Source organism: Homo sapiens, chromosome 5, assembly GCF_000001405.40.
Source record: "Homo sapiens chromosome 5, GRCh38.p14 Primary Assembly".
In the NCBI taxonomy this organism is placed as follows: domain Eukaryota; kingdom Metazoa; phylum Chordata; class Mammalia; order Primates; family Hominidae; genus Homo; species Homo sapiens.
Window position 1 is genome coordinate 2,936,223 of NC_000005.10, and position 72,089 is coordinate 3,008,311.

The 72,089-nt window shown below is 40.6% G+C and overlaps 1 long non-coding RNA gene across 1 annotated transcript, besides 1 other annotated feature; it reads left to right on the forward strand.

The window, feature by feature from the left end:
- The first annotated feature begins 4,485 nt into the window (after nt 1-4,485).
- Nucleotides 4,486-29,305, forward strand: LOC107984098 (uncharacterized). Its single transcript, XR_001742553.2, has 2 exons — nt 4,486-4,561; nt 28,706-29,305. It is a non-coding gene; the product is annotated as an uncharacterized LOC107984098 (long non-coding RNA).
- Nucleotides 57,173-57,467: an enhancer, noted in NCBI's record as "tiled region #1936; K562 Activating non-DNase unmatched - State 10:DNaseD". NCBI's record gives its function as "activates a minimal TATA promoter and a strong SV40 promoter by Sharpr-MPRA in K562 cells {active_cell/tissue: K562}" and the evidence as "EXISTENCE:reporter gene assay evidence [ECO:0000049][PMID:27701403]".

Below are 72,089 nucleotides of genomic sequence, written 5' to 3' on the forward strand. Positions count from 1 at the left end.
AAGATGTTCCATATTACTAGTCATTAGGGAGATGCAGATCAAAACTACACTTTATACCCATTAGGATGGCTAGAATCAAAAAGACAGACAATAAAAAGTATTGGTAAAAATGGATAAATCACACCCTCATACATTGCTGGTAGGACAGCCACTTTGGAAAACAGTTTGCACAGTTCTTTAAAATATTACACATGGAGCTACCATGTGACTGAGCAATTCCACTTCTAAGTATACACCCAAGAAAGCTGAAAACGTGTTCACAAAAACGCTTGCCCACAAATGTTGATAACAGCATTATTTATTATAGCCAAAATGTAGAAATAACTCAAATGTCTATCGACTGATAAAAAAAATGGGGTATGTCCATAAAATGGAATATTATTTGGCCATGAAAAAGAATGAAGTACTAACACATGCTAAACATGAATGAACCCTCAAAACATTATACCAAGTGAAAGAAGCCAGACAGACGTAAAGTGCCAAATGTTGTTTAATTCCATTTACATTAAATAGCTGGTATGGGCAAATATGTAGAGACAGAAAGTCAATTAATGGCTTCTAGGGGCTGGGAGCAAGGGGAAGTGGGAAATGATTGCTAATGGGTATGAGGCTTCTTTTAGAGACGATGTAAATGTTAGGAATTATATAGTGATGGTGGTTGCACACCTTTGTGACTACAGTTGGCCCATGAGCAACATGGGTTTGAACTTCCAGGTTGGCCACACCAGGACAGCAAGACCAACCCCTCCTCTTCCTCCTCCTTTTCAACCTACTCAATATGAGACGATGAGAATGAAAACGTTTATCATGATCCACTTCCAGTTAATGAATAGGAAACATATATTCTATTTCTTATGACTTTTTAAATAATATTCTCTTTTTGGTAGCTTACTTGATTGTAAGAATACTATATATAAATGTACATTTTAAATGAGTGAATTCTATGGAATGCAAACCATATCTCAGTAAAAGGAAAAATGCGAAATAAAAAAAGAGTTGAAAACTTCAAAACCAGTCTCAATAATAGATAGAGCAATTAAACTGAAAGAAAATTAAAAAGATAAATCAATGACTTGAGCAGCATAACTAACCAACTTGACCTATTTTGTATAACATAAATATACATGTATGAAGTATATTATATGCTTATGCATATTTATGAAGCAATTTATTCAACAATAGGAGAATACACATTCTTGTAAAGCACACATAAAACATTTTCCAGGATAGATCACATTCTGGGCTATAAAATAAACCTCAGGCGGGCGCGGTGCCTCAAGCCTGTAATCCCAGCACTTTGGAAGGCCGAGGCGGATGGATCTCTTGAGCTCAGGAGATCAAGACTAGGCTGCACAACATGGTGAAACACTGTCTATACAAAAAATACGAAAATTGTCCAGCATGGTGGTGAGTACCTGTGGTCCCAGCTACTTGGGGGGCTGAGGTGGGAGGATTGCTTGAGCCTGAAAGGTTAAGGGTGCAGTGAGCCCTGATTGTGTCACTGCAGTTCAGCCTGGGTGACAGGGTAAGATCCTGCATTAAAAAAAAGCCTCAATAAATTTTTAAAGGATTGTAATCATACAAAGTATATTTCTTGACCATACCAGGATTAAATTAGAATTCAATGATGGGGAGAAATTTGGGAAATCATCAAATGTGGGAATTAGGCAACACACTTCTAACTAACCTAAGAATTAAAGAATAAATGTAAAAAAAGAAAATATTTTGAAATGAATGACAAGAATACACAGCATCAAAAATACAGAAGTGTTTAGAGGAAAAATGTAGAGCTCTGAATATCTATACTAGGATAGAAGAAACGTATAAAATCAATAACTGAAACTTTTGCTTTATGAAATTACAACAGAGAAACTAAACCCAAACCAGGCAGAAAGAAGGAAATTGCAAAATCAGAGTAAAAGTCAATGAAATAGAAAACTGAAAAAATACTGAAGACTATGAAAGATGGCTCTTTGAAAAGGTTGATATTCATAAACTTTTAGCTAGAATAACTACAAAATAAAAAGAGCAAATGTGAAATATCAAATCAGGAATCAAGGGAGGGCATCCTTAATACAGAACTGAAAAAAAAATGTAAATAAATATTATGACAACTCTATGCCAAAATATTAGACAATGTAAATAACATATAAAAATTGCTGGAAATGCTTGAATTGCCAAAACTGACTAGAGAAGAAATAGAAAATCCCCACATTATCTATCAACATGTTAAAAATAATAATACTAATCTTACACAAATTATTTCAGAAAATACTGGAGGAAGTAACATCTTCCATTCATTCTGTGAGGCCAGTACTACACTTATACCAAGCCCAGGTAAATAGCTCAAAAGAAAAAAGGCCAATATCTCTCATAAACATGGGTGCAAAAATACTTAATGAAATGTTAGTAAAGCAAATTCAACAACTCATGAAATATGACCACGATTTTAATACTAGGAATGCTAGGTAGGTTTAAGATCCCAAAACAAGACAATATACAATTTTAATAGTTTAATGACCAAAAACTATATATCAATAGGTGTAAAAAATATTTAATGAGTTCCAATATTCACTCATATTTTTGAAAAAAATTCAATATAATCGGATTATAGAGGAATTCTTCTCTCTGATATAGGCATCTATGAAAAATCCACAGCTGACATCATATTTAATGGTAAAGGACTCAATGCTTTTCCAGTGCTATGAACAAACCAAGAATATATACTTTCACCATTTCTATTGAATATCAAACTTGAGATTTCATATTGTTCTTAGGAAATTTTAAACTTACAGGTTGGAAATAAGTAAACAAAACTCCTTTTATTCACAGATAGTATGATTCTTTTTATAGAGAATCGTAAGGAATGTGCATGCATGCGCACACACACACACACAACTAGAACTAATAAATGAATTTTTAAAGAACCTCAAAATACAAGATCAATATTTTAAAAATAAATTGTATGTTTATACATTAACAACATAAAAACTGAAAATGAAATTTAGAAAATTATTCTTGTTGTCATGAGAAGAAATAAAATATCTGAGAATCATTGAAAAAAAGAAATGAAGGTTGGTACATTAAAAATTACAAAACATTGTAAGAGAGACCAAATAAGATATAAATAAATAAATTGAGAGATGTCCCATTTTCATGTACTAAAACATACAAGATTGTTAAGACATCAGTTATTTCCAAATGCATCTACAGATTCATAACAATCCCTAAAAAATATCCTAGTATGCCATTTTTTTAAGGTGGAGAGGGAGGTAAAATTGATAATACTACAAAATTTATTTAAAATCCAAGAACTTGGAATGGACAATGTTTTCAGTGAAGAAATGTTTAGAGGATTTAGACTACTTGATTTCAAAACTGACTAAAAAGTTACAGGAATCAAGACAATGTGGCACTGGACTGAGGATAGGAACATACATCAATGGAACAAATCAGAGAAACCAGAAATAGACCCTGGCATTATGGTGAATAGATTTGTTAACAAATGGGACTAGGCAATTCAATGGATATAGTCTTTTCAATAAATATGCTGAGACAATTGAATATCAATATGAAGAATAAAGTGAAAGAGAGAAATTAGATTCCTACCTCACGCCATACACAAAAATTAACTCAAAATAGATCTTAGACATAAACTTAAGAGTTAAAAGCTATACAATTTTTAGAAATGATCCTTGTGTCCTAGATTAGGAAGAGAGTTTTTAGATATGACACCAAAATGACAATACATAAAAGAAAAAGGAAATGAAATAGTGGACTTTAAAAATCAAAAACCAAACACTTTTATATTTTCTATAACATCATTAAATAGTTGAAAGCACAAGCCACAGACCTGGGAAATATAATGTAAATAGTATATATAATATAGAACTTTTATTCAGAATATATTAAAAACTCTTACAACTCAATAATAATACACTCCAGTTTTTTAAAAAGGCAAAGGATGTGAAAAAGAAGAGTTGAAAATAAGTAATACACACAAGAAAACATGCTCACTGTCATCAGTAATTAGAAAAATCTAAATTAGAATTATGAGAAGAAAACACTATATTCCCTCTAGAATGGATATAGTCAGACAATGACGGCATGGAAAGCTGCTGAGATGTAGAGAAACTGAACACTCTTCTCAATTCCTGTTCAGAATAAAAATGGAATAATTACTTATAACACGTTGACAATTTCTTCAAAAGTCAATAAAAATTTAGCTTACACTCCAACAATAGCAGCTTCTTGATTTGGATGATTAATTCTTAGTTATTCTACTTTTCTTTTTCTTTGATGTTGCTTTAGTTTTAAAAGCATATACTTTTACATTGGGTACAGTGTACACTGCTCGGGTGACAGGTGCACCAAATTCTCAGAAATCACCGTTAAAGAACTTATCCATGTAACCAAACAGCACCTGCTCCCCAAACACTATTGAACTAAAAAAAATAAAGTGTATGCTTTTATTTTGGATTGCAGGGTATGTTTGCAGGTTTGTTACATGGGTATATTGCAAGATGCCGAGGTTCGAGGTAGGAAAGATCCCAACAACCAGGTAAGGATTATGGTACTCAGGAGTTCTTCAACCCTAGCCCAGCTCCCTCCCTCCCCCATCTAATAGTCCTTAGTGCCTACTGTTGTCATCTTTACTTCCATGAGCACTCCATGGTTAGCTCCCACTTAATGAGAACATCCTGCATTTGCTTTTCTATTCCTACATTAATTTACTTAGGATTCAGATGTGAATTGCCCTCTAATTATAGCTTCAGCTGTATCATTTCTGATTAGGTAATTATCATTTAGTTAAAATGATTTCTAGTTTTCATCAATTTCTTTTTTGGCTCAATGAATATTTTAAAATGTTTTGTTCAGTTCCCAAATACTTGGAGACTTATCTTCTCAAATTAATTTATACCTTAATTTTACCATGGTCAGAATACAAGCTCTCAATCAATTTAGTTCTACAAAATGACAAACATTTTGTGTGTGTTAGAAAAGAATGCATATCCTGTGTTCTTGAGTTGAATATATCTATTCTATCAATTTTGAAAATCATCTAATCTTCTAAATCCTTACTATTTAAAGACTCAAATTTCATGAAGAAAAATTGTGATACTAAATAAACAAAAAGGAAAATCTACATTCATAGATAAAGATTTTAACACAACTCTCTCAGTAATTAGTAGAACCAGTTAGGAATTATATCTATCTGTTGAATTGACTACTTCATCATTATAAAATACCTTTATGTCTCGTTATGCTTTTAGTCTTAACTCATTTATACCTGAGGTGGCAACTTTTTGAATTTGAAAAATCAGACCTAGGCAATGATCTTGAGCAGCAGGAGATAAATAACTCCCACATGCTTAGCGTTCCAATAATGAAACACTTGGCATAAATGAGTTTAAACCCTATTTTGCATGTTATTCAAATATTTACACCAGCTTTTTTCTGCTTATTTGTTGCATGGTATATATTTTCCCATCCTTTTGCTTTCAAATGTAATACTTGTAATGAAAGATATGTCTTTATGGGAGCTTACATTTGTTTTTTTAAATTCAGCCTGGTCATTAATTTAAAAACGGAAATATTTGACTCATTTACATTTAATATGTTTTGTTTTTTTTTCCTTCATCATGACTTTTTTTTTAACCAATTAGGTACTTAAATTTTTTTTCATTTCCCCCTATTTACTTGTTAATTACATAGCATTTAATATTATTGTTGAACTCACAAATGACACGTATTATTTTTAATCTCTTTAATTATACTCTAAGTTTTGGGATACATGTGCAGAACGTGCAGGTTTGTTACACAGGTATACATATGCTGTGGTGGTTTGCTGCACCCATCAACCCGTCGTTTAGGTTTTAAGCCCCACATACATTACGTGTTTGTCCTAATGCTATTCCTCCCTTTGCCCCCAACCCTCTGACAGGCCCCAGTATGTGATGTTCCCCTCCCTGTGTCCATGTGTTCTCATTGTTCAGCTCCTACTTATGAATGAGAACATGTGGTGTTTGGTTTTCTGTTCCTGTTAGTTTGCTGAGAATGATGGTTTCCAGCTTCATCCATGTCCCTGTAAAGGACATGAACTCATTCTTTTTTATGGCTGCATAGTATTCCATGGTGTATATGTGCCACATTTTCATTATACAGTCTATCACTGATGGACATTTGGGTTGGTTCCAAGCCTTTGCTATTATAAATAGTGCTTCAATAAACATACATGTGCATGTGTCTTTATAGTAGAATGATTTATAATTCTTTGGGTATCTACCGAGTAGTAGAATTGCTGAGTCAAATGGTATTTCTGGTTCCAGATCCTTGAGGAATTGCCAGACTGTCTTCCACAATGGTTGAACTAATTTACACTCCCACTAACAGTGTAAAAGCATTCCTATTTTTACACAACTTCTCCAGCATCTGTTGTTCCCTGACTTTTTAATGACCGCCATTCTAATTGGCATGAGATGATATCTCACTGTGGTTTTGATGTGCATTTCTCTAATGACCAGTGATGATGAGCTTTTTTTTAATATGTTTGTTGGCCGTATATATGTCTTCTTCTGAGAAGTGTTTGTTCATATCCTTTGCCCACTTTTTGGTGGGGTTGTGTGCTTTTTTCTTATAAATTTGTTTAAGTTCCTTATAGATTCTAGATATTAGACCTTTGTCAGATGGGTAGGTTGCAACAATTTTCTCCCATTCTCTAGGTTTCCTGTTCACACTGACAATAGTTGCTTTTGCTGTGCAGAAGCTCTTTAAATGTAATTATATCCCATTTGTCAATTTTCACTTTTGTTGCCATTGCTATTGGTGTTTTAGTCATGAAGTCTTTGCTCATGCCTGTGTCCTGAATGGTATTGCCTAGGATCTCTTCTAGGGTTTTTATGGTTTTAGGTCTTATGTTTTTGTCTTTAATCCATCTTGAGTTAATTTTTGAACAAGCTGTAAGGAAGGGGTCCAGCTTCAGTTTTCTGCATATGGCTAGTCAGTCTTCCCGACACCATTTATTAAATAAGGAATCCTTTCCCCATTGCTTGTTTTTGTCAGGTTTGTCAAAGATCAGTTTGTTGTAAACGTGTGGTGTTATTTCTGAGGCCTCTGGTCTGTTCCGTTGATATACATATCTGTTTTGGCACCAATACCATGCTGTTTTGGTTACTGTAGCCTTGTAGTATAGTTTAAATCAGGTAGTGAGATGCCTCCAGCTTCGTTCTTTTGCTTAGGATTGTCTTGGTTATATGGGTCCTTTTTTGATTCCATATGAAATTTAAAGTAGTTTTCTCTAATTCTGTGAAGAAAGTCAATGGCAGCTTGTTGGGAATAGCATTGAATCTATAAATAACTTTGTGGAATATGGCCATTTTCAAGATATTGATTCTTCCTATCCATGAGCATGGAATGTCTTTCCATTTGTTTGTGTCCTCTCTTATTTCCGTGAGCAGTGGTTTGTAGTTCTCCCTGAAGAGGTCATTCAAATCCCTTGTAAGTTGTATTCCTAGGTATTTTATTCTCTTTGTAGCAACTGTGAATGGAGTTCATTCATTATTTAGATCTGTGTTTACCTGTTATTAGTGTATAGGAATGCTTGTGATTTTTGCACATTGATTTTGTATCCTGAGACTTTGCTGAAGTTGCTTATCAGCTTAAGGAGTTTTGGGGCTGAGACAATGGGGTTTTCTAAATATACAATCATGTCATCTGCAAACAGAGACAATTTGACTTCCTCTCTTCCTATTTGAATATGCTTTATTTCTTTCTCTTTCCTAATTGCCCTGGCCAGAACTTCCAATACTACATTGAATAGGAGTGTGAGAGAGAGCATCCTTGTCTTGTGCAGGTTTTCAAAGGGAATGCTTCCTGCTTTTGCCCATTCAGTATGATATTGGCTCTGGGTTTGAAATGAAAACATGTATTCTTTAGTTATTAATATCAACTTTAAATGAAACCTCTAATTTTGTTATAATACCAGGTCTTCCAACAGTACAACTCCATTTACACTATCCCACCTCCTCAACATGCATACCTTTTATGCTGCTGTTGTACAATACTTAAATTCTACATATATTTTAAACCACCTAGATAGATTGATTGTTTTAAGCAGTAACTATTTGTGTAAAAACATCCTTCAATATTGCCCTTAGCGTGACTCTGTCACTAAATGATTTTCTCCCATTTTATTTGTTTGATGATGTCTTTGACCTTCCTTCCTGAAGACTCCTCATTCTCAATATTTTTCTTAGTTAGAGACTGATACTGTGACAGTGTTAAGGTTTCTATTGTCTCGGCTCATGTAAGACATCATTGCATTTCATTTTCGTTTCCACTGGTTCTACGGAGAACTCAGCTGAGTCCAAATGCTGTCTCTTTTGAAGGAAATATGTCAGTCTACCTGTCCGGGTTTAAGAGTTCCTCCCTACATTTGATTTTTAGAAGTACTACTGTGATGTCCATAAGTCTCCTTCCTTTGCTTATTTTTAGTGGGGTTTTCCTCGTTTATCCTGTTTGAGATGTGTGCAGCTTCACGGATCCTTAGCAGGGGATCTTTTGCCAGTTTTGGAACATTCTCAGTTAAAATATTTTTTGAACACTTCGGCAAATTCTTCCTTACCTTTCCTTCTGGATTCTAATTACAGGTACCTTTTACTTTTACACTATGCCGCATATTTATCTTAATTTTTTTCTGTACTTTTTCTTGCTTTAACCTAGATGTTTTCTACTGACCAATCTTCCAGTTAATAAATCGTCTTTAATTGCATATTCATTTTACTTTAAACACATCTTCTAAATTTATAATTTTATAAATTATATATTTGTTCAATGATACAACATTTATTTTCAGGATATTGGCCTCCAAAATCCTGGCTGAATTTCCCATGTTTTCAAACAGTCTTCCTTCTTTCTTCCCTTTTATTTATTTAAAAAGAAATTTTCCTACCTTTATGCTAGTCCTTGATTGGAGGGCTGGGCTAATACAAGCTACCTGATTGTAGTCAAATGAATTAGAAAGTCAACAGAAAAACAGGAGTGTGGTGGCAGTAGTTTTGCAAGATGACTCAACCAAAAGAGGCAGAGTCAGGGGCTGTACCTAAAACAAATTTCTTACACCAATTTTCCCCTTAAAAATAAATGTGGACTTGTCACCACAAACCCCTCTCAAGAGGGCAGGTGAGGAATCATTGGCTGCGTCCCAGGCCTCATAGGAACACCAGTGCCTAGAGTAGTTGTCTTTGGTGGTAGGAAATGACAGACTTTCTATCAGAGAGGCTTTTATTAAATCACAAATATAACGTAAAAAATTAAAACCAAATGTCAAACCCTACATGTGACAGGATAGCTGGCTCCAGGAGCTTAATGATTAAAGAAGAGAGCGTGTGGGCCCAAGGGTTTTCTTTGAAGGAGAGAAGTAACTGGCGTAAAGGCCCTCAAACTCTCAACTCAGCAGCCAAAAGGAGGCACAGACGCCAAAGACCTCAAGCATTTTCTGAAGGACGGGAAAGCAGTGGGGAATAATATTGGGCTCCTGGGTCTTACACACATGGCATGACTCCTTATGCCAGGGGTGCACTCATTTCTAAGCCTGTCTTAGAACTGGCAGGTGTCAGAATGAGAACTATGTAAAGATTTGAAAGTATTTAATGATTTTATCTCTTGCAATGCCTGCTATCTTCATATATTTAAAATATTTCCATCACAAAAGCAACCAGATGGCATTGCCAAGATGGACATATAGGATGAAGCACTATGGGAAGGTTCTGAGAGGGCCTTCGTCGAAGTTCACTGCTGAGCTTGAGCTCTGTTGGATTCTGGGTGAAGTTCACTGCTGAGCTTGAGCTCTGTTGGGTTCTGGGGTGGGGGCTCAGATACAGGGAGAGTTTGACCTTCCAGGAATGCTCCCTGACTGGGGGCCATCAGTGCTGGTCTCCAGGTGACGGGCTACCAATCCGCTGTTGGCACCAATGATAAATTGGCTGTGCCAGCCCCCTTCCTTCATTCCCAGGAAGCTCCGATAAAGGTTGTCAGCTCCTGGAATGCATTTTTTAGTACAGTTACCTATTGCCTGTGGGCAGATGTTTTAATTTCAACCAACTTAGAGGACACTATCATTTAAAATACTGATCAGACCATCCTGTATAATACGTAATTTATGAGAAATGAACTTCGAACTTTGTTAAGCAATTTGATATAAAACCTGTAGGGCACATTCTTGCCATTTCTACAAATAGTAACTGTGAGTAAGAGCAGAAGATGTGGTCAGGAAGTGAGTGCTCATTCAGGTAACCTCGGTGACCCTTACAGCGCTGAGAGGAACCTCTGCTCTGTGGCATCTCCAAGGGTGGAAGATTGGACATTCAACCAGTGTTTCGGTTTGTGGGATGAAACGTTAGCAATTGCAAAATCTTTGACTAGGAAGGTTTCATGGGCAAGCTTGATAAATTGTTCCAGGGCTAAGAAACAGTAAATACTCCTGTTGAAATACTTCACTTTGCTCAAGTTTCCCCTAATTTTTGACACCAGAGACAACATTAAACAAACATGTTCTAACTTCATCTTTTCTCAAGGCCTGGCTATATACACACAATATTTCTGCAGTGTTGCCCTTGTGTTTGCATATTTACCCCCAAAAGCCCAGTGGACATCTGTGAAAATGAATCCCACGTTGGGAAGCTACTGTAACACAAACTTCGCTCAGGAAGTCAGATGTCTGCAAACACAAGAATGTACCTATGTTTCTCAGGTTTAAAATCAAGTTCAACTGCAGGTTGATCTGCCTTTGCAGCATCCTCTGCAGGCTTTATTAAGATGATAAATGCTTTCCAGCCTGCCATGCTTAGCGAACACATGACACATATGAACACACACTATATAGGCTTTCTAGTCTGTACAGCATATATTTATATTATTAATTTCTTTCAATGTTTCTGTATAATGTGTATTTTCTTTAATGATTTAACCTGGATATTTGCTCTAAGACTACCTGCCCACATCGTTACATATTTATTATAATAATATATCACTTTGTAAGCTGTGTTTTTGATATTTGTTTATCATTGTAAATAATGACACAAAATCATCCCACATTACACGGGGACAGCAAGTACTTTAGAACACTAGAAAAACCAGACTGTGGAGCCCTGCCTTTGAAATATGATTTAAAACAGAATTTATAATGTCGCAGAATTACATAAAACTGTGTGAAATTGTGCAGATAATCATTTAAATCTCTCTACATGAAAAGATAATTGCTCCAGAAATTAACTGTACCTGGGGTTCATTCATTTGGTCATGGCTAGTTTCTTATGTAGTGATGATTTGATATCAGAGCTAATTAAGATCGGGTCAGAGTTGGTGAAGGTCAGACATTAATGTGTGGGATCATTGAAATGATAATTATAAACAGATTAGGAAGCCACGGTCCTTTATAAGGGGTTATTAGATAATTACTGTGAGAGTGAACGGCTTACTGTAATAATGGATTATCGACTACTTACAGCGTTTTAAGGGTGAGAGTGTATTCCTTCCTCAAGTACTAAAGAATAACGTTGTTGAAACTCAGAGCTCAGTAAATAAAGTAGAATGGTAGCTCCAGCCCATTTTTCCCTGAAAGGATTTTTATTTTAGGGGATGCCTGTTATCACTGATGTCCTTGCTGTCCTGTGGACAATGATGGCATGTCTTGAGAGGGGTAGGGAAGGAAAAATAGTATTAGGATTCTCTACTGTTAGACAAGGAGAACGAGGAGATGAGGAAGGTTTTGCTTTCCTCTCTGGTTCATTTATTTATAAGCTTTCCTGAATATTGGAAATCCATGAAAGCACAGGGTAGAATGAAAGCCGCTCAGCCCATTTGGCGTCTTCAGGATAGAGGTGCATTTCACCCTGGTGTGCCTTTCACTGGGAACACTCTGACAATGCAATGACATGAGCTATCGGTGAGGCTAACAGACACTGGGCTGCAGAGGAGTCCACATTCAGGACCTGGGGATTATGTGGGACAACTCTTTTCTCATCTGAAATCCTGTGGTGGGCCCCTGTTCACAATGCCTTTGCTTCACGTCTTGCCACAAAGGTGGGCTTTCCAGAAAAATGAGCTCATGCATATAAAGAAATATTCAGGCTCCCTTTAACATACTATCTGACTTAAGTATTCACAACTTTGATAACATGGCCACAATTCCTGCTGAGTCTTCATCTTCTGTGTAATAAAAAGCAGCAACTTTCAACGAATGCTATTTATGATGTGGATCAGGAAAGCAATTGGAAAACATATGGAACGTCATGTTTTAATTCTTTTTCCACCTTGTTAAAACAATTTGTCTCTAGGAGAGATTCCAGGGTCGACCTCGAATTCTAAGGGGTGGGATGGAGTTGCTTTTGTCATCTTTGTGGATTCTTTCTTCAGCGCAGGAGGGGCTGGCACTGCCTGGACGCCTGTTGTGGAAGGGCAGAGACTGTTGGTCATCAGGGGCTTTCTGTCTGCAGGGCCCAGGGCGTGTGAGCATCCACATCGCACCTTGGGCCCAGGCTCAGAGCAGGGCCTTCTGGATCCCTGGCTGCGTGAAGAGGGCTTTGGCCTCAGCAGGATTTGTGTGTTGACACAATGCAGGCTGTACCCTGTTTCTGGCCTGTCGCCATAAAATGCCCAGAATCCAACATGACAGAAATGTGGGTTGAGCATTTTTGCAGAAATGGGATCTGCATCTGGGAATTAAAAGCAAGAATGAGCATCTGAAGCATGATGAGGTATGGACCTCCAGTGTCCCAGCCCCACTGCCTGGACTATCAATGGGCCAGGAAGTTGGGCCCGTTCCAATAGGATGTGAGATTGAGCATACCCTGTGCCAGCCCAGGCATTCCTGATTCCTAGTCATGTCTTCGCTGACCCCTAGTGACCTGGGACACTGCTCCCCATTGGTCCTGACCTAATCACCTTCAAGTCAGCCTTATAGCAGAGTCTCATGTCTCGTTTCTCTCCCATTTCCACTTTTTTTTTCCTTTTTTTTTTTTTTTTTTTTGAGACAGTCTCACTCTGTCACCCAGGCTAGAGTGCAGTGGCACAATCTTGGCTCATTGTGACCTCTGCCTCCTGAGTTCAAGCGATTCTCATGCCTCAGCCTCCTGACATAGCTGAGATTACAGGCATGCACCACCACGCTCAGCTAAGTTTAGTATTTTTAGTAGAGATAGGGTTTTGCCATGTTGGCCAGGCTGGTCTCGAACTCCTGATCTCAAGCAATCTACCCGCCTCGGGCTCCCAAAGTGCCAGGACTACAGGGGTGAGCCGCCATGCCCAGTGCCATTTCTGCTTTCTCTGTAGGTATGCTTAGTGTTTCCAGTAATCAAAGGAGGGTGAAAACAGCAGTGAACGGGGGCGCAGGTAATTGGGAGTACATTCATTTGCCTTGGTCTGTACATTAGTTGAGAAGGGTTGGTTGCCTATGGAAGAGTATGTGGCAGTCTCCGTCATTTGTATTCTTTTGAGGTTGCCCAGAAGGAGAAGTCATCTTTAGCTGGCCAAGGGAGGATTCCACCTCTAGAGAAGGTCCCTTGAACAGTCGGCTTCGAAGGTACTTCCTGCTTGTGATTTGGGGCGCTCTTCCAACTTCCAGAGAAGGCGAAAACATTTCTCTCTAAGAAGGATGCTTCATCTAGAACAGGGACGTCCAATTTTTTGGCTTCCCTGTGCCGCCTTGAAAAAAGAAGAATTGTCTTTGATCACACATAAAATACACTAACACTGACGATAGCTGATGAATGAGCTAAAAAAAGAATCTCAAAAAAAAATCTCATAATGTTTTTAAAAAGTTTATGAGTTTGTGTTGGGCCACAAAGTTGTCCTGGGCTGCATGCAGCCCATGGGCCACAGGTTGGACAAACTTGAATAGAAGCATGCTTTGCTGGAAACTTCTCCATTATTGAGAGTCTCAAGAAACAGGATTGCAGGAGGCTGGTGTTCTTGACCAGGTCATCTGGACAGCCACAGTTCCACCAAAGCAGGCCTGGAAAGAGAACTACACCGTTATGATGCGGCTCTGTCTGTGAAAGATAATGACTCACCTACCAAATAATTCAGAAGGTTAAAATCTGAAGTTTAACTGCAGTGTTTAAACCCTGCTTTCAAAACAGCACCCCAGAATCTTTGCACCTCACTATGTGGTCCAGGGTGAAACGGAAGGACAGGGAAGTTCACATGACTCAAGGTGAACCTCTTCCAATCACAGGCATAAATTACTGGTGCTTTGACACTGTGGTTCCTGGGTCAACGTGATGCTATTGTGACTTGTTCATGATTTTTTTAGTTGACATATCATAATTATACGCACGAGACACAATGTGATATTTATATATGTGTAAACAATGTGTAATAATGAAATCATGGTAATTAGCATAGCCATCACCTCAAAAATTTATTATTTCTTTGTGTTGGGAACTTTCAAAATCCTTTTTCTAGCTATTTAAAAACACACAACAAATCACTGTTGACCATAGTCACCCTGCTGTGCTAAAGAACGCTAGAATTTATTCCTCCTGTCTAGCCATGATTTTTGTATTCCTTTCAAATCCCTCCCTATCTCCCCTTCCCACTACCTTTCCCCCCTTCCCACTACCTTTCCCAGCCTATAGTAACCACTATTCTACTGTCTGTTTCTATAAGAGAGCAACTTTGTAAGCTTATACACATGAGTGAGAACATGCAGTATTTGTCTTTCTATACCTGGCGTCTTTCACTTCGCATAATGTCTTCTAGGCTTATCCATGTTGCTGTGAATGACAGGAATTCATCTTTTTTATGGCTGAATAGTATTCCATTGTGTATATATACCACATTTTCTCTAGCCATTCATTCACTGATAGACATTTAGGTTGATTTAATATCTTGACTATTGTGAATAGTGCTGCAATAAATATGGAAATGCAGATACGTCTTTGACATACTGATTTCCTTTTCTTCAAGTCCCAGCAGTGGGATTGCTGGATCATATAGAAGTTTCATATTTAGTTTTTTTGAGGAAACTCAATACTGTTTTTCATAAGGCTTCACTAATCAACATTCTCATCAATGCTGTACAAGGGTCCCACTTTACATCCTCACCAGCATTTGTTATTGTTTGTCTTTTTTATAATAGCCATTCTAACTGGGGTGAAATTATATCTCCTTATGATTTTGATTTGCATTTTCCTGATGATTAGTGATGTTGAGCATTTTTAAAATATACTTTTTTGGCCATTTGTGTGTCTTCTTTTTAGAGATTCTTGATTAGTTGCCCATTTTAAATTGGATTATTTGGCTCTGGTTTCTCTTAAGTTGGTTGAATTTCATGTATTTTCTAGATATTAATCCTTTGTTGGATGAATAGTTTGCAAATATTTTTTCTCATTCTGCAGGTTGTCTTTTCACTCTATTGATTGTTTGCTGTGCAGAAGATTCTTAGTTTTATATAATCCCATTTGTTTATGTTTTGCTCTTATTTTCTGTGCTATTGAGGTCTTTTCCATGAGATCTTTGCCCAGACCAGTGTTCAGTGTCTTGTGTGTTACCTATGTTTTCTTCTAGTAGTTTTGTAGTTTTGGGTCTTTCATTTAAGTCTTTTATCCATTTTGAGTTAATTCTTATATATGGTGAGAGTTAGTGGCTTATTTTTGTTCTTTTGCATATCGATATCCAATATTCTCAGTACCATTTATTGAAGTTATTGTTCTTTCCCCCAGCGTGTCTTGTTGGAATATTTGTTGAAAATCTGTCGGCTGTAAATATGTGAATTTATTTCTCAGTGCTCTATTTTGTTCAATTGGTCTGTGTGTCTGCTTTTATGCCAGTACCATGCTGTTTTGGGTGCTATAATTTGTGTCTGTTTTTATGCCAGTACCATGCTGTTTGGGGTACTATAATTTGTAATATATTTTGAAGTCGTGTAGTGTGATATCTCCACCTCTGACCTTTATTCTCATCTTCATTATTTCTTTTCTTCTACTAATTTTGGGTTTAGTTTCTTCTTGCTTTTCTAGTTCCTTGAGGTGTACTATTAGGTTGTATATTAAAATCTTTACTTTTTGATGTAGGTGTTTATTGCTATAAACTTTGAAAAGTACTGCTTTTTGCTGTATTTCATAGGTTTTGGTATGTTTTGTTTCTATTTCCATTTGTTTCAGAAAACTTTTAAATTTTCCTCATCGCTCAGAAATGCTTTAGCTATTCAGGGTCTTTTGTGAGTCCAGATAAATTTAAAATTTTTTTCTATTTATGTGAAGCATGCCATTGGTATTTTGATAAGGATTGCACTGAATCTGTAGATTGCTTTGGATAGTATAATCTTTTTAACAATGTTAATTTTTAATACACAAACATGAGACCTCCTATTTTTGTGTACTCATCTATTTCTTTCACCAGCATTTCTTTCATAGTTATTATTTTAAAGATCTTCCACTTCCATGGTTAAATTTATTCCTAGATATCTTTTTCGTAGCTATTGTAAATGAGATTGCTTTCATGACTTCTTTTTTGGCAGTTTATTATTGGTATATAGAAATGCTACTAATGTTTGCACATTGATTTTGTGTCCTGCAACTTTACCAAATTTGTTTATTAGTTCTAAGAGTTTCTTGATGGAATCTTTAGGTTCTTTCTATATGTCAGATCATGCCATCTGCAAAGAGAAACAATTTGGCTTCCTCCTTTTCAGTCTGGATGGCCTTTATTTCTGTCTCTTGTCAAATTGCTCTGGCCAGGAGAGTACTATGTTTAATAACAGTGATGAAAGTGGACATCCTTGTATTGTTTCAGTTCTTAGACAAAAAGTTTTCAACTTTTTCCTATTCAGCATGATGTTAGCTGTGGACTTGTCATGTATGGTTTTTATCATGTTGAAGTATATTCCTTCTGTGTCTAGTTTGCTGAGAGTTTTTATTATGAAGAATGTTGAATGTTATCAAATCTTTTTTCTTCATCAATTAAGATGATCATATAATTCTTACCCTTCATTCTGTTGATGTGATGTAGCACATGTATTGATTTGCATATGTTGATTTGCATATTTACATTGCTAGGATAACTTCTTGATCATAGTGTATGATCTTTTTGATGTGTTGTTGGATTCACTTTCCTGGTATTTTGTTGAGAGCTTTTCTATCTATGTTCATCAGGAATATTGGCCTATAGTTTGTGTGTGTGTTTGTCTTTGTGTGGTTTTTGTGTCAGGGTAATTCTGGCCTCACAGAATGAGTTTGGCAGAATTTTCTTCCCTTCAAATACTTGGAATAGTTAGAGAAGAATTGGTGTTAGTTCTTCTTTAAAAGTTTGGTAGTATTCAATTGTGAAGCCATCGGGTACTTGGTTTTTCTTTGTTGGGAGACATTGTATTATTGATTCAATCTCATAACTTACTGTTGGTTTGTTTAGGTTTTCTGTTTCTTCTGGGTTCAATCTTGATAGCCTATATGTGTCCAAGAATTTATTCATTTTCTCTAGGTGTTCTAATTTGTTGGCATATAATTGTTTATAATAGTCTCTGATGAGCCTTTGTCTTTCTGTGGTATTAGTTGCAATATCTGCTTTTTTGTTTCTGATTTTATTTGGTTCTTTTCTCCTTTCTTCTTAGTCTAGCTAATGGTTTGTCAATTTTGTCTATGTAAAAAACACTTTTTATTGTATTTGTTATTTTGCATGTTTGAGACTTAATTCTGTTTATTTCTACCCTGGTCTTTATTATTTTTTTCTTATACTAATTTTGGGTTTAGTTTCTTCTTGCTTTTCTAGTTCCTTGAGGTGCACCATTAGGTCATATATCTGAAATCTTTACTTTTTGATGTAGGCATTTATTGCTATAAACTTCTCTCTAAGTACTGCTTTTGCTTTATCTTATAGGTTTTGGTATGTTTTGTTTCTACTTTTATTTGTTACAAAAACTTTCAAATTTTCTGAATTTCTTCAATGGCCCAATGGTTGTTGAGGAGCCTGTTGTTTAATTTCCGTGTCTTTGCCCAGTTTAAAAAGTTCCTTTTGTTATTGATATCTCGTTTTATTCCACTGTGGTCCGTAAAGATAGTTGACATGGTTTTGATTTTTAAGAAAATGGTTGAGACTTATTTCGTGGCCTAACACATGATCTATTCTAGAGAATGTTCCGTGTGCTGCTGAGAATGTATATTCTGTAGCTGTTGGATGAAATGTCCTATAAATGTCTGTGAGGTCCATTTGTTATATAGTGCCGCTTAAAGCGGATGTTTCTTTGTTAATTTTCTGTCTAGATGATCTGTTCAATACTTACAGTGAAATGTTGAAATCCTCAACTATTATTGTATTGGAGCATATCTCTCCCTTTAGATCTGATAATATTTGCTATTTGTATCTGGGTGCTCTGGTGTTCCTTGCATATTTATTTACAATTGTTATATCCTCTTGCACAAATCCCTTCATTATATAATGCCCTTCTTTGTCTCTTTTTACAGTCTTTGACTTAAAATCTACTTTGTCTAAGTACAGTTATACTTTGGAGATACTGAGGGTTCAGTTCCAGAACATTGCAATAAAGTGAATATCACGATCAAACAATCAAACCAAAGTTTTTCTTGGTTTTCTAGTACATGAAAGAGTTATGTTTACTCTATACTGTCATCTATTAAGTGTGTAATAGCATTACATCTAAAAAACATTGTACATATCTTAATTAAAAATTACTTTATTGCTAAATACTGCTAATGCAAAGAAACAAAGATAGCACATGCTGATGGAAAAGTAGGGCCAATAGACTTGCTTAGTGCAAGGTTGCCACAAACCTTCAATTTTTTAAAAATTCAGTATCTGCAAAGTACAATAAAGTGAAACGCAATAAAACAAAATATGCCTGTACAGCGACTCCCACTTGCTTTAGGTTTCTATTTGCATGGACTATCTTTTTTCTCACTTATCTTTCAGTTTATCTGTATTTTCACAGGTGAAGTGTGAGTTTCTTGTAATAGATAGTATATAGTTGGGTCTTTTAAAAGATCCATTTAACTAGTCTACATTTTTTTTAATTGGATAATTTAATTTATTTACATTCATGTTTATTATCAATAAGTAAGAACTTATTTCTGCTGTTTTCTTAATTGGTTTTCTGGTTGTTTTACATATCATTTGTTCCTTTCTTCTTCTCTTATTGTTTATCTTTGCATTTCGTGGTTTTCTGTAGTGATAAGGTTTGGTTCTTTTCTCGTTCTTATTTGTAAATCTGTTCTAACAGTGAGTTTTATACATTCATTTTTGTTTATGATGGTAGTTATCATCCTTTCACTTTCATATGTATGATTTCCTTACACATTTCTTGCAAAACAGGTTTAGCGGTGATGATTTCTCTCAGTTTTTGCTTGTCTTGGGAAGACTAATTTTCATTCATTCTGAAAATAGCTTTGCTCGGTATAGCCTTCTTAGTTGAAAGAATTTGTTTGTTTGTTTTTACACTTTTAATATACTAACCCAATCTCTCTTGGCCTTTAAGGCTTCTACTGATAAATCTGCTGATAGCCTAATGAGAATTCCTTTAAATGTGACTTGATGCTTTTTTCTTGCAGTTTTTAGAATTCTCTCTTCGTCTTTCACTTTTGGCTATAACATGTTTGGCTATAACAGTTTGACTATAACATGCCATGGAGAGAAAATTTTTGGATTATATATGGGGAATTTTCAGCTTTTTTGATCTGGTTGTTCATATCTCTGCCAAGACTGGGGAATTTTTCAGATATTATTTTATTAAATATCTTTACTATAACTTTTTCTATCTCTTCTTCTTCAGAAGAATTTTGGCCATTTCCCAAAGTGCAAGTATTTGTTTGCTTAACGGTGCCCCATAAGTCCCATTTAAAAAAAAAGTTTCTTTACTTTTTTATTTTTTTATTTTTTTTTGTCTGATTATGTCATTTCAAAAAGTTTGTCTTCAAGCTCAGAAATGTCTTCTTTTACTTCATCTAGTCTGTTCTGTAAGGTCTCAATTGTATTTTTTATTTCATTCATTGAATTCCTCACCTCAAAGGTTTGTTTGATTTTTTTCTAATAGTTCCTATCTCTTTATGGAATTTCTTATTCAAAACATAAGAAATTTGATTTCCTGATTTTGTTAAATCATCTACCTGTATTCTCTTGTGTCTTAGTGAGTTTCCTTAACATTATTATTTTGAATTTGTTTTCAGGCATTTCATAGATTTTCTTTTCTTTGGGAGTATCTTACTGGAGAATTATTGTGTTTCTTTTGCTATGGCTTTTTATTTCTTTTTGCCTTTTCATGTTTCTTGAGTCTCTATGTTGATATCAACACACCTTGTGGAACATCTACTTCTTTCAATTTTATGGGGTAGCTTCCATATGGTAAGACTTTTTCTTAGAGATGTGTTCTACAGCATCGGTTGGGTAGCATGCTTTGGCTTTCATTCTGAGTGGGTACATTATATAGTCTCTATGTATTTCTTTGGCTATAATCAATGTAATTTCTTTGGCTATCATCAATGTCAGTGGTGTCTGTGAGTATTTTAGTGGCCTAGAATGTAGGTATTTGTGGAGGCAAGACTTTGCTGGGGAAAGGGGCAACCAGGTAGGCCAGTTCTCAGGCCCTGGGTGAGTGCATGCCAAGTGTGATGGCTCCACTGGTTGTGGGGGCAGGGCAGGATCATTGGCAGTGGGGGCCCCGGTCAGGTGAGTAGTTGGACCCTGGGAAGCACATGCAGTGTGTGATGGCTTTACCAGTTGAAGCGTCAGAGTCACCACTGGTGATGGGCATTGGGCGGCCAGTCCTCAGTCCCTGGGGAGCACACATGTTAGTTTCCTCAGTCTTGGGGGTGGCCTTCCCACTGTTCTTGATTGCTTTTTTTTGGTTGGGGGGCGATGAGGGGGTGCAGGATGCTGTGTGGGCTTCAGTGCCAGAGTCACAGTTGTACTTCTGGATCTAACTGGGGTTGTGTAATTATAGCCTGTTGTGTGGGTTTGGTGAGAATAAGTCAGGCCCTCAGAAATGTGGAGATGCAGGGGCTATTAACTCCTAGGGCAGGATGCATTCTAGCCATAGTTTTGTTCCAAAAATGGCATTGTGCTGTGGCAGCTTGGATCCTGGGTAGTGGGGGGTGACTAAGTGTTAGTTCATTCCCTGGAGTGATGGAGCTGTGTGAACTCTAGGCAGTTCTCTACACTGGGCTCAGAGCCTGTGAGGGTTGAGTGGCCCTGTTGTGGCTAGGATTGCATGTGTCCATGGTGGTAGTTGAGAGTTCTGGGAATCTCCAGCTTACCTTTTCCAATCAGGGGGATTCCCGCTTGGTACCAAGCTGATCTTAGCTGAGGACTTCGCTTCCCTCTCTATGGTGCCATCCTGAGTTTCTGTCCTTCAAAGGGTTTTCATCACTTCCTAGCTGAATTCCAGTGTTCTCTCTCAGACACCACTCAAAATGTAGTTGCTTATTTGTTATTTTCGTTCTTCTTTGTGGAGACATGAGTGGTGGGAATCTCTTTAGCCATTTTGATGACATAATCAGTGACATGCCTGGTTTTGGGAGTCCCCAGGTCAGAGTTATGTCTTTTTGATGGCTAAAAATAGGCAGCACCTAATGCCAACTTTTATGACTGTCAAGAAAAGAGGAAAACCTGGATTGTTGAGGTCCAGGGTGTCCCTCTTTCCTTGTATAAATGGTACTCAGAAAGCCACAAAGGAAATGAAAGACAACTCTGCTTGAGGTTGAAGAGAAAGGCTGAGGAGGATAAGTTGAAGATTTACTGCAACCTGGAGCCTCTGGTGAAGCCACTGGCCCTTCTGCCACCTTTTTCCCACACAACTTTATTGTTTAAATGTTACACCAACCTCAAAGGTCAACGTTTGCAGATCTTCCTTGCCGGGACTCACACTCTGCTGTCTTGCAACCCAGCATTTCTCAGGGAGCTTGCCAAGGAAAGGCCATGCCAGTCAGTAATCTGGCTGCAAATTTGCAAGAAGATCAAACAAAATGCAATGTTTGGGATAGCTTTTCTCTTTCTGTGTGGTGTGCAGAGGCTGAAAAATCACCGTAGCTTACTGTGGCAAGAAAGAATGTGCGTATATGAAGAAAATGCTTCTTGGGGAATTATATTTCAGGAGTAAGCAGATCATTTGATACCTGGATTTTGGGCCTCCTGGCTAAGAGTCCTGGCTGAGTTCACCACCTTGAAACCACAATCTGGGTCACAATACTGCATGCCTCATGAGCAAAGGGAGGGTGTATGTAGGCAGGCTGTATAAGTGTCAGAGTGGAGACAAACTATCTTTGTTTCTAGAATCTCAGAGAGCATCTTGGGAAGCAGAGTTCTTTGTTGCCGGAAGTCAAAAAAAGCAAGATCCAAGTTGACTATGACCTCTATGGTCTATTCAGGAAGGTCTGTCAGAACTACACCATCCACCCTCTAGCTGGCTTATTCCTGTGCATATAGAATGTCTGTGCTGTGTCTGATCAGAACCATTCCCTCTTCACTTTCTAACACATTTTCCAGGCAGGCAAGGATCCCAGATGAGAACCAGAATATCTGTGGACTTAGGGTATCTGTCTCTGCTAGAGGCCTGACCATGTCCTAGCAGTTCATTCACAGGGGCCAAAAAGTTAGGGAGGCCATTTTTGGTCTCCAAGATAAATGTGTTCCCTAAAATGTTTGTGCACTGCATCTTTGATCTGTTTCAGGTCACCAAATTGAAAAAATCTTGGCAAGGATTCAGAGAGAATTATAACCTAGAGTTAGCCTTTCAAAGGCTGTGACCTAAGAACCCAGCAGTAGCCATGTAATGGTTTGTAGAGAATGGCATGGAGTCTGGATTAGTCACGATTTTCCAGAGAAACAGTATATTGGCTCACATAGTTAAGGAGGGGAGAAATTTTACAGTCTGTCTGCAAGGCTGGAGACCAGGGGAAGCTACTGCAAATCAAGAGGCCTGAAAATCAGGTGGCTGATGGTTTCAGCCCACATCTGAGTTCAAAGACCCAAGAACCAGGAGCACCTGTGTCTGAGGGCAGGCTAAGATCATTGTCTCAGTTCAGAGAGAACAAATTCCCCTTTCCTCTGCCTTTTTGTTATATTTGCGTTCTCAACAGATTGGACATATATGCCATCTACATTGTTGAGGGTTGGTCTTCCTCACCTCAGTCCATGGATTTAAATCCTCATCTCTTCTCAAACCCTGACAGATACACCCAGAAATAATGTTTTACCAACTATCTTGAGTATTCGTTAGCCCAGTCAAGTTGACAGAATTAACTATCACAGAGTTCAGCTTTTTAGAAGCATTGAAGTATTTATAAAATTCTAATTGTTTTGCACCCACCGAATGCAAGCATTTTCAATTTTTTTCCCAGACTATTTGGCACAATGTAGACAACTTCTGAGCACTGGGGAATACGCCTTCTCCTATCATTTGCCCTGGGGCATGGACCTTTTGCCCTGGCAAGTTTCATAACATTTTAATCCTTTCCCTTCCTCAACTGTGTGATGGTGACCACAATGCATCAGGAAAGTCCTAGTAAGAAAGACCCTTCAATATCTGGCTTGATGTCACCAAGATGTGCAAATATAAAAACAACACAATGTCAAGTTACCGTTCTGGAAGGGAGTGAGAGCTGTGGTGGGCAGCTGGAGAGGAGGCAGGTCAACCTCTTGTTGACACCTTCCTGCCAAGGTGAGGCTTTCTTGGTAATTCTCTTGTCCCAAGAGAAAGGACACACAGAAGCAATGGTTCGAGACATGTGCTTTTTCTTCACGCAAAGAAAAGTGAGTTGTGACAGATCACCCTCACATAAGTGAAAATAAATGTGGCTTTTACAGTAACATTAACAAAAATTGAAAATAAAAAGGATCATTAGTCAAAAATGCAGGTGACATAAAGTATCATACTAAATGATTGATGAAGCAAAAAATATTGCAAGAATCTATTTCACCACAACAAGGGGCATTTATTTCTCTACTTGGAGAGTTCGTGGGGAATAATTGGAGTTTCCCTGAGACACTTACCTGTCTTTTGATGTTTACTGAATGTGTTTATTAAAACTCACATCACACTTTCAGTGGAAATCATTTTTTTCTTGATTCACCTCAAGTGATCTCAGGCATGGAAATATGGAAAATGTTATATGAAGTTTTATGGAAATTGTTATATAAAGTTCCATACACAAATCACTGAATTATTTACTTTGTTGCAGCCATTTCTGGAGACAAATGGAGTTTCCCAGCATGTGTGGCTCCTACAGGTCCCTGGAGGCCAGCTGGGCAGAAAACGTGGGAGAAGCCATGGAGAACCCACTGCTGGGCTGGCTGGCTGCCAACATTCACTGCAGAAACAACATGATGTTTTCTGCCTAATTAGCAGTGATATAAAGAGTGACTGAGAGAAATGTGAGGGTCTCAGTGTCTGAGAAGGGGTCCCCCACTTGAATTGGACAGACCCCACTTTCCTCCTTAAATTCACGTGCTTATGTGTCCACCCCAGATGTCCTCTTTGCCTCTAAACAATTAACTCCGATAAACTAAGTCATAAAACCCAATGCTTCATTTTTTAAATTGTGGACATATTATTATGAGTATTTATTACATGTGTGTGCACACCAAAATGCAGGTGGGGATGAAAAATGTGGCTAAATGCAACCCCACCTCTGGAAAAACTAAACCAGGTTAAAATGAAGTCCTATTTTAGTCTTAATTTAGTTTTAGCAGCATGTTCTTTCTGTGGCAGACACTGGATGGTCAGTGGTTTAGTGGCGGGATCATTTGCTGGCCATCCGCCCCTGGAATTCCTGGGACCAGTTATGCACCAGCAGTTAACTGGACAGTTCCAGTGCTCTGCTTTTCTGTGGGCCTCCATGGAATAGCATGTGTCTACTTTGCAGAGGGCCCGTGGGATGTGGCCAGGCCAGCTGATGGTCTCACAAAGACAGGCTTGCTCTGAGTCCATGTGTATTAGTCTGTTTTCATGCTGCTGATATCCAATACTGGATAATTTATACAGGAAAAAGGGTTTAATGGACTTACAATTCCACATGGCTGGGGAGGCCTCACAATTATGGTGGAAGGTAAAAGGCACTTCTCACATGGTGGCAGACAAGAGAAGAAGAAAGCTTGTGCAGGGAAACTCCCCCTTTAAGACCATCAGATCTCATGAATCTTATTCACTATCATGAGAACAGCATGGGAAAGACCTGCCCCTATGATTCCATTACCTCCCACCAGGTTCCTCCCACAATACCTGGGAATTCAAGATGAGACACAGCCGAACCACATCATCATGGGAGGGGCAAGAATCTCTGCAGACTGGCTGGGCTTCCTAGTTAGCCTTAGCTTATCCCTGGAGACTCCAGAAGCAAAGAGGGCACGTACCCTGATGTCCTCTCAACTCCTGATTCCTTTTCCTCTTGAGTTTAGAAACTGTATGAGGAGTGACATCTCCCTTTACTCAGTTTTGGTATCTAATGTAAGACTTAGCTATAACAAATTAGCTTCTCTTAGGGTTTTCCCACTTTTGAAGTCTGCTGATGATAGACATTTTATTGAGGAGAGTATGAGAGTCAAAAATTCCAAATGCTATGAGAAACCCAGGAGAGCATGGAGGAAAATAAGAGCAGCTACTATTTGCTAGTGACAAAGTTTGTCCCAGGCAAGACAGTAGAGGCTTTGCCTGTGTTATCTTAGGTCCAGATGCTTGGGGAAGTCTAAGGAGGCTTCACAAGTTAATGGCCTTAGCTCTGAGAAGAATGGTTGAACAGGAGGATGAAGGACAACCGAAACCAAGTGAGCAGAGCAGGAGACAGGAGCTCACCCTTAGCATCCTACTCCTGAGTCAGGCCAGGCCCTTGGGCACTGGCTTTCCTCTGAGCTTCCTAGGATGCTGGGATGGCTTAGGAGGCGGAACCCTGCATTAGTCCAGCTCTAACAACAGTGTCCTTGCGATAGGAATTCCTGAGTGTCCAAAACACTTTGGAAGAGTTGAGAAAATGTTTATATTAGAGCTCATGTCTTTCTTGTTAAAATTTTATTCACTCAAAATCAAATTATTTTGTTACAGATGGGGACTGAAATTTGGCAAAAATTGGCCAAATATACAGTGGTATTTGGATGTTATCTTGAAATTCATATAATTTAAATCATTCTGTCAGGGACCTTTAATAATTATTGCAGCTCCAAAAAGACTGTATGGTTCCAGAAAAATGAGGAGTGTCTTTGTGCACATGGTAACATTGATGCAGGACTTTTTGCTCCTTAGTTCAGCTAAAATCCTGGTTCTTGTCTCATGACCAGGAAAAATTTGGCACACAGACACATTTAAAGGTGAGGAGGGCAGAATTTATTAAGCAAAATAAAAGCTCTCAACAAAAAGAGGGGACCTGCATGCTGGTTTTCCACCTCACAAAATCGAACACCAGGTTGCCACACACAAGTTGAAGAGGCCGAGCTCCTCCCCAGCATAAGGCACGATTTCCTGGTGGCTCCACCTGCTCCGCCAGTGCACATGCTGGCATGCCCAGGTAAGCCGTAGGTAGTATCAGAAAAGGCAGCATTTGATTGGTTAAAAGGCATTATTCAGAAAGAATCAATTGGGAGTGGGCGGGCAAACAGAAGCAGTTCTTCCTCTGGATCTGGGGTTTCATCCGGGACCAGCAGTCAGGTCTTTCAGCCCTCATGCTGTTTCAGGCTTAAAGGTGGGTTTCATGAAGAACTGTTCGCTATCTGCCCAGGCATTTGTCTCCTTCTGCCTCTACCAACATGGACAATTGACTTCCTGTTCCATCATTTATTGGTCCACGTTCCTTTTAACCCAGAGTAAAACAAAGCATAGCCTTTTATCAAGGAGACCTACACAGAGATGCCCAGCATTTTTCACAGTGTGTTGTAATGAACATAAATACTCTGGACTCACAGATTCAATTGCCAAATAAATTTGGGAGGAGCATCTTATGAAAGTTCTGTCTTAGAGATTCATAGTGCAGGCCAGCATACTGAAGATATGAATCCCTGTAATATATAACTAAGCAATTTTGTGAATCTCCTCATTCCTCTAAATTCTTTGACAGTGGAACACTTACTAATGTAAAACATAGAAACTCCACAAAATGGTGTGTTTTTAAATTGCACCCTGGGTAATATCTTTTATTTTTAAACCTCCCCACTGAATGGGAAGGACTGTATTTACGTCCGTTTTTGATAGCTTGGGCACATTTCTAAGTGTTAGAACTCTGACACGAAATGATCTCTAAAATCTTGTAATTCTTTCCTTGGGGTTTCCACAGCAGGAAATCTCTTGCTGATTCCAACCAGGTGGCTCCATGGGAGAATTGTTCTTATGAATTCACTTTGACTTTTTATTTAGAGACATTTAAGCCATGTGACTATGTGCTTCCTTTATCATTCCACAAGAAACCTATAATTAAATATACTGTGAGAGGTTTAACCCAGCCAAGCCTTAACTGGAGCAGAGCTTTGATACTGAGCAAGACAACCAGTTTCATGGTTACCAGATCACCTTAATGTAAATTAAAAATTTCAGTCATCCATGAGGAGAAGGAATTGCAACCATAGACTCACAACAAAAGCAGACGAAAATTTATACGTTGTTATTAGAAGATTGATGATAGTTTGGATTCAATTAGGAAAAGTTACACATTTCCAAAGTAGCCTTAGCAGACATTTATAATACTTCTTTATGATTTTAACAATAAATGTTTTATGTGGTGCCATTTCTTGATGTCTAAAATTTATTCTGTGTGTTTTTAAGCTTACAGTTGTCAACCTTAAATAGTAATCTAAGAAATCCACCAATGGGAGCTTAAATGTTGAGTTATGATGACTTGTCTAGAATCAATAGATATTATAAAATCTCTCTGTGTGTCTTTCTTTCTTTTTAAAATAGCTACAGTGTTGTTGTTTTTTTTTTTTAACTTGGAACGATAGAAAGAGACCGCATTGCCCAATAAAGACATTGGGTTGAGGACCCCAGGTCTTCTGGTCACGGGGTTGCCCCCCAGGCCTGTTCCAGGGTCTAACGTAGGGGTAGCCCACCCACTTCCTGTTCACATGTCATCTCTCAAGGTGGCGCAGGAGGCAGGAGGCCTGGATTTGCTTCCCTGTTACTATTTACTAGTGATGTGATTTTGTGCAGAAAGATTGTCTTTCTGAGTCTCATTTTCTCATTTCTAAAATGTGGGTAGAAATACAGTCTTTCTCCTGAAAGGTGGGGGCAAAATCAAGTGATTTTATGACTCTCTTGTCTAGCTCCATGAGCTGTAATATTATTGAAGAAATTAGATGAAATAAATTAGACCGAAACTGTAAACAGTTCGTAACTGGCTTAATATTTCAACTCTTGGAACACATAAATTCAGATGTACAGTTTGCTAAGCCATGCCTGCAAAAGTTCTGCTGTTGGTAGCCTCCTCCCAGATCTCAAAAATATGCTCTGCTTCCATTTAGTTCAGCTTTGCTTTATCTGAGTCAACAACGGCAGAAAAAGCTGAAATAGTGTCCCTTCAGCAGCTGAAAGTTCTGCCTGTCTATCCATTCCCATTATCAAGTCCCTATTTAATTAAGGAAACACTTTCAACGTGGTGTATCTACAAAGCAAAATGCTTTTATAGTGTAAACTTTGGGTTCCTCCATGATTGATTCTTTATGTGCTTGATTGATGCATGTTGGAGTATTCTGAAACCTGTAAGTCACTCATCAATCCTCTTTTTAGTTTCAAGGGCCCTAGCCTCAGAAAACTGCATCAATGTCTTCTGAACGGCCATCAAGCTCAAAGCCCTGCTCGTTTCTTCAGGAAAGCTTATTAACAAATACATTCAGCACAGCTTGCAGGAAGCAGCAAGTTTCATGTAGAGTACCACGGCGTCATCATGCAAGTGTCTGTCTGAGCATGGCCAGTAAGAGAACTGGTGGTTTCGGTCCATGAAAGAGCTGGGGTTCCTGGAAGTTTTTGGAATGCCTGGCCACGACATTGGTTGGAGTCTGACTGGGCCCCATGCAGAAAATGCCACACTCTGCTGAGCTGACATCTTTGTGTTCTGCTAGGAGGCCCAGGAATTCATAAAAGAAAAGAACTAAGGCACTTGAAAATTTCGAAGGTAAAACTGTCACCCGTGCAAATCAAATCAAAATTAATAATGTTTTTCTGACTCAATGCAAAAGGCGAAAACACCAATTTAGTTGTTGCTGCGGCTGCTTTTCATGCAGTGCTTTAGAGTTACAGATCCCACATGTGGTTGAAAACCGGTTACTTTCCTGTTGGCTTAAACTCAAAGGCATTTGTATGTGTGCTAAAAACATTTCTTACTATGCACTGTGTTGGAAGTTCCTTATTCATTTCTGCTCTTCTATTTAATTGAAATCTGAGGTTAAAGTGGGAAAATTGAAGCAAGACCCTGAGAGGAAGCTTACTAATACAAATGAGTTCTTTATGATATGAAAACATTACCTTTTGTTTGATTGATGTTTTTTGACACTCAGTGTTTGGGGACATTTTAGTTTTTGAATCACTTTGACTGTGGTCAGGACTGTGCTTGTTACCCAGACCAGTGAAAGTAACCATATTGGTTTAAACACTAACAAGATAAACTAGTGAAAGCAGCCATAATGGTTTTAAAGACTAACAGGATAATGGCGTTTCTTGTTTAGCGGCATAAATTGTGAATGTGTTCCATTAAATTTCCATATGGCATCATGACAATGTAAACACAGACCATCAAGAAGGTCCATAGACTGGCCACTGAGAGAACTCTGGGGGCCCATTGTGATGCTCTCTGGCTAGTCCATCGGGGTCTACATGAAAGAACCCGAGTATCTCCAGGGAGTTTCTGTGGGCTCAGTGATCAGGGGACGATGTAGTGTTCAGGGCTGGGCACATAGTATGTGTTCAATAGATACTTATTTGGATGATTGAGGGTGACCCCACCATGCATTTGGTTTCTTACAGTGAATCTTAATTTCTCAGATGTCTTTGCTAAGTATATTTGACAAAAATACATAAGAAAAACCTTTGTGTTCTTCGATCTCCAGTGAGATATTGTTTTTACAATCACAGAGTTTGGTCCATGATCAATCATCTCCTCTCTTCAGATGCCCTACTCATGCCCTTTTCTGTTGCCCCAGGGTGGGTCCCATCTCCCCTCACTGGCTCCCTGCTTTCTCTGTGTCCCATATGCTTTTATTCGCCTGTCGAAATCCCATCCAACACTACCCAGGCAGGATCCACGGTTGGCCAGAGGCATGACTGAGAATCAACCTGGATGAACGGTGTCTTCCTGTCAGACGCTGGTGCAGCTGGGAACCCGTCCCTGCCCCCACCCATCAGCTGAGAATGTGAAGCCGCATCCAGCCCAGCCCCACCCAGGGTGAAAATGCGCCTACCCTCCTCCTGAGAGGCTCTGGGGATGCCCCCACCCGCCTGTGTCCATCAGATGTGCTGATGGGCATGAATGGGGTGGAGGGGGGAGTCCCTTGCCTGCTTGCACCTGTCAGCAGAGCTGATGGGCAGGGAAAGGTGGGGGAGGCTCTCTTTCCATCTTGTCAACCCAGCTGACAGACAAGTGTAAGTGGGCAAGGCCCCTGGCCTCTACAAGTCTGATGGGGGAGTTGTTTGATTGGGGAGTGGATGGGGTTCCGCTTGCCTGGCAGACTGAGGGGCTGTAAGTGTTGGAGGCAGAAGAGTCTACACAAAGTAGAGTGAGAGGGCTGGGGCTGGTGTGTGTGTGTGCAGGCTCGTGTGTGTGCACAAACCTTCATTTTTTGAATGTGGAAACGTGGCCCACATCCACACCATGGTATACTCACTGAGCCATGGCGTCTGTGTGATAGAGATTGGGGCAATGGTCATCTTTTGTCCAAAATAGTGGGATTTTCACATCAGTGGCTTTTAGAAATAAAAAGGGGGAAGAAAAGACATTATTTGTAAGCTTGATCTTCAAATTTGTAAGAAAACTACTTGATAACATTTTTCATATGATAACAAAGCTAGTAAGCTAATTAATTATCTTTTAGTTGGGGAAGAATTTGGTTTCTAAATTCTCCAGTCGGTGGTTTCAACTTTTTCTTTCTTTGGTTAGAATTCCTTAACCCCAAGAAACATTTAATTTGAGATTTGAGTGCAGATCTTACAGGAAAATTTGTCTTTGATGAGAAATGCTGTGTTCACTTAGCAGGCTCTCGTGCAATGCTGATATGTTGAAGCCTCCATGTGATCAAGCCTCAGCCACATTTTTATGGAAGCCGAGCACCAGGGAGGCCCTTCTAGGAAGGAGCTTCATTCCCATCGGAAAGGTTGGCCATGGCACCAGCCTCACACTGGTTGGAAAGGGCTCATTGAGGAATCTTTCCAGAGTGTTTCATGACTTAACGTTTCACGGCTGGCTCTGCACAACCTGCGAATAAACAAAAACTAAAACAAAAAAACTACAGTGTCGTAGTGACTAATTAGGTAAATACAACACTTTCATTTCATAGAAACTCAAGACATCTGCAATTTGGAGGTAGCAATATGGTCATTTTTATTCAAATCCTGTTTTGTTTTCATGAAATAAAAATTGCAATGCTGATTTTCACATCTGGGCAGTTGGGTGTCAACAAATCGAGAACAAACTGTCAACCAAGTAAACAATAGAACTTTCAATTCTGAAAACTGATTTTGATGAAGAGTAATTTCTTAAAGAAGGATGATCACTCCAAAAATTTCCTGATTATGTTCTGAAATCTTTCAGTAAAAATCATTAACAAGATCATACAGTCTCTGTTATTTGTGTGGGAAAATATAACAAGTCAACTATTTGAAGCCAAAATTAACCTATTGTTTGACTGTACAACTCCTTTCATCAAAGAATGACACTGAAGATATCAGTGGCACAAACAGAAGAACTGATGAAAAATAAATGCCTTCTCTATACCCTGAAATACACCTGTTATTTCTGTTCACAAGTCCTGATTTTATCATCTCAACTTATTAATGAATATAGTATCTAACCAGGCTTTCAGAAGACAAGGAATTTGTGATGTTTTGCAGCTTCTTTTTTTATTATTATTTTGAGCTGTACAGTGGCTTTCTTGACTCATCAGCAGACATCCTGCTGGTATGTACATGTGTGCTTTGGTAACATGAATCATCATTTGTTGTAGTACTTCATTATCAAGTTTGATATTAACAGGTGTGTTAAAGAAATATGTTTCCACTCTACCAAGACAGAGAGGCCTTAGTTAGTACTTGATTCCCCTTTACTCACGAGAAACTTAATCCTGTCATCTACACTGGTGTGGCAGGTGCACATGGACAGCCTTGCTGTGGCCTTTTTATTTGGAGTCATGGATTTCTATGTACTTCCGAGGCTGGGTTTTGCTTCGAGGATAGAATCCAGAAGAAGGAAAGTGAGAGGCATTCTCTGAGTTCCATGGACATTTTCCTTTCCTGCTCTATACTGGTCATCTTATGCCTAGAGTAGAAGATCCTATTTGGTGAGCTGTACTCAGAAAACACACAAACCAAAAACTTGAAAATAGAAAACATTCCGGGGAGGAACTTGCAACAGCAAAAGTCTTGAATAGCATTATGAAAAATAGTTGAAGACACTAGAGATATTTAAATGAAGAACTAGACTACTTAGATGGACATTTAAGTATTGAAGGTTTTCATGTGGGAGATATTAGGTTACAGTCTTGGTAATTTTGGAGACTTGAGTTAGTACCAATCAGTGGGTGAAAGTTACAGTTAACAAGGCAAGGGTAACAGAATAGACATGATATTCAATAGACAGTTGGCAGAACATCTCTCAGGGATAGTGAAGGAAGAGGAGTTGTTCCTCTGAGTGGGAGTTCAAAGCGAGAACTCTAAAACTTTTTTTTCTCCTAAGGGTGCATGATTTAATTGAAGAGCTATTTAGAATACTTCTGGTCAGGATGGAGCCAGAATTTTCCTGTTCATTACAGATCATTTGAGCTTTTCCATATTCAGCATCATGAGGTTTGTTTTTAAACAGAATAGAATAGATTTATCAAGTTTTCTCATATTATGTCCCAAGTTGATTGCATATTCAGTTTGGGTAGTTATATGTCACCTTGAAGACAACTAGCTAATATGAAAGAAAAATGGAATGAGATTTAAAATGGTAAATTTTGACTGCCTGATAAATAAATACACCCTAAAGATTCAATAATTCATCACTTTGAGTTATTTATCTCTCTCCAAAGATTTCTGAAATCATTCTTTACTGTTTCGCTTGATTAATTCTTTGATCTCTGCGATGGAGATCACTTTATCCACGGCCACTGCACAGACTGAGTTATTAAAGGAATAGAGTGGTGATAAACACATTGATGCCAATCAGTTAAAACTGTAAAAAGCCTGGGTAGGAGGGTGGGAACAACAGATTTTATACTCTTGATGATTTTGAGAGCTGCAACTGCTATACCTTTGTATATTTATAAAGCTTAAGTGACTAATTTGCAAGCAAACTGGTCACTAGGGCCATGTTCCCTGCATGCAAGGAGCACGTCTGAATAACATGGGCGAAGCACCTACTTGAATTTCTTTAGGGTGATCAGTTGCTAGTTATTTTATTGGGAGATGAATGCAGTATTGATGGTTAAAGTTTTCTGATGGCCCCTAAGGGAAACTATGGGCATTGCATATACTTTCAATGAATAGAACTAACTCAAGAAAGTTAATCTTATCCACCCCTACAGAGCCAGAGTTTGTAATATGCTCTGACAGGGATGAACCTTGAAGACAGTGTGCTAAGCAGAACGAGCAAGCTGCACAAGGGCAAGCTCTGTACCATTCCACTGAGATGAGGCATCTAGATTGGCCAGAGTTATAGAATCGACGAGAAGAATGGTGGTTACCAGGAGATGAGGGGAACTGGGAAATCGCTGAGCAACAGACATGAAGTTTCAGTTTTACACGCTGAATACATTCTAGACATCTGCTGCACAACATTATACTCAAAGTTCACAATACTGCACTGTACACTTAAAATATGTTTGGGAATAGATTTCATGGTAAGTGTTCTGTGCCCAACAAAAACAAAGTTTGTGTGTTATTGGAACAACTGAATTAAATGCCAACTTTTTTTTAACAAAAACATTCTATGTATGTCTTTTTGCTTTTTACACTCTTCAGATGTTCTGAACATGGGCCTAAAGCTTCATTTAGGATGGTCGGGGGTTGACTATCTAGACAAAGGTTGGCTAATGCCAGTTACAAAGATCAATTTGAACAAACAAAAGTCTGAATCATAAACCGGCCTCCTTCAAACCATTTTTTTCTCTTAAATGAGTACAATAGCCTGATAAAACATTTCCAGGCAGAGGAGGTGCTCTTTAAATAAAAAGATCAGAATGGTGCATGACTGATATATAACTGTGTAGGTAGGGGGCTCTCTAATGCTTGAAGTTCTGGGTGACCGTTTGGATCTATTGCTTCACCCTTGTTACTGCTGATCCGGGATCTGGAAGTCATTCCGGACCTCCAGAGCAGAGGAGTGATCATGGGCTAAGGATCTCTACAGGGCTTCGTGTCCACCCTTGAAAAGTAAAATCATGCAAATTACCTGAAGTCATAACATTCGGAAGTCGCAGAGGAAGGATATGAAGTCTGTCTTCTCACATCTAGAGCTGACATTCCCTCTCCCTCCCTCACACCTTCCCTTCCTCCATTCTGCCCATTCTCCCACTGGATCCTATGATGGTTATAGAGAGAAAACTTAGCTTTATCTGCAGCAGCACTTCCCAAGTTACAGGAAATTCCCATTCTGGGAAGGAGGGAGGAGGGCCAGGGTCTCCACTGTGGACTGCCCTTGGGGATGCTGGGGGAACAAAGTCACTTTGGTGTCCTGGGTTTCTTGAGGAGGCTTGGTGAGCTAATCTGCATGACTGGTCTCCCAGGAAGGACTGTGCACGTGGGGCTGCCTGAACTTGTTGGCCCATGAAATCCTCTTTTCATGGAATACCTATTAATATCTCAGGACACAGTATGGAAAGCTCTGGTTAACTTTGTTAGTTTGCTTACCAAACCCTTTCTCCATAGATAAGGAACGACAAACAGCAACCTTGGTGAAGACAAATTGGTGATATTTTACCCTTCGGACAGTTCTCTTCCAGGGATGTTAATTAAGTAACAACTGCCATCATTCTCAAAGAGCCCAGGCTTCCCCTCTTTGTGAATCATCCAAAGAAAATAGTCTTTAACAATCCAGTAACTCCAGAAACTACTTCAAAATCTGTTTGTTCTCCCTGACACCCAAATCTTCATGGAGATTTAAATAGTGATGATAATGATTCTGAGAAGCATTACAGAAGCTAATAAATAATAAAATGAGAACAAAATCCAAATTTAACATAAAACCTTCATACATGTCTTTAATCTAGAATTCTGCAAACTTAATTGACCTTAAGTTGTTTTGTTTTGTTATTGAAAATACAGAATAACCACCCCATTAGCTGGTTTTCTGGGAGTGCTGTCCTGTAGATGTGAGTTTAAAACATCACTTGGAAGCACAGTTGTCCTAGCCTCCTGTCCTTCATATGCTTAAGGAGCTTTAGGCAAGAACAAGGAAGGGGTGTTAGTCTGCAATATGCCTGGAACATGTTAGGAAAATAAAACAAAGGCTGAGATATGATTTAACTAACTTTGTTTTAAACTGAGCTGCTATTAAGTTCAGTTTGAAGTCTTTGTTCTATCCCCTTATCTGTTTGTAGCTACTGGAGTCCTGGCTGAAAGAAACCAGATTCTACAATGAAAACACATGGACACAGGAAGGGGAACATCACACACCGGGGCCTGTTGTGGGGTGGGGGAGGGGGGAGAGATAGCATTAGGAGATATACCTAATGTTAAATGACGAGCTAATGGGTACAGCACACCAGCATGGCACATGTATACATATGTAACAAACCTGCACGTTGTGCACATGTACCCTGAAACTTAAAGTATAATAATAAAAAAAAAACAGGTTCTGAATCCATTAATGCACCTTTAACACTCACAACTGAGATGACACTTGAAGTGTGTGGATATTTCTAGGGGGTATCTGTTCTACTTTACAACATAAAACAATCTTTTTTTAGCATAATGCAGCAAATCAATACTGTCAGATTAGTAACAGCATTGCCATGGATATATTCTGACATAATTCATATATTTCAATTTCAAAAAATTATTAGTAAAATAGAATATTTATTGGTAATTTAATAGTGTGTTAAAATTTATGGGAAATAGTCTCAAAAATTACTTCCCTGGATGCTGCCAGTGTAGAACAGCTCTTTTCTTTAATATGTTTGTATAGGGTTAGTAAACATAAACAAGTAAAATCTTTCTTCAACTGGAGATCTTTATTTTCTCCCTTGGGGTCAAATTTCTCTCACCTTTTTATAGGATTTTGAGGTAATTTCAATTATCAGTACACTCTATGATGTGATTAAGCTTAATAGATAACAATAGTATATCTATCTGATAGCTAGAATTATATTTTATTATATCAAAATTATTGTTGATATATTACTGTAATTATGATTAGTATTAGTCCAAGCCTCCATGGTAAGAAATGAATAATTTCAAATGTACTAATGTGGATATTTTATAATTAATTACTCAATTAAAATAGAAACAGGTTTTCCATATTTATTTTGAAAGTATAAGCAATATAAAATAATTTATAATTTCCATTCATTTAATTTGTGCTCTCCTCCAAAATTTATAACTATCAAGTAAATACCTTTTACAAAAAGAACACACATGCAAACTGGGCACCTCCCAGATGTTAGATATTTTGCAAGTATTGTTTTTAATAAATGTAAAGTGTGCAGGTTTTTACAGATGAGTAAACTGAGGCTTAGAAAGGTGGACAACTGCTAAGAGAGAAGCCGGGATTCCAAGCACAGTCATTGCTCAGTATCCTGGGGATTGGCTTCAGGATGCCAAGTTCACAGATGCTGAGTCCCTTACGTAAAATGGCATAGTATTTACACAAAGCTATGCACTTCCTCTACATATTTTAAACAATCTCCAGATTACTTGTGAGACTTAATGCAATGTAGTGCTAGGTAAATAGTTGTTATGCTGTATTTTTTTTACTTGCATTATTTTTTATTGCTGTATTGTTATTTTTCTTGTTGTTGTTCTAACATTTTTTATCTACACTTGGTGGAATCCATGGATGGGGAACCCATGGACTTGGAGGGCTGATGATATTTCCAATACTTTCTGTCCTACTGGACCTCCTCAGTAGGAGTCCCTCAAGTGATAAGTTGCTGTATGAACGGAAAAAACCACAGTAACTGCAGCAGAGTCATGATGGCTAATATTTTAGAATTTAACTTAATGATATTATTTTATTTTATAATTACATCAAAATTATGTTATTCCTATTTACATTGTGCCTATAGACTTGAAGACAGTGAGTGTGTTCAGTTGTAGAGTTCTCTCCTTCTATTGATGAGTATATATTTGATCAGTTTTGCTGAGAAATTACTAGATAAAACATCACTCCACAGGGATCAACATTATAAAATCTCATAAGCAGTAACCTTGTCTCCATATACCAATTGTCAGAATCCCACAGCCAACCCAGAGATCTGTCATCAGTATCTGTGTATCCACAAGTATCCATATATGTAGCCTCCCGGTGGCATTTTCTTGAGGGTGTTCCTTCTGCTTCAACTAAGTCTCACCTGAGTTTCCAGGTCTCCTGTGGGTCCATCATATCACACCTCTTGGTCAGTTCTCCTCCCTGCAGGTTTCTATAGATAATGGATAAAGGGCCTGTATTCATTATCCCTGAGCCCTCACCCCTCAAACCTACAGGACTTTCAAAATCACCAATGTTTCTTTTTTTTCTTAGTCCTATATATAAATCTAAAATAAATCAATATATACTCATTATTCTCGTGAAAAAAACGTGCAGAATGGTAATTTTTAAAAGATATCTTGCCTTATTGTCCATCCATGGAGATCAACCCTGTTAACAGCTTGTGGTAACTATCCTTACGTTGGCATGACCAAGAGGTTGTACAAACACAATAGCACACAGAGAAGATTAGTCTGTAGAGAAAAGATGTAATTCCAAACTCATTAGACTGTGGTTAAGTGTTCTTACTTAGCTGCTCTGTGAGTGAGTGAGTGTCTCACATCCATGGGCATTTCTCCAGGCCATAACTAAAACTCATTCCTGTTAAGAGTTGTACAATATTTCAATGTATGGACAAATACAATTTAGTCACTCAACAGCTTATCATAGATATTTCTATTGACTCTGATTCACTTTTAACCTCAAAACATGCCACAATATTCTTGTTCAAGTATCCTTATATCTTACTGCTTTTTATATTTTAATATTTAATGTTCCCAAAAGAAACACTCCTAGAAGAAAAGGCATGCACAGCTTTATTTAAATACTTATAATTTAAACCAAGAATTTAAATTGCTGTTACCTCTAGGAGACTCATTTATTTCTAGGCACTGTCATGCATACTGGGCATTATTATGCTTTTAATTTTTTTCTAAACTGATGGGGTTAAAAATGTTGTGCATTATTAACTCAACATGCATTTCTCTGACAATGGAGTTCAACATCTTTTTATATGTCTATTATAACTTTTCAAATTGCCTTTTCTATGGATTGAGTCTTTACTAAATCATGCTTGTTTGCCTTTCTATCAATTTATAGAATCCTAGTGATGTACACACTTTATTTGTATATGTTGCAAATATTTTTCCAGTACATTGCTTATCTGTGACTGTTTTTGTTATCATTTGACATTTAAAAAAATGTATTCAGATAGGTCTTTTATTAGCCTATTTCATAGACTCTTTGCTTTTCAATAATACAAATTTATCCCGAAGATTTTCAAATTTTTCATGTTTTTAGAGATTTTTTTAACATTTTATTATGTATATGGAATAAGCAGGAGTTTAGTGTTGTTTTCTTTTAGATGAATAGCTAATTATGCCAATACCACTCATTAAGCAATCCATGCTCCCCTCCTGAATTGAAATATCCCTTTTGTAGTATATTGTTTCTATATACACTCAATTTTATATAGACTTCCTATTACAATCTGTCATGTGAATGTCTTACTTCATTTCATATTAATGGCCTCATTTTTAAATAGGTTAAGACAAGTGCCTGTTCCCTATACTGATATTTAGAATTATACTGCCCATTCTAAAACATTTGCTTTCCCATATTATTTCAGTCAGATTAAACTAGGCAAAAATGAACCAATTAACCTTCAAGTTCTAATGCTTAATTAAACACAAGTGTATATTTTGCTCTTCCAAACTCCCACAAGGGAGTGGATTATTGCAGATCTCCTCCAACTGATGACCCAGGGATTGAGATCCCCCAACATGTGGCACCACCACTTCAAAATGCAGCTTTTGAGATAGTCTTGGCAAAAGGAAAGTGCATAGAAAAATTACCTCACTCTTAAATACAGTTTATTGGCTAAAACTGGTCATGTAGCCTCAATCTAAGAATAGAGCTGATTTTAATATGTAGGTGAGAATGTGAAATATTGCTAGATAGGATTGTTTCTGCCTCATACCTGGCCTTTTACACCATTTTACTCAGGTCAAAATAAAGTTTCTTCTGATTGTGTCATGTGTATATTACTTGGGAATAATTAATATTCTTATAATATTAAACTTTTCTACTCAGGAGAATAATATTTGTAGCTGAATATTTATCTGATCTGTTTTATATTCTTCAATAAGATTTATAGTATAAATCTTTTATCTTTTTTATTAAGTTGTTATCTAAGTATTTTATAGTTCTAGCTACTTTTGAAACAGGTTAATTTGTTTGCATTTTCATTTCTAACTAATATGGAAAGTATAGAGAAAACTATGCTTTTGTATATTTAGCATATTTCCAGCCACCTTACCAAATTTTATTATAAACTGTGGTAATTTTTATTAGTTTCTAATTTTTTCTGCTTTTACAATAATATCATCCATAGAAAGAGTTAATGAATTTGTTATTCTCCAGTATATAAGCCAATTATTTTATATTTTATATAATATTTTTTAGATTATCTTAAAGAATTTTGTGTAATATTGATGTTACCTTTAGATACATCATCTCCAAGAAAAGTGTAGTAGAAAGCCTTGGATTCATCTCTATCTTGCACTCTCCCTCCAAGTCTATATGTAATCTATCAGAAATTTTTAATGATTCTATCCTTTTAATATTTTCCAATTTTTTCCCCCATTCTTCCTTCATACCACCACAGTCTTAGGTCATGATTTCATCATTCTAACTTGATTATTACATATCTTTTTCATTGCCCTCTCTAACGCTAATCTAGTCACCTCTGAAGTTGTATTTTTATTCAAAATCTAATAATGACTCTCATTTTAGAAAAACATTCTATGGCTCCTCATTTTCATTCATTGTTCATTGCTTTTCACAATCTCGTACTTGTCTGTTTTTGTGGTCATTCTACATTCTAAGCTACAGCATGCCACTGTGGGCATGTTCTTCCTTCAGCACAGAAAGATCTCCCATTCTGGCTACATGGATACGTCCTTTTATGTCATCACACTGATTTTTTCTTGCTTAAATCATGACTTGTTAACTGAAGTTAGACTTTTCTGACACTAGTACAAAACCCACCATGTTGTCACTGTCCCTTTCCATTCCAGTCATTGGAATAATAAGAAGTACAGAGGATGTTAATGCATCTGCACAACACCTGGTTGATGCTTTTATGAACTTCTAAATTATTACTACTTGATGCAACAGGTATGTTTCTACATATATGAAGAGATTGAAGTAACTGCTGAACTGAAAGAGGTCAAGAAAATGTTATATTCTGTCATTAAAGGAGCAAGACTATGTGACAGATTAGTAGAGTAAATTATTCTTTGTTAACTAGTTCTTAAATTTTGTTGTATTTTATTTCCATTTTTAAAGGAGATAGTAATGAAACAATTCATAGACTTAATATTCTTACCAAACAAAGAGAAAGAAAAGCCTAGTAGACTCAGCCAAGTTTGCAAAGCAGATATTGTTCATTCTGCACCATTCAATTTTTCAGACATACCCTGTCTTGTGCTTCCCCCAGTCTCCTTTTGTTCTCTTTGTTTGCAGTTTTCAGCAAATACTTTAATATGACTATGATTCTTTTTTAAAAAAAATACGGTTATCTTCTCCAGTTTTTAATATATTAAGCCTCTGTGAGAATTCAAGTTAAGGGATGTCTTTCAGGAATTCACTGCATAAGAACCATAAACTTTAAAGGTATTGCACACGTAAACTGACCCTTATTCTGATCTTAAGGAGGAACCACCAAGAATGGGTCTCTTAACTAACTACTAGAGTAAAGAAAGCAATGATACAAGTTATCAGTAATCATTTACTATTTGTTTATCAAACTTCAAAGTTTCAGAGATTCTCTCCTTTAAAAAAAACTTTAGTCAGGCTCCTCTGAGTCCTTTGTTTCACTAAGCTCATACTTAAGCTTCTCTTCTTGTTTCTGCAGAACTCAATTTGAGCAAGAATCCTGCACAATTGGTTAAGGGAAAATTCCTACCCTTGATATCTGACCACATTTGACATCTGATCACCCTGGCCTGCCTTCAGCAATGATCCTATCAAGTCAGTTTAGCTAGAATCCCCTTATCCCGGATGTTTCTTTCAGTAATTTTCCATGCACTGACCCCCACCCTGATCCTTGGTTATAACCCTCGACTTCTTCTCGTTGGCATTGGATTTGAGTCCAATCTCTCTCCCCCACTGCAAGACCCCAGTGGTTCCTACATCAATCAACATGACCGAATTTAAATAAAGTCTGCCTTCCCATCTTTAGCAAGTACCATGAATAATTTTTTCTCTAACAAAGGTCAAAGGAAAGCATGGATTTCTGGAGAGCTGTCCCTTTTTTCCTCCTTAGTAGCTTTACCTTTAGATCCTTTGATAATAGCTGTCTTGAAACCAGTTTGCAAGACTTTCCCCTGCCCTACTTCCTTCTGTTCTCCTCTTCTCTTTCCCTCCTGTTTTCCTTCATGATGCTCCTGTGTTTTCACAAAATCACCAGAAGATGAGCAGAATCACAAGCATGATGAAGAATGGGAGCTCACGTTGGGGAAGCAAGTCAATGAAGCCATGCCTTTGTTTCCACAGCACAGCAACAGACTCCTCGTGTAAGATGAGTATGTAACCCTCTGCCACAAGGCATGATCACCTGTTTTAACTGGGAGGTCAAGTTCACCAGAAGCCCCACTAACTTAAGTACAATACTTGATAACTATAACTTCACTTTCATAGCCTCGGTGTTCCTTGTATCCTCCTCTGAAAGAAACATGTCACTCAACAGGGAGATCTGACTTAAGACATGTTTGGCTCCTCACTGTAACTTTGGTAAAGTTATCTAGCTTTTAAAAATCAATTTGCATAGTTTTTCACTGCTTGCTAGATGAACAATTAGAGGCATGCTATGCCTCTACCGATGCTATTTTTATTTAAAACAGGGATATTTTGTTCATCATGGATTTGGTTGTGCTAATTTGACTTTTTAAAATGTTGCACCAAAATTTTATTTACCTTGATTACTGATTTTGGTCCCTCCTTAAAATTTCCCCATGACTAGTGCCTCATACACCTCACCCCAATCCCAGCCCTCAGCCCGCAAATAATATCGAGAGACACTAAATTAAAAATACCTTTAATTTACATCAGATAAAAGAAAAACAGAACTGGATAGGTAAGCCATGTTGTTCCAAACCCAGGCTAAAACACCAACATAATATTTTAAATGAACAAACAACTTCCTGAGCAAGTATTTCTTGTCAGATGTGATTGAAAAACATCAGCAGTATTAAAACTGTGATATAGTTTTTTAAAGATCTCACAAAATGTTTGGGTACTCACTGGTGAGGAGACAACACAAATGAACTTCAGTGGTGAATGACATGGAGCTCATATTTTGTTCTGGAAAACAAATTATTACAGGAGGGCCGCTTGAAATTGTAAGGAGCAGAATACAAACATACTTCTCTTTGTGCAATGAAAATGTTTCCGAACAGGGAAGTGTAGTTTAAATTATATTCAATATAGACACTGTGAAAAAAATACATTTAAGACTAGTTTATAGAGAAAATTATTTAGTCATCTTAGTGTACTAAAATATTAAAGTTTGGGTTTTGAGGTTTTCTTGTACTGAAAGAAATCTTAGGGAGCATTTAGTACCAACCTTTTATAGATGAGAAAACTGAGGCTAAAAAGAAAAGAGCAATTTCCATTTTGTTGGATCCCCTTAAATCTTATGAAACAATCCTAATGTATTTGCTGAGAACCTAAATATCCAGTGTTTTATGCCTTAAATAGTGAAATCCTATACAGTCTAGTTGCTAAGTTTAAAGCTAACAAGTATTTTTCTTTTTGCAGTAACTTTTCCCCTACTTGAAAAATTGGGATGCCGATTTTTCTCCCTTAATGTCACCTCAGTCACGATAAGCACCTTAATCATATTGTGTTTATTTCTGTATTTGTTTGGCCTACTGAAGTATTAGGTAGCACACCACAGTGACACATTTATAACTGAAAGATGGAGAAAATCTAACTCGTTATTGGTCATTTAAACTTGGTCTCTAGATTGGCAATTTAATCACAGAAATTAACAATTAATGGACTAGAAGTGGAAAAACAGATGTCATAAGGTCAGCTGTCCTGAAGCCCTTTTTTTTTTTTTTTTTTTTTTTTTTTGAGATGGAGTCTAGCTCTGTTGCCCAGGCTGGAGTGCAGCAGTGCAATCTCAGCTCACTGCAACCTTCACCTACTGGATTCAAGCTATTCTCCTGCCTCTGCCTCCCAAGTAACTGGGATTACAGGCATGCACCACTCTGCCAAGCTAATTTTTTTTTATTTTTGGTAGAGACATGGTTTCACCATGTTGGCCAGGCTGGTCTTGAACTCCTGAAGTCAAGTGATTCGCCCGCCTCAGCCTCCCAAAGTATTGGGATTACAGGTATGGGCCACCACACCTGGCTGCTCACTCTATTACTTAATTTCTTCTTTCTCTAAAGTTCTTGTGAGCTGTTTGTTGATGCACACGTTTCAATATTCCTATTTTTAACATTTCAGAATTGTTTCTTCACCAGTGTAAGTCTGTTGTGTGCACACGGATATGCAAGCCTGAAGAGAATATCGAATGCAGATTTTGTAGAGATATCTATTAACATAAAATATTCTTGCTCCAAATTGTCCAAATAAAAGCTTATTTAATGCTGCTGCAAACATGCAGAGCTTCGTCACATAGACTAGCATAAGGTTGCACAGGTTGTAAGCTCCATGAAGGTAACAGTTTAGATCTTTTTTGTTTAGCGCTTTTTCTACAGAACCTTAGAAAAATCACTTTCCCATAACAATCACTCAATCAACATTAAATGATGAATAAATGAGGGTACAAATGAATCAATGAATGCTGCTAAAATTTCTTATTTCTGTCATTTAATGGGAGCACTCTAGTAATTTATAAATTTAACAATTAGTACACGTTGATAATATATTGTCATTTCATGTTTTGTTTTTCATGGAGTTTAAGAATACAGAGCACTTTAACTTTGCGTTCAGCTAGATTGATGTTAGTAAAGAACAGTAAAAATATAATTAATATAAGGATTTATTGGAGGAAAAAAATAGACAATCAAACACTTTTCCATATACTAAACTTTGCTATTTCTCTAAGGTTTATAATTATAAATAAATCCAAATACCACAGATTTCAATAATTTCTTTTTCATCTGCTCTTTTCAAATTCTGGAAGAATATTTTTTAAATGTGGAGATAGAGTACAAACTGAAAGGAAGTGAATGGGAAGTGCTGTTTTCAGCCTCCTTGGTCCCTGGGTGTGAGTTTACCATCCTGGGTGGGTCAGAATTCCCCAGGTCGGCTGCTTCACTCCTACCTCCTCCTCTGGGCAGCTGTCCAGGTGTTAGCAGGGCAGGGAGGCCTCTCACAAGCCAGCGGCCCCACTGTTCACATCCCAGGCCAACCTCCCATGCCCAGGGCACACTTCATCCCAGAAACGAGGCCAGTGAGAAGGTGGACTTGACACCATGGACATGCAGGCCTAGGTTTGGCATTGCCGTGAGTCTCAGGAGTCCTGGGAGCCGCTCCCGGACTGCAGGTCCCCAACTGCTCAGCACAAAGTTTCCCTTTCACCTCTCAACGCTTCGCTCTGATTTAAGGAGGCTCCGGCAAACTCAATAATCAAGGTAATTAATAATTCAATGCAATATTCTAAAGACATCACAATTACTGCCCCCTCCCAAAAAAAAAATCCATGCTGAAGGAAGCATCAGAATTTAAATAAAGACAGGATGAGTGGAAGCACGTGCTGCCTCTGACGTTTCCTCCAGCAAGTGGTGGAGAACTCTGCAAGTTTATTCAAAACACTAGATAATTGGACCAAAGTCAGAACGATGGGCAGAATATATCCCACGTCAGACATCCCAGCTGGATTAGATCTCCCTGCCGAGGAGGAGGAAAGGGAGGCTGAAAATAGGCAAGAAAGCAACAAAGAGGCGTATATAAGTCAGTGGCTCTTCTGGCAAGGCTGACCTCCCAGGATTTAAACAGGGTGATCACCCATTTTTGGGGAAAGACTTTATACTCACCCTTGCGAGGTGCTTGGGCAGGGCTTCCAGGACCCTCCCGTGCCGAGAAGCCAACCCAGCTCTGGGGCTAATTCCTTGGCACCCATTAGCATGTGCCACCCATGCTCTTTCATTCCCTTTCTCTGTTTCCTCGGTTTCTGCACAAGTTTTTATGATTTGTAAATTCGCCGAGTTTCCTAAATGCATTGACTTTGTGCATTCTCATTCTCCAACTCTAAGTCCCTCCCAGTAAAATAGTTTCCTCTTCAGATCAGAATGTTCCCATCTTGGGCATATATTTATTTTAAAATAATGCACGTGTTATTTTTAGCTTAATAAAATTAAGTAAAAGTCCACCATCTGTGGGGACAAGTCTTGAACTTATTTAAATATATTGGTAAAAAAAAAAAGTAGTCTGAATTAGTTCAACCGTTGTGGAAAGCAGTTCAAAGGCCTAAAAACAGAAATACCATTCGACCCACCAATCCCATTGCTGGGTACAAACCCAGAGGAATATAAATCATTCTACCATGAAGACACATGCACGCATATGTTCATTGCAGCACTATTCACAGCAGCAAAGACATGAAATCAACCTAAACGCTCATTAATAATAGATTGGATAAAGAAAATATGGTGCATATACACCATGGAATACTATGCAGCTGTAAAAAGGAATGCGATCATGTAATTTGAAGAAATATGGATGGAGCTGGCGGCCATTATTCTTAACAAACTAACGCAGGAACAAAAAACTAAATACCTCATGTTCTCACTTATAAGTGGGGGCCAAATGATGAGAACAAAAGGACACAAAGAAGGGAGCAACACACACTAAGGCCTCTTTGAGAGTGGAAGGCGGAGGAAGGAGAGGAGCAGAAAAAACGTAACTATTGGGTACTAGGCTTAATATTTGGGTGATGAAATAATCTGTACAACAAACCCTCAAGACACGAGTTTACCTGTATAAGAAACCTGTACATGTACCCCGAACCTAAAATACAAGTTAAAAAAAGTAGTCTGTATAATATTTATTTAAAACGAGAATTTAAAATGTTAATTTTGCCTATAGAATAAATGTATTACAGCACAACCCATCATTATGTGACTTTTGATCAACAAGGAGTCAAATGGAGTAACTTTAAACCTAACAGCGGCATATAGTGAAACCCACAGAAAACCCACCTAGCCTGTGGGCAGTTGCTCCTGATCCTGAACGTCAGCGTTCGAAGCAGAACTGCTGTGCATGGTTTCTGTGTGACTTCTGACATATAATGAACACTCATGGTTACTGCCCAACTCAGAAGATAATTTGTCCTTCTGTGCACACCGGTGGCCTTGTGAAAAGGTGAACCATGTTAAACAAAAGGATTTCTGGTGCCTGTTGAGTGTGCTGGCCAGGGCAGAGGAGGGTGTCCAAGGAAAGAGAATGTGTATGTGTTGTGGAGATTCTGCACACTTGTATGTTTTAGGTACTTGTTTTCTTACAAATGTATTAAACAAAATAAAACCTCACTAAAATGCCCACACGTTGGCCCAGCAAGTTTCTGGGTTCTTCTAGAACATTCTGCAGGCTTCTGGCATCTTCATTGGCCACCAGATAGGGCCTTTCTGTCTCCTGACTCTTCAGGGCCCGGGCCAGCCTCCCTCCCTTCCTGCACGGAAGGCTGCTGTCTGCAGGGGCCTCCTCTGTAAAAGCCCCAAACACAGAAACCTGGTTTTCCTCACTGGGAAACTCATGGTGACCCTGCCAGGATCTGCCCCGTGGCTCCAGGGAACCTTGCTCTTGACGTACAAAGTTGGGGGCTTAGCCCACTAAGTCGTTCCCTCTAGCTATTTCAAGTCAGTACTAAGCACATTAAGCAAATTACAACCCTGGGGGAAGCTGGAAAGAGAAAGAAGCAGCATCAATCTTCCCGACAACTTAGGTCTTACAAAGAAAAAGAAAAAAAATACTTTGTCCAAGCAGTCCAGTCTGCACAAACCTTTTCCGTTCTAAGCCCCAAGCCTGGCAATTGAAATTGCAAATGTGTGAGGCTCTAGGCATCAAACAGCCTGCCAGCCCTGCAAGTGCGGTGCAGCCCTCCTGGCTTTGAGTATCCTCGGGCCCTAGTATTATAGAAATGATTTATGACAACTGCTTCTTGTGGGCCCGTCTATCCCTTTTGGGGTCTTTCTTACCTCATTGCAACTCCACTATGATCCTGTGATGCTGGCATTCTGCAGGTGGTGACACCCAGCAAGGGTCAGTGCAGGCCTGCCAGGAGGCGGAGCCCGTGACCTGTCCCAGTGCCTGTGAGCCTCATGTTCTCACTGCACAGAAGGCAGGGAGGTTTAGTTCCTGGCTGGGCTTCTCTGCTTTCCCTCAGCTGAGCAGAAGCCCCCCAAACTCCAAATCAGTCTTCCTCGAATGGAATCTGCACTTTCCGATCTAAATAATACTAAGGCATGTGATTCCCAACACCGTCTGCTTGTCAACTCTTCTCTGCAATGGCCCTCCTGGACCTGGGTCTCCCAGTTCCCATGGGCTGTTCTGCATGGACCATGGGTGGACTTAGGGACACTGAGGTCCCCGTGCCTCTTAAAGGGGCAGGCAGAGCTGCCTGGTCACTGACCCCAGGAGTTACTGAGCTGGCCTCTATTAGAGTCCTGGGGATTCTGTTAAAAATGCCCACAGACTGGGGGCCCAAAACAACCGGCATTTGTTCTTTCGCAGTTCTGGAAGCCAGAAGTCTAAAGGTGAGGGTAGGGCCATGGTCCCTCTGAAGACTCCAGGGACGGCTCCTTCCTTCCTTCTTCCAGCCCTTGGTGGTTGCTAGAAATCTTGGCTTATGGACATGCACTCCCACCTCTGCTGCTGTCTTCACGTGGTCTTCTCCTCTCTGTGTCTACCTCCATGCCCTCATGTTGTCACATGACTTTTTTAGAAGCCACTTGGCACTGGATTTAGGGCCCACCTAATCAGACCTGACCTCATTTAACGAATTCCAGCTGTAATGACTGTATTTCCAATTAAGGCTGTATTCTGAGGCTGCAGATGGAGGTGAATTTGAGGGTGATGGTACATTATTCCACCCAGCACCTTGCCTTGGCTTGGAGATGAGAATTAAATGTGCAGGTCACTTTCAAACCAGGTTGTGGCAGTCAAGAAAATGGATTGAATTGTCACCAGTAGAAGATGAGAGATGATAAAATGTACAGAGATCGCCCATTATATTGAGCTTTTAAATATTTACTTGGTTATCATTGTTGCTTTTTATAAACTCACATTTCCATAATTAAATTAAACATTTCGATATGCAAGTGTTTGCTGTATAGAGAGCATAATTTTTTCTTATTTTATTTTTTGAAAGAAAATGTTTGTTTGCAGTAAACAGACTAGGAAGAGAAATAAGAAAGAGAGAGGTGTTGGGACCAAGGCTTAAGAACTTCACTTTTCTGGCTGTCAAGCCTTCCCCGAAGATCCATTTATTCTCCTTAGAACTTCAGAGATCCAAATGGAAGCCTATTACTCAAAAAAAAAAAAAAAAAAAGGCGGGGGTGCTCCCAGGAACACTGCTATTCTCCTGCTCTGAAGCAAGTCCAAAGAACTCAGGTGGGGACAGAAGAAATCCCACCTTCCTTCCACTGCCCAGACCCCTCCCACAGCGATCTCTGAGCTTTGAGATCCTTTCAAGCATCTTGCAGAATCACAGTGATCCATCCAAGTGATGCAATTCCTCCTCCGTTTAGTGGATTCCTATTGCTCACCTCCCACGCAAGAAATGAAATGGGCTGGAGATCTGGCCAACAATGATGCATCCGGAACAAGTGTTAGAATATAGGCCTGGGAACCTGGACAGACACAGCCAGTGGTTTTTGCTGGAGAATAAGTCAGCTGAATAGTTTCCCTTGACCCACAGGTCAATCCTCCTGACCAGAGGCCAGTCCTGATTTTGTAAGGCCTAAGTTTGAGACAAGTTGGGGGATCCTTCCCACATGAAAAAAACAATACAAAGTTGACTTCCTTTTGTACATGTTACAAGAAACATGTGAACACTGGAATGCATTGCGAGGATTTCCAGGGCCTGGGGAGGATCCCGTGCTGGTGAGAGGTTCTGTTGATTCCTGGAAAGTATGTCTGGGGGCCTGGCCCAGAGCATTGCCCTTGAATTACTCTTCACAGGCCCTCTTGACTTCAGACACGCCTCCCTTGGGATTCCCAGACAGCTGTCCTGACCCTTCAACCAAACAGGGAAGCATTCAGATTGCCTCCAGTCTCCATCCAGACAACATCATTTTCCAAGGACTTGGAATTGAAAGTTGCCATCTAGGCACCTGAGTAACTTGTGAGGCTTTGTCTTGTTTATTGTTTGCCTCCGAGAAAAACAAGAGGATAACTGCAAGTAACAGTGACAACCAATACTGAACCAAAGGCAGTGGGGGAAAAGACGGGTGGAAGCCATTCTCTGCAGAATACAACCAGGATAAAGTCAGTGCAGGGTGAGAAAATCCTAAGCAAAAATGGTAGCAGGACAATGAGAAGGTGGTCCTTGGAGCCATAGAACATAGAACCCCCAGGAAGCAAAGGAAAGGAGCAATGACAGGAAGCGAATCACCCCAGCCCAGCAGTGTCTGCAGGTCCTAAAGCTGTTGTGACAGCAGGGCCCCAGGATCTCAGAAGAGGAGTTGCACAATAGTCTGAGGATAAGAAAGCAATCTTCGCTGGTTATATTCAGGTGAGGACAACAGAGAAGGTTCATGGAGCCCTTGGTGGCCCAGGAGCAACCAGAGTCCATGATCAATCGGCAGCGAAGGAACCCAGCAAACTTAGAACTCTGATCTCTGCGTGTGTAGGGGAGCAAAGGACCCTGGTACTAGGGAAGGGTTGTTTCTCTAGATACTGTGCTTCAAAGCAACAGTAGACTCAACTATCCTCGTTTCCTTCAGGGACTTTGATGGGTCTTCTATGCATTAATGTAGGTCTTTGATCCCAATCTGTAGATCTTTCTGTTTACATCTCCCTTGAAAGAATGAGCATTAAAATTTGCTGCCTGTTGGATAATTCCTTTGAGTAGGTTTACATTTTCCTGACCCAGGGTTCAAGTGTGCTCTTTTCACCAGAGAATTAACAAACGATCATGTCCATGAGCTGCCTGCCCTTCCTTCATCCTTCCTTCCTTTCCGCCTTCTCACCTTGCTTTTTTACTTCTTTCCTTCTACTTTGCCTCCCTTCGTTCAGTAGATAGATATTGAGTAACTACTTGGGACTCAGTGTTGTTCAAATTACTTTGAATTGCTGTCTTATTGTTTATATTTACTCTGTTACTTACCTTATGTCTTTTATGAAGTGAGTTCCATTAGATCTTGACCAAATCCCTAAACCCCAGTTACTTATTAGTTGGCTGTTAGACAATGCATATCAATGGAACAGCGCTATAAAGTGTCATTAAAGTGAACCTGCTGGCTGAGAAACTCACTTCTAAAACATGTTGGACACACCTTCTGTTCTGATACTTGTACCTGCAGAAGCATCAATATCCCAGGGAACACTGAGTGGTGGCTGGGGTCCCAGGCGCCATGAACAAGTGTGATGGTTCATTTTAGGTATCAATTTGAGTGAGCCATAAGGTGCCCAGATATTTGGTTAATCATTATTTCTAGGTGTGCCTGGGAGGTTGTTTCTGGATGATATTAACATTTGGATAGATAGACTGAGTTAAACAGGTTGCCCTCCCCAATATGGATAAGCTTCCTCCAAGCCATTCAGGTCCTGAATAGAAGAAAATAATTTGTTTTGTCTGACTATCTGACTACCTTTGAGCTGGGGCATCAGTTTTATCCTGCCTTGGGCTTGAACTCAGCCTGGAACCATTGGCTCTCCTGGTTCTCAGGTCTTCAGACTTGGACAGGACCAGACCATCTGCTCTTCAAGGTCCTTGGCTTGCCAGGCAGAGCTTGGAGCATCTCAATGTCCATAAGTATGTGAACCAATTCCTTACAATAAATCTCTTTCCAATCAGTTCTTTTTCTCTGGGGAACCCTGACTATTACACTCAGGATGTCAATAAATAAATAAATAAATAAATAAATAAATAAATAAATAAATACTCATTGCCATTTATCACTGGGCAAATGAAAATGGACCCTTTTTATTTTATTTCACATTTTCAGTCATTTTACAAATCATTTACAATTATATGAGTAAAGGGATACTACTTTAAAAAAAAAAAAAACTTTAGAAGAATTTTAACATGGCAAACCCAAATTTTTATTTCATGTTTTCCAGGCTTTAAGTTCTATGTATGTGAAATGGGCAAAGTTCTCTGAATATACTATCTGCTCATAAACCTTCTTGTGTAAATCTGGAATGCAACTTCCTTGTAAAAACTGATTTCAGATTTCAGGTTCCAAACATTTTGGGATAATTTTTAGCTTCTCTTTATTTCGAGTTTTTCTTTTTTCACTTGCATCATCAAAGCACAATACTTAATAATTCTTTGACAGTTCATAACTTTTTTGAAAAGAGAGTACAGCTTTCTTATTTGCTCCATAATTAAAAATAATTTTCATTCTTAGTTTTATTATCAATAATTAGAAAAATAAACCCTTTTTTATTTTTACATAATCTGTTTTCTTCTGATCACTTTGTATGCTTAGCTACATTTTGTCCACTTAGAAATCATAGTAAATAGATTTTGGTGCACAAACATCATAGAAGTTGAAAGAATACTGTCACCTTTCTGTTTGGCAAAACAAGAAGTTATACGTTCTTGCCCCAGTCAATTGTGGGATGGAGTCCTTCCTATTGAATGACTAAGTGGGTGAGAGTACCATATTTCCTTCTTGTCTGTAGAAATATGTTGCTGATGTAAACATTCTTGAGTTTGAAAAAATTCATCTAGAATATCTAAAGACCACAGTCTGAGATTTCACTTATAACATCAATTTCATGATCATCATCAGAATCTAGACAGTTGATACATGTGTCTTTGTATTAACCTTCTGATTTGTCTAAGGATTGTAAAAATATCCTCCATGTTCTTTTCTTTTCTCTCTACTCTTATAGGCAGAATCTGAAAAGTTCTAAATTTTCAAATATGTTCAATAAAACTAAAAATAATCTACAAAGAATGTGCCCCAAGTCATTTTAACATCTTCGAAAAAGGAGATTTAATATTTTGGGCAACATAAAAAGAAAACCAAAGGATAATGAAACAATAACTATTTATTTCATTATTTTTTATCCTTCCATGTGATTGTATCATTCTTTTATTCTTATTCTCTTAGTGTTTGTTTTTTTAAAGCACATTTGAACATAACTAGTGAGTAATGATAAAATAGTTCCTAGACTGATAAAATAGTTAAATTCTTCAAGATACAAGAAAAAAAAAATCACAATCCTTTTATCTTAGATTTCAGAAAAGGACCCAAAGGACCCATATGTTAATTACACAGAAAACAGAATTTTATTCCATTCAAAATAACATTAAATAATGTTATATAAGAGGAAATAATTTTTTAAATAAGTAAATTTTATTTCTTCTTTGGAAAACCCCTACTAAATAATAACAGCTATGAAATATTAATTCATACAAATGGTTAGAAATGCTCTAAGAAACCTCAACACTAAAAATGTTGTCGACTGGCCACTGACAGCACGCTGAGGGTTAGAAGTCCCACTTCCTGGCAAATTGTTTTCACTAAGACTCATGGTGATGTTTTCCACGTGAATGTTAACACGTGAAAATGTGATAATTCCCTAAAAGAACCAGACTGCCAACAATGTCATGAAAGCATAACAAATGAGCCCTGTACCCTCAAGTAAGATGCGTTCATCCCAGCAGGAAGCACCGTCAGCGGCACTTTGGCAGGTGCTGAGTGAGAGATGCTGTCCTGACACTTCCCGTGTCCAAGTGCTTTTCCTGAGGCTCCACCTCCACCTGCCTTTATCCGGAAGCCCATTCTCACTGCCCTGCAGGCAGGATGGCCACACCCATGCAGGGAACTGCAAATGAAGACCAGAAACATGTAACTTCCTAGGACATATTTGTCTCTAGTTTCCGTATAATTTAAATAAAACTAGATTTTGGCTCAAGTCTCATAGATTACTTAATTTGCACATTAATTGAATCGAGTGCAAGCATTTTGATTAAAATCTAAATTCCAAGACAAAAAATCCTTTATTCTATCTCTAAAGAAGTGAAGCAAGAAAAACAAGAGGCATCTCGCGGATACAAACTCGCTTCTTTGTTCCACTGAGCCCCAACGGGGATGCGTCGTTGCCGTGGATGCTGGCAGTCCAGTTGACGGGACAGGGAGCCAGGCAGTGCGGCACCTGCCCACAGCCTGGCGGGTTCCCAGGCTGCACACGGGAAAGGAGAAGAGGAGATTTTTTTCCAGGGGTAGCAGAAGACATGCAGTTTTACAGGTCTGGTACCTGCACACCAGACTACAGCTGTACACACTTGCTCTCATATGACAAATGTTTCACAGCTGTTTTATATACAGTTTGTTTGGGGCAAAAATCAATCAATCAATCAATCATGAGTATGACTTAGATTTGTCGAAGAGTTCTTCCAGACAGTCCGCCGGTCGCTATCAAACAGTTTGAATTTCACCTCATCCTGTGGAGGTGATGCCTCTGCGACAGCTTCTCCAAGAGAGTTAATTTGCCAGAATCGCTTTTATAAAGCAAAGAGGGAAGAGAACATAAAAGCACTAACCTGATGTTTTTACGAATGAGTTTAAATGAGCTTGTTTCAAAGAGTCATGTTTATCCACATACTGTCAGGCATTAAGGCCATCTTGCCAAACAGGCCATCTTTGGAAATTAGTGTTCTTGGAACAGATGACTTTAGAATCAGGGAGTCAGATTTTCTGGCAGTGACATGCTATGTAGGAGTGAGTATCATTACTCCTCAGGGCAAATGCAAAGAAAAGTGAGACCCGATCCATAGGTGTCCATGGCTGAGTTTCAAACACACTTGTACGAACCGTCCTTGAAGCAGCCCCTCCTGTGCATCATAGATCACCCCAAACATCCCAGGATAATATTTACACTAGAACAAATACTGGCTTTATGTAAAATAAAACTGTGTTGACATTTTGGGTAATTAAAAGATAAAACATGTAGGGTTTATTGAAGCAACAGGAAGAACTTTTTTTTTCTTTAAAGTATTGAATGTAAATCCAGTCCTTTCAAAATACAGGAGCATTGCAGCAGCTGCTTGGAATGCCATGGCGAAAGAGAAGGTTACCATGGTGGGGAAAACGTCTTTGTCAGGTCCACGGACTGTGCTTGTGGCAGGTGCACGTCCACAGACCTCACTGTCAACAAGAGCAAGCCACAAAAACCATCAGTTTGGTGCAATAAGTTGGGGATATAATTTCAAAATGAGAAGTAATGATACGATTTAGTTTTTGTGTAACTTATCTCTCCTCATAAGCATAGAAAAATTCATATTACATTTTCATATTTCATATTCATTTTCAATTAAAAAACTGTAGTTTATATACAGTTACCATTAATGTTTTTGATATTATAAACATTAAATAACAGTGGGAATATCGAACTTCTATTAAAACAAAGAGAACAGCCATGCACTTTCAGTTTTTGATGCTTACAGGTTTTTTATGAACTAGACATCGATAATAAACAGATAAAACAGACCTGTGTAAATAAGTAATTTATAATATTGTATAATAAAAATAATAAATACATGTTAAGTAGCTGGGCTAATCTTTCCATTTTTGAACATTTTAATTTCATATTTCAACAAAATAATATATGAGAATTTGAGATTTAAAATGGCCCATTTTATAAAATAAATTGTATTAATTTTACATATCTCTGTTGCTCTCTTCCTCACTGTCTATATGAATATCTGTAACTATATTTTTAGCTATATCTGATCTATACTTAAACCCATATATTTCTTACCATCCCTTTTGATTAGTCTATTAAAATGTTTCTATAGCTACTCAGAATTATTCCGTTAGCAGAAGCACCTGTCATTTTGCTCCTGGCAGTCACGAAGATCAAAATATATTTTGTGTGTGCCTTTTCCAAGGTTTCCAAAGAGCTGGATGAGGTTCCTAATGGAAATCAGTGTTTGCTCAGCTAAAACAAATACCTCTGGGCCTTCTCAGTGCCTGGCCTGGGCATGGTGCGGACATCCACAGATAAAATGAAACGTGGGACTGTTGGCTGAGTGCCTCAAGCATGATGCTATGCAAATAAGTCATCAGTTTTCTAACAGGTCTGAAACAAGCCATGTCCTGTGAACTGCCACCTACTTCATGAGGACGTGCCCTGGGAGGCTTTTCCTCTCTCGAGCCCTGCGGGGTTGCCAGACAACGTGCTGCCGCTCTGTAGTGGCTGCCGGTCTTCAGGCATCATTGTTGAACTTTCAGCAATCACCCATGTGCTCAAAAAGCCCCTTCGTTAAATCCACAAACCTGCCCTGAGAGCACGGCCTCATCTTATCTACACAGGTGCTCCTGGGTGGGTCACACTAGTCTCCCTCCAGGTACAGCCTTTTAAAAAGCTGGTTTTCAAGTGGATTCAGCCCGAGACAGGCAGAAGGAAAGAAGTATGGTTTGCAGTCCATATTCACATGCGGGGCGTGGTCAGCCATTACCCATAAAGGGCTTCCTTTCATTGAAACAACAAAGAGGACTTTTTAACATTTTAAACATGTTATATCTTAATAAAAATAATGAAATTCCTTTCATGTGAAGTTCAACCTTACGATGGGATGACTGTATCTTCTCAGATATTACTGACGTTGCCCCGGAAAGAAGAAATTTGGCCTGGAGACCCCAGCACCAACTCCTGCCTGAGTTTCCAGCCTGTGGATTTCAGACTTGTCAGTCCCACAACCAACCATGTGAGCCAATTCCTTCAAATAAATTTCTTTAAAAAAATACATACATATGTTTACGTGTGTGTGTGTTCATATATAACCTATGGGTTCTATTTCTCTGCAGAGATCCCACTCAAGTCAGACAGAAGAGACCAGGCAAAGAGCAGACGCTCCTCAATGTACTTGGAGGGGACCTCACCTGTTACATTGCAAAGTACACTCAGGGCCCTTGGACTTGGCTGCAGCCAATCAGGACTGCAGAGGAGAGGTGGAGAGGAGAGTGTCTGGAGGTGGAGGGCAGGTGTCTGGAAAGGAGAAGTGGAAGGCAGAGGATGTCTGCAGAGCAGAGGTGGAGAGGGGGTTGTCTGGAGGTGGAGGGCAGAGATTGGTCACCCTCCGTGTCCCCAGGGACCTTGGCTGTGTTGAGGTGCCCACCCTTTTGGCTTCCCCAGGCCACAATGGAAGATGAAAATTGCCTTGGGCCATACGTAAAATACACTAACACTAACGATAGCTGATGAGCTAAAAGAAAATCACAAAAAATATCTCATAATGTTTTAAGAAAATTTACGAATTGCTGTTGGGCTGCATTCAAAGCTGTCCTGAACTGCATGTGGCCCACAGGCTGTGGGTTGGACAAGCTTGTTTTATATCAAAGGCTCGAGATGACATAAGCTGAAGAGTAGGCGGAGAATGCAGCACCCTCTCCATGCTCACAGTCCTGCAGTGCCTCTCAGTCTCTCGTGGAAGTGTCTGGGCATCCCCCTCTCTTCCGTGGGGGATGCCTGAGTGATGCCTGCAGATAGAATGGACTGATGATTGACCCAACGACTAGAGGCTGTTTCCGGAAGTCCTTGACCGTGTGTGCTTTCCTGGGCACGTGGAACGGAGCTCTTCTGACTCAGGACTCCAAGAAGTGGGAGTCTCGTCTGAGCATCCAGGTGTGGCCTTCATATCTAGTTGGTCTTTCCAAGCCAAACACACCTGCCTCTGCAAGCCCAACCTGGTTTTATTTCAGAGAATTAAGAGAAACCCCCAAAAGATAGAAATGAGTCATTGATTATGGCCAAAAAGAAATCAGATGACTGTATTTGTTTCCTGTGGCTGATGTAAAAAAATTGCCACAAACTGGGTGACTTAAAAACAGAATTTATTCTCTCACAATTCTGGAGCCTAGAAGTACAAAATCAAGGCGTCAGTGGGACTAGCACTCTGATGGTGCGGGGGAGGCCTCCTTCCTTGCCTCTGCTGGTGCCCGTGCTGCTACCGTGCCTCGGAATTCCCTGGCTTGTGGACACAGCTCTTGTCACATGCTGTCCCCCCATGTGTTTCTGTGTCTCTCTTCTGTCTTCTTATAAGGACACCAGCCATGGGACTAGGGCTCATACTAGCTCCATATAACCTCATCTTAACTAATTACATTGGCACAGACTCTATTTCCAAATAAGTAACATTCTGAGGTTCAGGGTGGACATGAATTTGGAGAGGCACTGTTTACCCCTGTTCTGTGAGTCCCGCGTAGTTTCAAATGTGAACCCTGGGAGCTCCTGCTTTATCAGGATCAGAGTGGAATGAGGAGCCCCCGTCTTCTTATTTGCCCAGGACAGAAGGTGTCCCAGAGCATAGACTTTTAGTGCTAATGCTACAACAATCCCAGGCAAACTGGGACAGTTGGCCACCCCAGCAGGCCCTTCTTAAGCGCATATGGACACAGGCGGTCTCTGTCCAGCCCTGCCCCGCTCTCCTCCTCTGGGGGAATCCTTTCTCTCTCTGCCCTGTTGTGTCCCGACACGGGCCTCTCAGCTTCCTCCACCCTCCGCCCTGCTCTGCCCATCAATGGAGTCTCTGCCAAGCTTTGCTGGTTGGCTGTTGGCACTTGATTTCCTTCCTGCAGAATTCTCAGCTGCTACTGGAGTTTTCTTTGTCATTCTATCATCTTACCAAAACCTTCATTCTCTCCACATTTCCTTATTTCCTACAGGAAGGCTTAGAGTCCTGCCACGCTCAGCCCTTTGAATGCAAGGACTTGTTTGCTTATCTGTGGTGGCTGATATCACAAAAATCATGCACAGACTTTCCGTTTTGTTTTTAGCTCATCAGCTGTCGTTGGTGTTAGTGTATTTTATGTGAGGCCCAAGACAATTTGTCTTCTTCCAGTGTGGCCCAGGGAACACCCGTGGCTTAGACCACAGAGTTCATGAACAGATTTAGCTAAAAGAAAGGATAATCTCTCAAATTCTTTCGTTTTCACATTTTCGTCTGTTCTTCTTTCATCTTCTTTAGAGAAACCTAAGAAAATATTTCCTATGTTTTTCAAAGAGAGAGCTTCATCTCTGCATCTAATGTTTAGTAATTCCAGTTTAGAGAATGATCAAGACCTGGTCTCTCAGCTCACGGTGCTAGACCAGAGTGCAGAAACCCTGATGAACCCTTGTTTCACAAAAGGCCATTAGAAGGGGTCTTAATATCCGGTAGGTCCAGGCTTCTTATGGGAAGGAGTTCCCTCGTGCCCCAGTTAGAGTTCTCTGGGGAGTCACCCCTCTGTTCTCTTGTCCCACCTGCCTGATGTAGCGGAATCTGCAGCAATGTACAGTAGGGAATGGAGACCTCATCAGAATTCTGATCCTAGGACATGGGCTTTGGACTAAATAGAACCACAGGCTTAGGCTACTGAAATTACAAATCCGGAGCTCCTTAATGGAATCTTTTAGGTTCTGTGGCTTGCTGAGCTGAAGCCCTCCTAGGTTCTTTGACCTTATGGGCTCCTCCCTGAGGTTAAAGAAACCCTTTCATGGGCCTAGTGGGTGGTCTACATTGACATCCCCACAGCTGGTCCCGGGCACACTCCGCTCACATTGAAAGACTGCATTAGTATTGTGCAGAGTCGGCTCAAGGTGAGAACCCGCTTATGACGGCTGTAGCTTGTTCAGATAACAAGTCTTTTCAGCTCTAGGGAAATTAAGAACATACTAATTTACATAATGTGAAATCAAGGAGCAAGAACACCTGTGGATAGTAGCTTTGCTGGGTTCTAGCAGGATGCTTCAGTCAATAACTCAGCACTGAGGCAAAAAGACCCAACACCAGTGAATCCTAACCCCGTCCTACGCCCAGAAGAGGTGGAGCCACGGGGCTGCCGGCGGCTCCTCACAGGTTAAAGCTACACGCAATGCCTGGTCGTCTCTGGAGAGCAATGGGCAGAGCTCCTCAGGGCAGTGAGGGAAGGCAGTGGCCCGCAGTCCTGAGTGGCCTGCCCACTGCCTTAAGAGGGGACTCTCTTTCATACACAAGGCAGAACTTTCCAAATGACAGTTCCTCCAAACTGCCTTGTAAGCCGCTGGCCAGGGACACTGATAGTCCCTGGAAATCCAGGCCATCTTTCCCTTAGATCAAGTTTACTGTTTGGGACTGCACCTTTCCCCAATAGTGTCACGCTGTAGCAACTCGGATATTTAAATATTGACCATTTTTGGTTTGTATTTTTGTCATTTATACTAATTGCCAAGGGTTTCAAGAGGATTTAGAGATTGCAGATGTCTTTCTTACCTATCACTGTCTCTGGTTCTCTGGACAGTCTGTCTCTAGTGACTGCTTCAAGAGTGAGGCAGACAGTTCATGACTCAGAGACGTGATGCAGACAGCAGGACGGGCACCGGGGCCGCCTCTCCAATGGCAGAGCTGCGAGGGATCCAGCCAGCTCCATGAGCTGCTCACCAGCAATCCCGGGGTGGAAATGGATGGACACAGGCTGCAGCCCAGCTTCCCTATGATGTGGCGGGAAATGAGTCACAGCTAGGAGAGCCCGGGCACTGACCAGGCCAGGGTCCAGCCTTCCACACTCTGGGAGGTGCTGAGGCAGGCCAGCCTCAGCTCTGCATAGCCCCACAGCCCCGGCGCTTGACACAGAGCCTGCGTGGAGCTCCAGGACATTCCCACCACCAGGACCTCCCAGAGACACACGCAGCTCAGGCTGGTGGAAACGTAGCAGCATTCTGCCTCAAATTTGCCGTGGAAGTGCTAGTCCAAGCATGGACAGTGGTAAGGCTGTGGGGGCCGCCAAGGAGACCTTGGCCAAATCAGCTCAAGAAACCTGCATTCAACCTGGTTTGACTGACTCTCTGGCCGCAGGGCTCCTCAGTGCCTTTGCCCTGGTGACTAGCATCTGACCCTCCAAGGGCGTGTGGCTGCACAAGGCTCTCCAAGTGCCTCAGCTGTGACTCCCCTGGTGCAAAGCACAGCCCCGGACCGGGGTGCAGGACACCAGCTTTGGGAGACATGGCTGCCCCGGGTCATGCACACTTTGGAAAGCAATTCGTAGCTGTGACGTGGTTCTTGAGAGAGAGGAGGCAAAGTGAATGGAAAAAAAGGACAGAAGAAAGCAGGGAGACATGGTTCCAGGGTCTCCTGCAGACGGCCAGCCCCTCACAGGCATTCTGTTGACCACATTTTAAACAGATCCCAGGGCACCGTCTGTCCTTTAGGCAGCCCCTTTGCTCTTGGTGCTTTTTATCTTCCATTCTTGAGTGTGAGTGTGAGTGTGTGTGTGTGTGTGTGTTTCTGAAAACAGGGAAAGCTGACGCTTACTGCAACACCAGACTGACCCTCGAACCTCAAAGGAGTCACTGAGAGGAGGCAGAAATGGCAAGGGAATGCCACAGTTCCCAGTTCTCCCTCCCAGGCACCCACACCCGCCTTGAGCACAAAAGGCTGCTGGCTGTTGTGAATTTGACTGTGCTCTCTAAAGGGCAGCCCGCTTGGCCTGGACAAATTCTTTGTGACAGACTCCTTCCCCTCAACTCTGAGCCTGAATGAACCTGATATTGTCAAAAGAGTTGACCAAATCTATATTTTTGTACCTGCTTTCCTGTGTATAACTGCATTTTCTAAATTTAGAACAGTCTTCAGATTAAGATGAAGACCGCTTTGACATTTTTATCTTAATTGTCTCATTTCTACCAAGTTGTTTAAAATATTACAATAAAACACTGAATACAACTGTTGAGAGATTGGGTTAAATTGACAGTAATATAAATGAGTTTGTCCTTTTGGGCAAAGTCTAATTATTGAAGATTAAATACTCTGCTACTTTCTAAAAAATCCTAAGCTGGAATTCAGAAGGAAGATTCCCGGAATACGGTGACAGTAGCTGACAGCAAAGTGGGTCCTCCCCTGTTTTCCTCTAGGTGTGTTCTCATTAGAGCATAGATTCGTGGTGAACTGGGGGAAAGCAGCCTGGAACAGAGATAGATAGAACTCAGCAGATGGTAATGAAAACAGAATATTCTATGGAGTTAAAAATCAATAGATTTTAGCCAGCCATATGCTAATGAACTACTCTGATTTCTTTACCAATCTCTTGGGGGTTTGAGAAAATTATAGCAGCAAGCCTCAACCTGAAGGCAGGTCAGCACTTCCCTGGTGGGCTCTTCCTAACGCCCCTTTACAGCCACAGACAGTGGTGGGTGAAGTCGAAATGCTCCGGTATGCCGTATTGATTTAAAGACATATTTGTTCTCCTCTGGTCAGAAAGAGTACTGAACCCGAATTGCAGGACTCTCATAATTGGATTCAGCATGTTTTGTATTAACTAATTAGGAGTTTTCCTTTTTTGTGCTTGCTTCTTTTTGTCTGCTCAGCTCTTTTAATTCTCTTTCTTCCGTGAAGCTTGAACGCAAGACTCATTATTTCCTTTTTAAATATTTGACTATGCACTTTCAGCCCAATGGGGGTGACTGGGGATACATTAAGAGAAACACAAATCTAATTCCTCTCTCCGCTCTCTATGTTCTTCCTGTAAGCTTGTCCTGTGATGTTCCCCGCCCTCATCTGCCTCCAGCACACACAGGCAGGCGCACACGCAGCTCCCGCTGAACTCAGGGCACACATTGGTGTGTTTCATGGCCCGGTCAGATCTTTAACAGGTAATCTTGTATTCCATTAAATTATACCCTGGTTTGCAGAAGAGACGGGCATTAGTGCAACTTGCTTGCTGCACCAGTCTCAAATTAAACACAGGAGTGAATGGCTTTCTTTGACTTAGCATTCCAGAGGCATTTGATCTCAGTGAAGCACATGTTTTGGAACTAAGAAATCTTGAGGCCAATTCTGCCCCACCTTGGTGCTCTCTGAGCTAGCAAGCCCAGAGAGCTTTTGAAATCAACATTTGCCCTGAGCCTACTTAGTTCTGCAGAGACAGCAGGAGGGGAGAGGAGGCCTTCATGAGGGTCGTGGAGGAGAGAGGAAGAACTGCAAATGAGTCGGACAATTCTGGGTCACGGTGTGGAGGTGAGGCACCCTGGAGACACAGCCTGCTCCGTGGTGACGACAGTTGGGATGGAAAATAAAGAAACTGAAGGGACTCCATGTAGTGTGGGGTGAACAGGCACCTTTAAGCAAGGAGGACTGTGTAAATCAGCTAACATATTGAGTATTGAGGACAATGAAAGCTTTACAACACTAAAATCATCTCAGTATTACTCTGTGTAGATCACATTCCCGTGTACTTTCATAGAATTACGGGAGCATGTATTCCTTCTAATTGAAATCTGATGTAACTGTTCAATAAATAAACATTTACGTGCCCCCAAATCAGCAGGTGCTGAGATGTGGCTCTTGGTGTCCCATGCACCATTTTTCTTCCAGGAACAAGAAACTCCTTCTCCACCGGCAGGTTGTGAATAGAGTGAAAGGATGGCTGTGCTTTTATTAAAAAGCTCCAAACAACGAACCTTTCAAAATCAAATTGTGATCCTTACACCTCTACAGACAAGACAGAAAATGTGGGTTCTGTGGCCCGCTTCTGTGGTTCCTGGGGGGTCGAAAACAGGCTAGGGTGAGGGTTAGGGTGAGAGTTGGGGCTAGGGGTAGGGGTAGGGTTAGGGGGTAGGTTTAAGAACAGAGTTGAGGTCAGGCGTAGGGCTACGGGGTAGTAACATTAAGAGTACCGTCATGTTATTGTTAGGTTTAGGGCTAAGATAATATAACAAACACTGTATATAAAAACTTCATTCCCTGCCAGGCGCGGTGGCTCATGCCTGTAATCCCAGCACTTTGGGAGGCCGAGGCAGGCAGATCACGAGGTCAGGAGATCGAGACCATCCTGGCTAACATGGTGAAACCCCGTCTCTAAGAAAAAATACAATAAATTAGCCGGGCGTGGTGGTGGGTGCCTGTAGTCCCAGCTACTCGGGAGGCTGAGGCAGGAGAATGGCGTGAACCCGGGAGGTGGAGCTTGCAGTGAGCCAAGATCCAGCCACTGCACTCCAGCCTGGGCCACAAAGCGAGACTCCGTCTCAAAAAAAAAAAAAAACTTCATTCCCTTCCAGAATTCAATGTTTTAGCCTAGTGAACAAAGCACAGGACAGCCAGGAAAGGATAAAAGAAAGAAACGGGAGGACGGAGGTGCTTCTCCAGCAAATTCAGGCAACCGTTCCCAGCGCTTCGGTCTGTGTTGAAGGGACAGCCCCCACCCGCTGTTCTTCTCTGGGCTGGCGCTGAGCTTTGCCTGTGCATGGAATCACCCAGAGCTGTCGGATGGGTTGTGGATCTCATGTCTTTTACCTTTTCTTTGGGGAAGTAAATTGCATGAAGCCGAACCAATATCTTTGTATGTACTTTAATAAGTGGCTGAAAATACTATAGACTCAAAACAAAAACTAAAAATGTAAGGAGAACATGGCCAGTTTCCTCAGGACTGTTTACATCTTCCAAGACCAAAGGCATTTGTCTCAAAGCCCCATCTCCTGCCACCAGGTGACCGGTTGTTTCTGCATCACCCACTTCCTCCACACCATCACTGAGGGCCTCGGCTTCCTAAGGTGGTCAGCAGCCCCCACAGGAATCCAATGGAAATGGCCTGTCTGGCTTCCCTACTTCCCTCTTTCCAGGTCCCTCCTGCGTCCTGTGGCTTGATTTCTTCCCCCTCCCATGAATGCGGAGGAAGCCGACTTTGAGAGATGAATGAACCATGTCAGTCCTGTCTTGAGAAGCCCCTCGTCTAGCAAAGGACACAGTCCTGGAAATTCATCCATGCAGTGCAGCAAATTCCAGGTAACAAGCACATGTAGGGCACGAGTGGGGAAGGAATTCACACTGTTGTGTGCAGGGCTCTGAAGTAGGCGGTGGAGAAGGAGTAGGGGTGATGGGGAGAAAGCAGGCGGAGGCCTGCACAGTGGGAGGAATGAGACAGGCTGCTGCAGGAATTTGCCTTGGGGTCTGGGAGGCACACACCACTGCGATGCGTGGTCTATGTGCACATATCCAGTATATACAGGAGAGCTGAAATATGTCAAGTATCTCTTGCAGAGAAGCATAGAGAAAAACACAGCAAATGCCCACATGCCCACCAAGTGCACTTAACATCCTGCAATGTTTCTCCAGAAACAGAGCTCTGATGACATTCGGCCCCAGGTTGTGGATAGAGAAACAAACTACTGTGTCTCTGCTCAGCCTGGAAACTTGTATGGCCACTCTAGAAAACAAGCAGACAGAGTCTCTGGACCCACCCGGCCATTCCGCTCCTACTCTAGAAAACAAGCGGACAGAGTCTCTGGACCCGCCGGGCCATTCCACTCCCACTCTAGAAAACAAGCGGACAGAGTCTCTGAACCCGCCCTGCCATTCTGCTCCCACTCTAGAAAACAAGTGGACAGAGTCTCTGAACCCACCCTGCCATTCTGCTCCCACAGGCCCTCTTCAGCGACTCCAGTGCAAAAGTACACGAGGTCATGAGGTAAGTTTGAGTCCAGATGAGGTCTGGGTGTGGACACCAGCCAGGTTGGTGGAGGCTAGGACTTGCTTTGGGACTTTGCATGGAAGTCATTGCAAGTTTTCAGGCAGGAAAATAACATAATTTGCTGTATTAGTTCATTTTCATACTGCTATCAAGAAGTACCTGAGACTGGGTAATTTATAAAGAAAAATAGGTTTAATGGACTCACAGTTCCAGATGTCTGGGGAGGCATCACAATCATGGCAGAAGGGGAAGCAAACATGTCCTTCTTCATGTGGTGGCAGCAAGGAGAAGTGCAGGGGAACTGTGCTTTTATAAAACCATCAGTTCTCGTGACACTTATTCACTATCGCAAGAGCAGCATGGGAAAACCTCGCCCCCATCACTCCATTATTTCCCATCAGGTCCTTTCCACGACATGTGGGGATTAAGGGAGCTACAGTTCAAGATGAGATTTAGGTGGGGACACAGCCAAACCGTATCAGTGGCATTTTGATTTGTGAAGATGTACCAGTCAGGTTATGCCGTATTCAGCTGAGTAACAAACATCCTCACAACTTCCAAGCCAGGCAGGAGCCCAGGGAGAGTTGGAACATGCAAGATTCTTCTAGAGGGCTGTTGGAACTCACATTTTAAATCACCCTCCTGACTTCTACACATTTTTCCTTCTTTGATATTTATACCCCCGCTGTACATCCTGTGGTGCCTGATGAAGTGCTCCCCAGCAAATTCACAGAATCCTCAGAAAGCAGAGACGACGAGGAGCACGGGAACAAGGGGATGTCAGGGGCTGGGGAATTCCTGAGACCTTCCTAATCCTCATAAGTGATACCCAGATTCAGTTCAAGGTTTGGACAAATATATCCGTCTATTTTTTAAACCACGACTGAAGAAACAATTTCACTGTGCTCTATACCTAACGAATGCTTTAATGATGATGTCTCCTGAAAGTGAGTGTTCCTCTCTGGGGACTCCTGCGAAATACATGATGATGAGCTCGTGACGTAGATGAAGCTGGCAAGACGGCCTCAGCGCTGGTCTTGGAGGACTGTGCTCTGATGCCAGGAAGCGATTCCGTCATGCTTATCTGGAAGGTTCCGTCGTGCTTATCTGGAAGGTTCCGTCGTGCTTATCTGGAAGGTTCCGTCGTGCTTATCTAGAAGGCAAGACAATTTTACAGCAAATCCGAGGGGTCCTTGCTTTTGTGAGAAAATGAGTTCATGTCAATGTACATTGAAATAACCTCAGAGAGTAAAACAAAGGCATGGATGCCAAAACTAAACTCTCCTCTCAGAGGTCCAAGAAAGCACATTAGTTTTAAGATAAATCAGAGTTCCATTTCTGTCCTTGGACGTGTTGGCAAGGGGGTGGGTGTTTCTGGACACTGCCTTGCCTGTCTCGCTACCTGCAATCCAGGGGCTCTATTTCACACCCACCTGGTTCCTGCTCATTTATTTCTGGGCCCTTTATGTTGCGAGATTCCACTCATCACCCCGGAGTGTCAGCAGCTTTATCCAAATGTGTTATTTCACAAGGTTTTTAATTTTAATGGGGAAGAGAGAATGCACACGGGAGAGTCAGTTGCTGCTGTGAAGGGCCATGCCTGGGGAGGAGATGGCGCTAATTACCCTGATTGGAAGACGACATTGCCAGGGTAAGGACTAAACAGGTGAGTGGGTGAAAGGAGAGCCAAGACATTTATGCAAATTAGAAAAAGGTAAGAGATGCTTATCGTTTATAAGCCACCAAATAAATCATGTAAATAGGCTCCTTGGTACATGGAAAAAAGAACAGCCCAAATCACAGCCAACATTGAATAAGTTTAACCAGGTTCCTTAGGCAAGCAGGAGAGGCATGCATTTGCTCTTGGAAGAACTTTAGGAACAGTCTTATGATGGGGGCTGCTTCCCACCCACAGCTTTTTGCATGATGTATCTGTAGAGGGCTTGGTGGCCAAAGAAATCATTATTGCAGTCCTTCCTTCCTTCCTTCCTTCCTTCCTTCCTTCCTTCCTTTCTTCCTTCCTTCCTTCCTTCTTTCTTCTTTTTTTTTTCAGGCTCTCACTCTGTCACCCAGGCTGGAGTGCAGTGGTACAATCTTGGCTCACTGCAACCTCCACCTCTCGGGTTCAGGTGATTCTCCTGCCTCAGCCTCCGGAGTAGCTGGGGCTACAGGCGCATGCCACCACACTTTGCTAATTTTTTTGTATTTTTAGTAGAGACTGGGTTTTGCCATGTTGGCCAGACTGGTCTGGAACTCCTGACTTCAGTTGATCTGACCACCTAGGCCTCCCAAAGTGCTGGGATTACAAGCATGAACCACTGCGCCTGGACTCTCACACATTTCGTCAAAAGCAAATATCTAATAACACCCAATACATTAATTTATATTAATGAATTTAAAGAAAGCCACAAATAAGTCTGCTAACTTGTGTATTTCTAAGATGAAATTTGCATTATATTTACATACACAGCAAAAATCATTAAGCCTCAATAACGTATTCTAACAAATCAAGACAATCTGCATTGTTGTGAAGTCTGAATTGGAGAAAATTCAGGGAAGATTATTTTTTGATTGATAAAAGAGATGTCTCTTGGGGAATTTGCTTTAATAAATATGAAGAAAAGAATGGGTAAGAATGAACTAATGAAGTAAGTTAGAATGTCTGAACAAAAGTACTTTAATATTTTGCTAGGTGCTACACACAAATGTTCATCTTACATGCTTTATTGATTTGTTGAGTAAATTGTATTGTTGTTATTGGATAGAACTCGAAGCCCACCCCAGACCAGGCATCCTGCACTGCTCTCTGGAGGGCTCATGGTGAGAGAAGGGGCTCAGAACAGCCAGCTGCCAGGTGGGTCAGGTCTGGCACCAGGCCACAGCAATGTTGGGGAGTTTCACTCTGGCTAACAGGTTGGTTTCTAACTCAAGTTTCCATTTAACCTCATAACTGAAAGGGGTGCCTATTCAATTCAGGGTAAATTTGCTCAATCTAGTTCAGGGTTTGCTTCCCACCCTCCTGTTGTCCCACCATAGAATTAAAGTTCCAAGGGCCTTCGAATGTCTAGGTGTCAAGGAGAGAGGCCCCTGGGGCGGTCACCGCTCCTGCATCCTCGTGCCTGTAGTGCCCATCCCTGCAGGAAGCCCAGTGACTCCAAGCCATGTCTACGGCACCCTGGGCCTGGTCCCATCCAGACCTGGGGCTCTTCAGATTGGCTGGTTCTTTCTGCCAATGCCTGTGTCCCTCTTGGAGAACACAGAAACACTGGGCGCTCTCCTGACCCACAAAGGCTGCAGGAAAAGCGGGAAGAGGGCATGCTCCCATGGCCCCCTTGCCCACCCTCTCTCTTGTGGCATAGACAGAGCTCTTATCCTCTCACCTCCAGTTGGCCATTGTCCAGAGGCTCACCTTTCCTAATCTTTCAGATCCTCCATCCCTTACCCTCCACAGTCCACCTGTGCAAATGCTCAGGCTCCTGCCAGCACCCCACCAGCTCAGCTTCTCCCTTCTAGTCCAGGGAGAAGCAAACTGGCTCCTCCTCCTCCTTTTCCCCATGTCTGTGGGTGAGAACAGAAAGGTACCGAGCCTCACTCCCAGGTGAGAGGAACTCGCAATGCTCAAACCATTTACAAAGCCTTATCTTTCACAGTGATTGCTCCTGCCATACATTCCAAAAGGCTACTTTAGAACTCAAAGCCTGGTGCCTCCATACTCTTCCTGAAGCTGTGGCTCAACAGGCCTCCACCTCCAAGACGATCTGCAATGGGGAGGAGGCCAAGAGGCGAACACACCAGGGGGTGAGGAACACCTGCTTTCACACTTACCACCAGCTCAACTTCAGGACTCTAGTTTCTTCCCCAAAACTCTGCCCTTAAGTCAAAAGCAAATATGTGAAAAAAGTGTTTCCATTTGTTTGAGTGAGATAAATTAGGATATGTTCCATTCCAACTCAGGAGCCTCAGACAACTTTTGCCAACAGAATACAATTCAACAAAAAAGCAAGCTTATGTAATTCCAAAGTCAATGCACAGAATTCCCCACATGAGACATCATGCAATAAAGGGTAATTATACTGTTTTTGTTTTCCTCTCTCTGTCCAATATTCTTCACCAATTTTTTAGCCTTTTGGGCTCATGGTTATCTTGCATTTAGCCCACAGTGAAAGTGTTAGTGGCGGACGTTAAACGAGTCACACGGCACCAGAACATGTTACCAGTAGCCGGTATCCCAGTTACCAGTGGCGGGTCCCTGCGGGTCTGCAGCAGCCTCACTTCTTGCCTCCTCAGAAGAAAGAATTCAACTGACGGGTAGAAGGCAGAAGAAGAGACCGAGGCAAGTTTCAGAGCAGGGGTGGAAGTTTATTAAAAAGCTCTAGAGCAGAAGCCAGGCATAGTGGCTCACGCCTGTAATCCCAGCACTTTGGGAGGCCGAGGAGGGCAGATCACGAGGTCAGGAGATTGAGACCATCCTGGCTAACACGGTGAAATCCCGTCTCTACTAAAAATACAAAAAATTAGCTGGGCGTGGTGGTGGGCACCTGTATTCCCAGCTACTCGGGAGGCTGAGGCAGGAGAATGGGTGTGAACCTGGGAGGCAGAGCTTGCAGTGAGCTGAGATCACGCCACTGCACTCCAGCCTGGGTGACAGAACGAGACTCCATCTCAAAACAAAAAAAAAAGAAGAAGAGAAACAACTCTAGAGCAGAAATGAAAGGAAGTAAAGTCCACTTGGAAGAAGGTCAAGTGGGTGACTTGAAGACACGTGTGCAGTTTGACCTTTCGACTTGGGGTTTTATATGCTGTCACGCTGCTGGGGTCTTATGTCCTTTCTCCCCTGATTCTTCCCTTGGGCTGGACTGTCTGCAAGCACAGTGGCCTGCCAGCATTTTGGAGGAGAGCATGCACAGTGTGTTTCCTGGAGTCCTACGAATGCTCACTTCAGGCGTTCTTCCCTTACCAGCCGAATGTCCCTGGGAGGTTGTACACAAGTTAAACTCTGCCATTTTGCCTCTTAGTGCACATGCTCAAGCCCACGCATCCCACTCCTGGGATCTTACTGGGAAGCTGCTGATCACCAGTTTCAGGTTTTTTCTATCTATAGGGAGATGGCCTTTCCCTGGCGCTGGCTGCCACTGAGAGGTGAACATTTCTATTGCCCTATTACGGGAACCAATATTTTATGAAATCAACCTTCAGGCCACATCCCCATGGTCCTTTTGAAGGACCAGGGACTGAGACAAGGGTCAGCTTGGAGTGGCTGAGTCCACGATGGCCCTGTTGCATGACCTCTCCCTGATGATGAGCATGGGTCTCCTTCCACACCTCTGCAGAGAGAAGGCCTCGTGCTTCTGTGATTGCACAAGGGTGCACGAGCCTGAGCCTCACAGTCCCTGACGGGCTTGCTGAATATTCGCATCTTAGCTTCTGCAATAGCCATTATCATGGGAAAAGAAAAATCAGTTTTCTTTTAGTCCTAGTTCGGAAAATTGTAGAACCCAGAACTGAACTTGGCTCATTTATGTCTGAATTTCCATGAACACTCCTCCAAGCTCTGTTGTTTCTCTCTAGTGATGTCATGAGGCAGTTTAGCCCAATTTGAATAGCTCTGGGTGTTCGCTTCTAGCTCAGGGTAAAGGAGGGCTTCCCTCTTGCCATTTCGTCCCCTCGGCACTGTCCCTCCCCAGAGATCAGGAGCGCTGGTCTGAGCAGCAGAAGACAGTTGGCTCCAGCCTTCTCACATTCTTCTGCAGCTAGAAACCCAGGCACACCTGCCTGTTGTCAGGAGGGTAGGGCCGTCCTTACCAGAACCCAGGTCTATGGCCTCTAAATGGTTCTGGAATTCCAGGCTGTCTTCTAGAGGACCATTCCCAGAACGAGCCCACTGCCCAGGGGGCTTGGACACAGGGAGAAGGCAGCACAGGCCATCCGCCTGCTACCCAGGTGCAGAACTCATCCTCTGACACACAAGGTGAGGAGCATCTCGGCTGTGAGCAAGGCTTGCCTCAGGAACTCTTTGTTCTAAAGCCTTTGTGGCTGTACTATCTCCTCCTTACCGAGGAAGCGGCTAAAATGTAGCAGATGGAGAGAGATTTACCGGGAGAGGGTTGGAGACCCACAGGCTGCTGGTCACCATCTCAGAATGAGGGCAGGATATCTCAGCTCCCTACCTAATCTCAGAACAAAGTCCTGCCAGCACCATGAAGAACCTGGGCATTTCCGAGAAATTGGATTAACTCATCATAACACAGAGCATGGCATCTATGGAGTGACTGTTTCAAAAACTTGAAATTGACCCTCAGGGACACACGTGACCTCATTCAGCAGGAGAGGTGAGAGGGAAATGCCTGTTCTTCTCATTTGCACAGCAGTTCCAGGATGGAGTGCCACGGTGAGCCCACACATGGACAGGATCAAAATGGACTGAATCCTGGGAGCAAAACACATATCCTGTAACTTGTTTTGCATATTTGGTGCTATTATTGCAAAGAAACACTACCTTAAATGGTAAATGCATTTTTAAAAAGCTAGTTTCACATTATTATGGAAATATAATTGGTAATAGCTGTCCTCTGTTTTAGGAGAAAGGTATTGATAAGAGTAGGATACAGCAAGATCCTAGGTGATCACACGGTTTGATTGTCCTGATTCCAAGGACAGTGCAAGGCATTGTTTTGTGGGGATGCTGAATTTATGTATCTGAATAAAGGTAGAGGAAGAGGACCCCACAGCTGGGTGCAGAGAGAAAATGATTGACAGACTTGGCTTAGTTAATTTTAATCTTTGTTTAACTCGGAGAAGTTCTAGGTAATTAACGGAATGGGTTGAGAGAGAGAAAGCGTGTGTGCATGCGCACAAAAGCACACGTTTCCCCTGGGGCCTCAGCGTTTCATTCTTCATGAACAAATAC